This window comes from Macrotis lagotis, chromosome 3 (genome assembly GCF_037893015.1).
Source record: "Macrotis lagotis isolate mMagLag1 chromosome 3, bilby.v1.9.chrom.fasta, whole genome shotgun sequence".
Lineage (NCBI taxonomy): Eukaryota > Metazoa > Chordata > Mammalia > Peramelemorphia > Peramelidae > Macrotis > Macrotis lagotis.
Window position 1 is genome coordinate 301,692,621 of NC_133660.1, and position 72,089 is coordinate 301,764,709.

At 33.2% G+C, this 72,089-nt stretch overlaps 3 protein-coding genes and 2 pseudogenes across 6 annotated transcripts in view; 2 read left to right on the forward strand and 3 right to left on the reverse strand.

Moving 5' to 3' along the window:
• The window catches only part of LOC141519053 (olfactory receptor 4C11-like), a 10,399-nt gene extending 7,874 nt beyond the window's left edge, over positions 1-2,525 (reverse strand). The window contains exon 1 of one of the 2 annotated variants that reach the window (XM_074231523.1): positions 2,084-2,525. The gene's annotated coding sequence lies outside the window, so the exon portion shown is untranslated. The other variant, XM_074231522.1, reaches the window with a different exon arrangement.
• Positions 2,526-14,924: 12,399 nt separating this feature from the next.
• Positions 14,925-15,810, forward strand: LOC141519652 (pleckstrin homology domain-containing family A member 3 pseudogene; annotated as a pseudogene).
• A 6,099-nt stretch (positions 15,811-21,909) lies between these two features.
• Positions 21,910-57,438, reverse strand: LOC141519054 (olfactory receptor 4C15-like). Its single transcript, XM_074231524.1, has 3 exons — positions 57,349-57,438; positions 34,685-34,804; positions 21,910-27,175 (listed from the first exon to the last, which is right to left on the reverse strand). The coding sequence occupies exon 3, from the start codon at positions 27,132-27,134 to the stop codon at positions 26,190-26,192; it is 945 nt and encodes a 314-aa protein (XP_074087625.1). The 5' UTR covers positions 27,135-27,175; positions 34,685-34,804; positions 57,349-57,438; the 3' UTR covers positions 21,910-26,189.
• LOC141519055 (olfactory receptor 4C11-like) lies at positions 47,396-57,891 on the reverse strand. 3 transcript variants are annotated; one of them, XM_074231527.1, is made up of 3 exons: positions 57,349-57,428; positions 52,892-52,928; positions 47,396-51,030 (listed from the first exon to the last, which is right to left on the reverse strand). In XM_074231527.1, the coding sequence occupies exon 3, from the start codon at positions 51,023-51,025 to the stop codon at positions 50,105-50,107; it is 921 nt and encodes a 306-aa protein (XP_074087628.1). In that variant the 5' UTR covers positions 51,026-51,030; positions 52,892-52,928; positions 57,349-57,428; the 3' UTR covers positions 47,396-50,104. The 3 variants fall into 3 exon arrangements, with proteins under 3 accessions (XP_074087628.1, XP_074087627.1, XP_074087626.1); XM_074231526.1 differs by lacking the exons at positions 52,892-52,928; positions 57,349-57,428 and adding an exon at positions 57,565-57,891; XM_074231525.1 differs by lacking the exon at positions 52,892-52,928 and having other exon boundaries at positions 57,349-57,436.
• A 13,128-nt stretch (positions 57,892-71,019) lies between these two features.
• Positions 71,020-71,904, forward strand: LOC141517005 (pleckstrin homology domain-containing family A member 3 pseudogene; annotated as a pseudogene).
• The last annotated feature ends 185 nt before the right edge of the window (positions 71,905-72,089 follow it).

The following is a 72,089-nucleotide window of genomic DNA, read 5'->3' on the forward strand; positions in this document are numbered from 1 at the left end:
TATTGTGTGCGTACATCACCCTATCTCATATATATGTATATGTGTATGCATGCCTGTGTGCTTCAACAAAGGAAGATAGAGAGAGGAACCACCCTGAAAACAGATAAAAAGAAGAAAGTGAGAAACGGGAAAACATAGGTAAGCCCTGAAAGATAAGGTAAAAGGAAAATCAAATAATCCAGGGAGTTTGATTGTTGAAGTAACTAAGTACAATTCTGTAGCTAAGTTGACAAATTTAGGATCACAAATTGAAAGCTGAAAGGAATATTTTGAAACATCTAGTGTATCTTTCTCATTTGCAGATAGGGAAAATAAAGATTAGAGATTAAGGAATCCATACTATATCAAAAAATATTTTATAAAGACTTTTAAAAGTCAATTAGTCCTCCAACCCTCTTTTGAGACTGTAGTCTTGCTGACTAAAAAAGTCATCTCTAAGTAGAATGTGCTTTGATATTTCCTGGATTTAAAAAGAATTAATAAGTAAAACATCTTCCGTCAGCTGGGCAATTGCCTAGAGGAGACGGTGACAGGTATGTTTGGAGGTAGTAAAATAAGAATAGGAAAATTATGCATTTCTTTATATGTATGAATTCACACATGTGCACACATGTATAGTATACTTCGCAAAATCCATATGTTGTCAAATGTGTGTGCATTTTGCAAGCATGAAGAAGAAAAAAGCAAAGAAGAAGGAAAGTATACATATACAAAGACAGATAAAAACAGCAAAGTTATAGAGTCAGAGGAAGGCAAAGGAAGATTGAGAGAAGCAGAGGAATTCCATCTCTATTCAGGAACATTAAATTATTTGATGTCAGCAAATTACAGTTATTCAGAAAACTAGTAAAATACGTTCTTTCTTTGATAAGATAATTTTTTCTAAATCATTGCTTCCGCCGTTCTCTCCCTTTTCCAATCTTTCAATGATTTGTTGTTATTTATGAAATAGAGATTCTGGTTTTGCATTCTCGATTTTTATTTTCCTTTACATCCTATGTTCTACTTTTACCTTTATATAGATAAATAAATGCAGGCAGGCAAGTCTTCCCAGTGTGACATTAACCTATGAAATGACAAAATTAGGAAGAAATAGAGAATAAGTGGTATTTAAACCAAAGATAGAATTTTAAATAGGAAAATGGTGAATACTATAGAAAGGGGGGAAAAGTCTCTAATTAGAGGGCTCAGGAAAAAAGAAACTGATGAGGAAAAGTGATTTTAAATATGCTATTAAGGAATATTTTGAGCTTTCTGTATCTCCTTTTTATAATTAGGTACTCTAAGCCTGAAGCACAGTAAAAGAGAATTGCCCCTAAATAGTTATTTGGAGATTACAACTTTGAACTACTTTTCTGTCCCCAAAGCATCACCAAAGGGTCAAAGGTGACAAGAAAGGGCAACAAAAAGAGAATAATCAATCCATGAAAACACATACATCTCCCTCTAACTCCTTTAGTTTCTGAAGCAAATATAGTTATATGGGAAAATGATCTTGACTGTGGAGATTGATACACTAAATAATTACTCCACAAAGCCAAAATTGACATTTCTGTGTCAACTATATCTATAAGTCATCTCTTCATCATCATCATATTTTTCTATGGATTCAACAATATAGATGATATGCTTATAAGACATAAGGCAATATAAATGTCACTAACAGCATACTAAGAATTTAACTTTATGTTGCCTTTTAATCAATTAAAAACAACAACAAGATTTTTTTTATCTATTTCTGCATTGGTTGGTAAAATACTGAACAAAGAGAATGAGAGCTCGATAGCATTTAATCCCAGCATTATTTTTCTGCACACCTGCAAGAAATATGATTAAAAATTTAATAAGAATAATGATGATAACTCACACTTTCCTCTTAGTCCTCTTTGTTAGCAGTAAACGTTCGCTGATTTAGGGTCACAGATGGAATTGTGAACCAGATCTGTGAATTCTGGAAGTGTTTGCATAGACTTCTGTTGTCCCAAAAGACAAATGTGCACATATTTATGCTCTCAGGGACAGTATTGACACTACTGCAGTAAGAGTAAGGAGTAGAAAAATATAAAAAAAATTCAAAACTCACACAGTCACTTTTGCAAAATAAGTCATTTCGAGTCTTCCATTTGCCAGGTCTAAGCTGCTTAGTAGAAAAATCCGAAGTTCTTCAGAAGTTGCAACTTCTGTCTGTTCCAAAAATAGAAACCAAAAAGTTTTCTACAATCTGGGATCACTGCCCAGTCCTTGTCCTCAGGCTCCTTTCCAAAAGAGATGCTAAAATAGATTCTTATTCTTGCTAGGATAGGAACTGAGACTATTTTTCTGATCACATCTTAAAATTTCTACAAGAACCAAAGGTTTTTTGGAACTCAGGTAGTGACAACTCCGGGGCCCCATCCCTCTCTCACCCCAAGCTCCTTATCCACTCCTATCCTTAGAGCTAACTGTCTCTTCTGGTCAATCAAGTATTTATAGTAATTGCATCAAAGTTTATGAACTTGGAGAATAAACTTTCAAACTCCAAGGGACTGAGGGACATCACTTACAGCAAGAAATAATTAACTCAACTTTTGCAACTTCAGATTGTGCCAGAGCTGCCTTTACCTGGGAAAAAAATCATAAAGGAAAGAAATTGGGTCTTCAATGACTCTCTCATCTCTGGTAAGAAGCATTCCCCTTATAAATGTCATTATTAGAAGGACATATACTGAATTCTGAAAGGTTTCTTTTCAGTAGCCTCAGAGTTTCTTCAGGTAAAGTCAAAAAATTATATGGGCTACTGTGTGTTAGAAAATGAACTAAGGAGTGGTTATGAAAATTAAAAAAAAAAAACTTTCTTCGCAAAACACTTAGGGAGAGAAAAATCTGTCTATTTCCTGTTTTGAAAACTTATTTCCAAATATTTCATATGTAATAAAATATTGATAATTGTGTTTTTCCCCCTCATATTTTCCCCTTACATATTTTAAGGCAAAGATGACAAATAAGTCTCTGAGCAGTGAAGGCAAGTCTTTCCATTGGTTCATTCATAAGGAATGATGTTTTACCTACCTCTAATATTTCTACTTTTGTCCATTTTGGCTAAACCACAAATAGTATGGCAATCAAATATTTGAACATATGAGGGACTAAGTGTTTAACCCTTCTGAGGTAACATTTTTTCCAAAATGAAATCATGTATCATGCATTCATAAATTGCCAGCAAAAGAGGAGAGAACTTTAATGCAATGGGAAGAGGACTGTATTTGGAGTCAGAGGACATAGGTTCAAATCCACACTCCACTTTCTAGAGGACCTTGGACAAGGGGTTTATACAATCAGGTCCTCAGTCTCCTCCCTTGTCACATAAGTGAGAAGACTTTCCCAATCCTTAGGTGCTCCTCAGTTTAAAATCAATTATGCTTTTAAAAATATACATAGTGACTAGAGGCTGTCATTGAAGCTAAGAAGACTTGGTTTCAAGGTTCCCTTCTATCACACTAACAATTTGACCTTGGATAAAGCAATAGTCTTTTTTTTCTTTTTTTTTTTTTGTTTTTAGATGTTTCAAGGCAATGGGGTTAAGTGACTTGCCCAAGAACACACAGGTAGGTATTTTTTTTAAGTGTCTAAGGTCAGATTTGAAACCAGGTACTCTTGACTCCAAGACCGCTGCTCTATTCACTGCACCACCTAGCCGCCCCCGATAAAGCAATAGACTTTTTAAAAGCCCTATGACTGGATCACAATTAGTTTTTGATATCCATTCACGCTAAGGGTAATAAATGTTTGTTGATTAATGATTAGGAATTTTTACACCAAATTTTGTATTGTTTACATCCATGAAATCATAAATATACATGAAAGCTAAATAATCCAGTTTTCTTAACAACAGTCTCAGTGTATATGTATAATAATCCCTCCAGCTCATACCCATATAGCATGTAAGATCGGATATATACACAAATATACACATGCATATGAAACACATTCTTATTTAATTTCTTTTTTTAGCATATCTCTGAATTTGCCTCAATGATATAGGAATTATTTGATCGTAAAATAGCAATAAAAGTAGAATAGACAGCTACGGGAAACCCTACTTCCTACTATCAGCTCCACTGCTAGCCTCCATCATTACAAGGCAGAAAATTTTCAGTTCTTCAAATAAACTTCTCTTGTCCAGATCCATACTCCATTTTCTGATATTGCTAATGTAACCCAAAGATCCATTCCACCCTGACCATTAGAGGCATGCCTCTTTACTTAAAAATCACCGTTCTGTGATTATTGACATTGCCAGATTTTCCTGCATTCCTCAGTGACTATCCTTGCTGCTTATTTGTGTTCCAGCCCCTAAGTACAAGATGAACTTCTGAATCTCCCAGGAAATCAGTCACTTTAATTCATTGAATGTCCTATTTAAAATCTGGACCTCCTGAAAGCAGGAACTTTACTGTTTTCTTATGGAATTTCTACATCCTTTCCTATCTTGTTCACAAATTAGCAACTAACAAGAAGCAAAGGCTTCTGACTTTGGTTTAAGTTTGGAAAGATTGCTTCAAAGAAGGGAGCAATGGTTATTTAAATAAATTATTTTATTATTATTTTTAATAACATTCAATAAAACCATTTAACATTCCTTTTTTAGTTTGAGTTCCAAATTCTCTCCCTCCCTCTTCCTCGAATAGACAAGCAATATCAGATGTGCAATCATGCAAAACATTTCTAAGTTAGCCATTTTGAGAAAGAAAAACAGAAAGGAAAGAAAGGGAAACAAAGAAAAAGAGAAAGAGAGAGAGAGAGAGAGAGAGAGAGAGAGGAAGGAAGGAAGGAAGGAAGGAAGGAAGGAAGGCAGAAAGAGAAAGAGAGAGAGGGAAAAAGAAAGAAAGAACAAAAGGAAGGAAGGAAGGAAGGAAGGAAGGAAGGAAGGAAGGAAGGAAGGAAGGAAGGCAGAAAGAGAAAGAGAGAGAGGGAAAAAGAAAGAAAGAACAAAAGGAAGGAAGGAAGGAAGGACAGAAGTAAGGAAGAAAAAAATGTAATCAAGGTCTTCTTGGGCATCAGAGGTCAACTGCATATAGAGACAGACTAACAGATATAAAGAAAGAGACAGAGGGACAGAGACCTAGAGATATAAGGAAGAGAAATTGAGAGAAAGAAAAGCAGAAAGACAGAAACAGAGAGGAGAGAGGGAGAGAGAGAGAGAGAGGAAGATTTGAGAAGAGACAGAGAGAGGAGTGGTACACAAATAGTCACTCAACTATACCAAGAAATGAGCAATAATTTGTTTCTTCTCCAAGTTTAAACTTGGGCATTTAAATTATAAAATATATATGCAGAGACAATTCAAGATGGCTGTTTTAGAGAAGGGGAAGAGGGAAATATAGCAATACAGATTAATGTACAGTTAACCACCACTGTGATATCACTTGTATGAACATTGAAATAGACTAGCATCAAAATAAAAGTACAAAGTTTCACATGAAAATTAGTAATTCCACAAAAAGATAAAAGAGACACAATGAATATCTTAACTGTGGAATGCAGAAATGCCTCTGACAAGTCCATATTTGGCTACTACAAACATAGACAACGACATTAGGATGAAAATCTCAGCACCATCAAGGCAAAGACTTAGAAAGACCTTATAAGCACCATAGTCTCTATGTTCTTTTGGGGGGGGGGGTGCAAATTGAAAAATATGCATTCACCAAGAATATAGATTCATGGGACATATTTACACAATTGACCAACCCAGAACTTTTGTGGCAACTATTTCCGTTGTATTTCATTTACTTGCACATTTATAGATTCTGTTTTACATAACATTCACTGCTTTTCCATTCACAGGGGCATATCTTTATTTGAAAATTTGGATCAAGTGCATACGTCAAGAAAATCTTCAGAAAAAAAAAAGAAAATCCCTCATTTTGGACTTTGGAGCATGATTTTTCTTTATATTCAAATTTATTCAAATTATGAATTAACACATTTATAGGATGTCATGAAAGTGTGACTTTCCTAGGATGTCAAAAAGGTTGCAGGATCATACCTACCTACCTTTGGATTGTTCTCAGTGACCCAAATTTATTTCTTCTCTCTTTATTTGTGCTTAATAACTGTTTAGTCCCACTTAGTAACTTCATGTGTTAACAATTAATTGATATTGTGAGTGTTCTATTATTAATACTTTGGTATGTTTTTGATTCAGTCTTTGACATCCTTAAAGTAAATCTCTTAGCAATCAAATTTCTGCATCAAAAAGCTGAAAATTTTATTATTTCTTGTAATAAACAAACATTGCTTTGCAGAATAATTGGACAAGTTCATAACTCCACTAATAGTGAATTAATGCTTATGTTTTTTTTTAGGGTTTTTGTCTTTGATGTTGTTTTGTCTTTTTGCAAGGCAATGGGGTTAAGTGACTTGTCCAAGGCCACACAGCTAAGGAAATTATGAATTGCCTGAGGCCAGATTTGAACTCAAGTATTCCTGACTCCAGGGCCAGTGCTCTATCCATTGCACCATCTAGCCACCCCAATACTTATGTTTTCTGATGTACCTCCAAAATTGATTTTATAGCTTTTATCATAATCTCTAAATTCCTAGATATCTATATGTTTATGTACATATCAATATATGCACTTTTATATGTACATATTGTACATGTATCATAATAGCAATATTTGGACTGTATGTAGAGGTTAGTCATTATTGTCATTATACTACCATTTGATATAAGATGAAAATATGATAGATACAATAACTTTAAAGATTGCAAAGTGTTCTACAAATAGAGTCTAATTTTATTTTCTCAGCAATCCTGTGATATTCATGTTATTGTCTCAATTTTAAAGAGAAAGAAACTGAGGCAGGCATGTCAATTGACATAAAATATTTACATTGCTAAGAAGTGACTAACCACATGATAGTAAAGAAATTATTTAACTTCTATTTCTTTCTTTTTCTTAATCAATAAAGTTTTTAAGGCAACCAAATTCCCAGGGTTGCTGTGAAGATCAAATTAGATAATTGTAATGTTATTTCTAAACAAAGTACCCCCCCCAAGTACTATGGAGTTCTAGCTATCCACCAGTCTAATCTCTCCCCCAAAATAGAAGTGTAAATATGTCACCACTACTCAGTTTCCTTTTATATTATTAATAATTATCAAAAAATGTTATTATCATTAAAAACAACAATACTAAGAAGATGTCTTGAAGGTTTTTAAAGGACTGTCTATAGATCTGTTATTCTAACTACTGAATATCTTTTTATTTGTTCTTGTGCTTCATTAAATGAGATATGATTAGAAGGAGGAGAAAAGTGATAGCTCAGACAAACTGTCACTATCAGACTACATCTGACTCATTGTACTCTGTTCTGCAGAACATAGTTAAGAATGAACACTGTAATTTACCAATGGGAAATAATTTCTAGAACCTACTTTGTGCAAAGTGCACTTACTGAGCTCCTTGCAATAACTGTGAGTCCATATTTAGTTTTCCTTGGCTCCTAGTAAAGACGTTACTTGACTGCTACTAAGACAATCATGTGAAGATAAAACCTTGGACTCAATGTCTTTGTCTGATCAAAAGTAGTGGAAAAAGTAAGCCAAAAGAAAAATCATGAGTTCTCTTTCCCTGTACCCCATTTGGTTTCTTCATTCTAATTTCTAGAATTATGATTCTTCTAGCTAGTTTGATTTCATACAGATATAGATGGTATAGTTATAGATATAGAATAGCTATAGATATGAGACATGACCAAATTTCTTTGAATACAACCTTTGTTCAAATTATCACTATTTAAGGAAATGTTCACAATTTAAAGCTTTTTACTGATTGCCCATTCTTTATCAACATTACCATCATCATCGCTTCCCCTTCTTGTCCTCCTCTTTCTTTCCTTCCTTGTCCCCCTTTCCCCTCTCTTCCTAATTTTCCTCCTTCTGCCCTCAAGAAACTCACAATATATTATTACTTGATATTTAATTTACAAATAAACTTTACTGTGGTTAAATACACACATTTTCATGCCAAGGAGAATTCACTTACTTGGTCCTAAACTAGGAGTCACCTTTGGAGGGATTCTATAAACTGGAAATTCAATATTGTTTTCTCATAGAAATTTATAGCATTGTTTTGAAAATCTGTATTATAATGGATTTACTGTTATTAATTGAACAATATATACAACGCTGATTATTTTCCTACTATTGAATCATCCCTGCAAACCTGGATTAAATCCAAGCTGATAAGGGTGTATTAACTTAGTAATAATTTGCTGTAATCTCCTTGATAAAATTTCATTGAACATTTTTGCATCTATATTTATTAAGGTGATTGATGCATAATTTTCTTTTTCTAATTTTGACTCATCCTGGTTTAGGTGTCAGCCGCATATTGGTGTCATAGAAGGAATTGAAAAAACTTCTTCAGCTATATTTTTCAGATAGTCTATATATAATTTCAATTAACTTTGCATAAAATATTTGGAGGAATTAAACTCAGTCTATAATGCCCTGGAATTTTTTCTTAGGGAGATTATTGATTGTTCTTCAGTTTTGTCATATGAAATGATATTATTAAAGAATGCTAATTTGGGTAGTTTATTTTTTTCTAAATATTTATCCATTTTAAATTAGATTGTCAAATTAATTGCCAAATAGTTGATTAAAAGAGCTGCAAAATTATTTCTTTAATTTCCTCCTTGTTAGTGGAGAATTTGCTGTTTTCATTTTTGATACAGTAATTTGGTTTTCTTCTTTCTTTTATTTTAAATCAGATTAATCAAAAGTTTATCTATTTTATTGAATTTTATGTAGCCAATACTTAAGTTTCTTAGTTCAAAAGTTTTCTAATTCTCTAATTTATTATTTCCTCTTTTCATTTTCAGAACTTCTAATTTGTCATTTAATAGGAAATTTTTAATTTGTTCTTTTTATAGAATTTTATTTGCAGGTCTAATTTATTGATCTTATCTTTCTCAAATTTATTATTATAAGCATTTTGGAATTTGAAATAAACCCTCATAATTGATTTGGCTTCACTCTACCAAGTTTTATATGATTATTATTGTCTCATTATTGTCCTTGTTCTGTGGATTATTTCAATGATTTATTTTTGATCCACTTATTAATTAATATTGTTATTAAGATTTAAATTAATTTCAATTGGGGCTGCTAGGTGGCACAGTGGATAGAGCATTAGCTCTGGAGTCAGGAGTACCTGAGTTCAAATCTGACCTGAGACAGTTAATAATTACCTAACTGTGAGGCCTTGGGCCACTTAACCCCATTGCCTTGCAAAATCCTAAAAATTAGAAAATAATAATTTTAGTTCATCTTTCCATGGTCCCTTATTACATGTACCTTTTCATTGTATCATGATCTGAAAAGGATGAAATTACTATTCAGGCATTTCTTCATTTGATTTATGCCTAATATATGGTCAGTTTTTGTGTAGGTTCCATATACTGAAGAGAAGAAAGTATATTCTTTTTATTCTCATTCAATTCTCTCCTGTGGTCTACTATTATCTAAGTTTTACAAAATTTTCTTTATCTTCTTTATTTCTTTCTTGTGCATTTTATGATCTGATTCATATAATTCTGAGACAGGGAAACCAAGGCACCCCATATTTAAAGTTTTGCTGTTTATGTCTTCTTGCAATTCATTTGGACTCTCCCTAAGAATCTGAATGTCATAGCACTTGGTGTATAGAAGTTTAATTTTGATACTAATTTCTTACCTATAGTATCTTTTAGTATCAAATAATTTACTTCCTGATATCTTTTAATTATTTATATTTTTGTTTTTGCTTTGTCTGAGATCAGAATTGCTATTCCTTCTTTTTTACTTCAGCTGAAGTTTAATGTATTTTGCTAAGGTCTTTTATCTTTACACTAGGTCTGTCTTTCTGCTTTAAATGGACTTCTAAAAAGAATGTATTGTGGGATTTTGGATTTTAATCCAATCTGCTATCCACTTCCATTTATTGGAGAATTCATTCCATTAAAGTTTACAGTTATAATTACTAACACTGTATTTCCCTCCATCTTATCATCCCTCTATTTGTTCTTTTCTCTCTCCTTTCCACTAATTTCTTCCCACAATGTTTTGCTTATGACTACTGTCTCTCTCAATCAGTTTCAATCTAATAGCCTTCTTCCCTTTCCTCCTCCCTTTCTCCTTTTACTTATTTTTAACTTTTACTATAACATTAACTTTACCTTTATTTTTACTTCCCCCTTTCTTTTGTAAGCTCCTTCTTTCCCCTTCCTTTACATCTCCCCACACCATTTCCCTCAAAAGAAGGATAAATTTTTAAACTCAATTGGCATGTTTTCCTTCTTTTGGTCAAATATGTTAAGAGCGGGGCAGCTAGGTGGCGTAGTGGATAAAGCACCAGCTTTGGAGTCAGGAGTACCTGGGTTCAAATCTGGTCTCAGACACTTACTAATTACCTAGCTGTGTGGCCTTGGGCAAGCCACTTAACCCCATTTGACATGCAAAAACCTAAAAGATAAAAATAAAAAAAAACATGTCAAGAGCAAGATTTATTTAGTTTTCAAATCCTATTTTCTTCTCCTATTTAATTCTTTTAATAATGTATTATATTAATGAACACCTGTAATAATCACTTTGTTAACATTTTATTTAAAATTCAGGCATCTATATTCATTAGAGAATTTAATCTATATTTTCTTTCTACTTTTCCTCTTTCTGATTTAGGCATCAGCATAATATGGGCATTACGAAAGCACTTTGTAGAACACCTCTTTTTTAATATTTATATGATATTGGAATTAATTTTTATTTAAACATTTGGCAAAATTCACTTATGAATTCATCAGATGTTGGAGATATTTTCTTAGGCAGTTTATAGATGGGTTGCTCAATTTTTTTCTGAAATTTGGTTAAGTATTTTATTTACTTTTCTGTTAATTTGGACAATTTATATTATTTGTAAATGTTCATCCAATTCAAAATGATTATCAGATTTTTTGGCATAGAGTTGGGTAACAAGTCTCTAATCATTACGTGAATGTCCTCATCACTGAAGGTGAATTTACCCATTTCATTTTTGACACTGGTAATTTGGTTTTATTTATTCTTTTCTAATCAAATTAATCATTGTGTTATGTTTTGTCAGCATTTTATTCATAAAACTAATTCTTAGTCTTATTAGTCCAAAAGTTTCCTAACTTTCAATTTTATTTATCTCTCCTTTATTTTTCATAATTTCTAATTGTGCATTTAATTAGAGATTTTAATACCTTTTTTTAGTGTTTTTAGTTGCTTGCCAGTTCATTGATCTCCTCTTTCTCTATTTTATTCATATAAGGAATTTAGAAATATAAAATATCCCTTAAGAATGGCTTTGGTTGCGTCCAACAAGCTTTAATATGTTGTTTAATTGTTCTCATTTTTTGGGAAGAAAATATTGATTTTTCCAATGATTTGCTTTCTGATCTAAAGAATAATTTATTTAGATTCCAACTAATTTTCTAATTAATTTCCATGGCCCTTTATTGTATATGATTTTTATTTTATATTGATCTGAAAATAATGCATTAAATATTTCTATATTTGTTTGTGAGGTATTTATGTCATGATAAATATCTATTTTTGCGTAGGTGTCATGCACTTCTGGGGATAAAAGGTATATTTCTTTCTACTCCTCATTCCTTTTTCTCTAGAGTTTTATCACATTTAACTTTTCTAAAATTCTATTCACCTTCTAACTTCCTCTTGTTTATTTTGTGTTTAGATTTATCTTATTCTGAGAGAGGAAGGCTGAGGCTCTAATCAATGTTTCTGTCTTTCTACAACTCATTTAACTTAACTTCTAAGAATTTTGATGCTTTACCACTAAAGGTGTATCATGATTTATTATTGAAATTTCTTCATTGCCTATACTTTTTTTTGGAATATGTGGTTCCCTTATTTATATATTTTTATTTTTCTTTAGAAAGATTTTATTTATTTTGAGTTTTACAATTTTTCCCTTAATCTTGCTTCCCTCCCCCCACCCCACCCCAGTAGGCAGTCTGTTTCAGTGGTATACATTGATCTAAGTTGAATGTGATGAGAGAGAAATCATATGCTTAAGGAAGAAAAAAAAGTATAAGAGATAGCAAAATTACATAAGATAACTTTTTTTAAAATTAAAGTTAGTAGCATTTGGTCCTTGTTCAAAGTTCACAATTCTTTGTCTGGATACAGATGGTATTCTCCATCACAGATAGCCCAAAATTTTCTCTGATTGTTGCAGTGATGGAATGAGCAAGTCCATCAAGGTTGATCATCATCCTTATATTGCTTTTAGGGTGTGCATTGTTTTTCTGATTCTGTTCATCTCACTCAGCATCAGTTCATGCAAATCCATCCAGGCTTCCCTGAATTCCCATCCCTCTTGGTTTCTAAAAGAACATTAGTGTTCCATCACATACATATACCACATTCTGTTAAGCCCTTCACCAATTGAAGGACATGTACTTAATAGGGGTGCTATTAATATTTTTGTACAGGTGATGTTTTTATAGTTTTTCATAATCTCATCAGGGTATACATCCAGTAGAGTTATTGCTGGATCAAAGGATATGCACATTTTTGTTCCCCTTTGGCCATAATCCCAAAAACTCTCTAGAAAGGTTGGATGAGTTCACAGCTCCACCAACAATGTCTCAGTGCCCCAGATTTCCTACATCCCTTCCAACAATGATCATTGTCCTTTCTGATCATGTTGGTCAGTCTGAGAGGTATGAGGTGGCACCTCAAAGATATTTTAATTTGCCTTTCTCTAATAAGTAATAATTTAGAGCAATTTTTCATATAACTATGGATCACTTTGATTTCCTCATCTGGATATTTCCTTTGCACATCTTTTGATCATTTGTCAATTGGAGAATGGCTTAGTTTTTTTTTTTTTTTGAACTTTTGACTCAGTTTTCTGTATATTTTAGAAATGAGTCCTTTGTCATAAATATTAGTTGTAAAAACTGTTTCTTGATTTAGTCCATTTCTTTTGATCTTGGTTACAGTGGTTTTCTCTGTGCAAAAGCTTTTTAATTTAATGTAATGAAAGTTATCTATTTTGTTTTAATGATGTTCTTCATTTCTTCCTTGGTCACAAACTGCTTCCCTTTCCACAGATCTGACAGGTAAATTACTCCTTATTCTTCTAGTTTGCTGATAATTTTTTTTTGTGTGTCTAAATCCTGTATCCATTTGCATGGTATCTGGGTATAGTATGTGAGGTGTTGGTGTAATCTAAGTTTCTTCCATACTAACTTCCATTTTTCCCAAGTTTTTTTTTTCAAAGAGGGAGATTTTATCCCAATAGTTGGACTTTTTAGGTTTATCAAACAGCAGATTATTATAATCATTCCTTCTATTACACCTAGTCTATGCCACTGGTCCTCCACTCTATTTCTTAGCCAACACCAGACAGTTTTGATGACTGATGCTTTATAATATAATTTAGGTCTGGTAAGGCCAAGCCACCTTCTTTTGCACTTTTTTTACAAGGCAACTGGGGTTAAGTGGCTTGCCCAAGGCCACACCACTAGGTAATTATTAAGTGTCTGAGACAGGATTTGAACCCAGGTACACCTGACTCCAAGGCCGGTGCTTTATCCACTGCACCACCTAGCTGGCCATATCTTTTGCACTTTTTTTTTGAATTCCTGGAAATTATAGACTTTGTATTTCACCATATGAATTTACTTACAACTTGTTCTGAGTCATTAAAGTAACTTTTTGGAATTTTTATTGGTAGGGCACTAAATATGTAGTTTAGTTTTGGTAGAATTGTCATTTTATTAGCTCGACCTATCAATGAGCAATTGATGTTTGCTAGTTATTTAAATCTTATTTTACATGTATCAGAAGTGTTTTGTAATTGCTTTCAAAAAGTTTTTGAGTCTCCCTTGGCAGTTAGACTCCCAGGTATGTTATATTGTCTGAGGTTCCTTTTTTTTAGTGTTTTTGCTAGGCAATAAGGTTGAGTGGCTTGCCCAAGGCCACGCAGCTTGTTAATTATTAAGTGTCTGAGGTCGGATTTGAACTCAGGTACTCCTGACTCCAGGGCTGGTGCTGTATCCGCTGCACCAGCAAGCTGTCACTCTGAGGTGGGATTTCTCTTTCTAGCCCTTTGTGTTGTATCTTGGTAGTCATTTATAGATATGTTGAGGATTTATGAAAGTTTGCTAAAATTCAAAATTATTTCTAGTAGATTTTTAGATGATGTTTTGGGAGGATTCTCAAGGTAGACCATCATGTGGCCTGCAAGAGTGAGAGTTTTGTGTCTTACTTCCCAAATCTATTTCCTTTGATTTCTTTTTGCTCTCTTATTGCTGAAGCTAACTTTTCTACTACCATATTGAATAGTAGTGATGATCACGGGCATCCTTGTTTCGCCCCTGATCTTATTGGGAATGCCTCTAGCCTATCCCCATTGCATATAATGCTTTTTGATGGTTTCAGATAGATACTGCTTATTGTTCTAAGGAACAATCCATTTATTCCTACACTCTCTAGTGCTTTTAGTAGGAGTGCGTGCTATTTTTTGGCAAAAGCTTTTTCAGAGGCGCTAGGTGGTGCAGTGGATAGAGCATCAGCCCTGGAGTCAGGAGTACCTGAGTTCAAATCCGACCTCAGACACTTAATAATCCGTTAGCTGTGTGGCCTTGGGCAAACCACTTAGCCCCATTGCCTTGCAAAAAAAATAAAAAAGCTTTTGCAGCATCTATTGATATAATCATATGATTTCGGTTTTTTGTTTTTTTTTTTTAACATTTCATTTACTGACCGCCTGCTCCCCCGGCGGGGCATCCTGAGGCCGGCGCCCCGCTGCTGCCCAGCCACCGCCGCAGGCCCCAGAGCGGGGGAGAAGGCCGAGCCGGGTGCCCCGTCGAGGATGCGAGGCGCGCGGGCCTGAAGGATGCAGGGGGTTCGGTACAGGTGGACCAGTTACCTCACAGGTTGGCAGCCTCGCTGGCTTGTTTTAGACAATGGGATTTTATCCTATTATAACTCACAGGATGATGTGTGCAAAGGGAGCAAAGGAAGCATAAAGATGGCAGTCTATGAAATTAAAGTCCACCCGGCTGACCATACACGCATGGGATTATTCATTCCAGGGGAGCAGCACTTCTACTTGGAACCTGTGAATGCCGCTGAGAGGCAGAGGTGGCTAGTTGCTCTGGGCAGTGCGAAAGCTTGTTTGAAGGACACTCGAGCGAAAAAGGATAAAGAAGTAAGTGAAACCAATGAATCACTGAAAACCAAAATGTCTGAACTTCGCCTCTACTGTGACCTCCTAACGCAGCAAGTTCATACCATACAAGAATTCCTCCATCATGATGACATTCATCCCCCAGTATAGAGAATATGAACGAAGCTTCATCTCTGCTTAGTGCCACATGTAACGCATTCATCAGAATGTGTGAAGATAGAAAATGCCAAGTTTAAACCAGAGATGTTTCAATTGCCTCATCCAGATACTTTAGTGTCTCCCGTATCACCTTCACCTGTTCTAGTGATGAACCGTTCCATCAGTCACCTTGGTTCTTACAGCTCAGATAGGAGTAGTGACACTGTAAAAGAACCAGGACCTTCACTTCACAGAATCTCCCAATGGGGCAGAAGAACCTACTCAGATACAGATAACAATGATATTCCCCCTGAAGACCCAGATAGACCTGTTCACTGTTCTAGAAATATTCTCAATGGAGATTTGGCATCAGCAACTATTTCTGAAGAAAACAGAACTGTGTCCAAAAAAACGATCTGAACTGGAAGACGTTCTTCCATCCTTCTCTTTCTGAGGAACCTGAAGTGTACAACTTTCTCTAAGTATCGCTATGCAAAACCTGCTGTGATTATATTGTTCTTATAGGGAGCAGTTTTTTCCCTTTACTTAGAAGGATTTCTCTGCACTTTATAGAATAATGTTTTAAAAACCCCAACAACAACAAAAAAACCTTTGAAGTGTATTTTATCTTTATATAGTTTATTTGCAAGAATATTTTCCTAATAAATTCACAATATGAATGTGCATCCCTTTCTTTGAACAAATGAGGGTTTGAAATTTAGGCATTTATGAGGATGAATGTAGATTTTTTTAAAAAGTGTGAAGGGTTGACAGCATTGTCAGTTTGTATTGTTGTTTATAAACATGGAATCTTTTGCACAGGTGTCTTTCTGACACAGGTGTGAAATATAAGATTGTGCCCTGGACCAATTGGTCACTTACCCCTGTTAGAAATGTGTTACCACTCCAGTGGACAGTGATCACATTGTCTTCCTTGACAAAAAGGAATACCTGATAATTTCTTAACATATCTTTAGCCTAAAAGATGTGACATATCAAGTATTTTTTTTATAAAATCAGACTGTGTTGTCCTTCAGATGTGGGGATGGCGCTGCTCAATTGTTAATACGAAACTGTTGATATGAAATATTTAATTTTCATTTATTTATTACTTTCTACTGCATCAAAAAGAGAATAGCATTCGGATTTGTGACCAACCAAATTTAAGATGTGCATTTGTTGTTATTTGCATTGAGCCAGAAAAAGAAGTTAATGGTGCAGTGAATTTGTTCATTTTAAAATAGAAATAAAATTCTTTATTGAGAAATAAAAAAAAGATTTCATTTATTTTGAGTTTTACAATTTTTCCCCTAATCTTACTTCCCTCCCCCCACCGCCATAGAATGTAATTTGCCGGTCTTTACATTGTTTCCATGGTATACATTGATCCAAATTGAGTGTGATGAGAGAGAAATCATATTCTTAAGGAAGAAACAAAAAGGAAAAGAGATGGCAAGATCAGACAATAAGATATCATTTATTATTCTAAATTAAAGGTAATAGTCCTTGGTCTTTATTCAAACTTCCCAGTTCTTTCTCTGGATACAGATGATATTCTCCATCACAGAAAGCCCCAACTTGTCCCTGATTGTTGCACTGATGAAATGAGCAAGTCCATCAAGGTTGATCATCCCCTCCATGTTCCTGTTAGGGTGTGCAATGTTTTTCTGGTTCTGTTCATCTCGCTCAGCATCAGTTCATGCAAATCCTGCTAGGCTTCCCCGAATTCCTTCCCTTCCTAGTTTCTAATAGAACAATAGTATTCCATGACATATACATATATATATATATATATATATATATATATATATATATATATATATATATATATATATATATGCCACAGTTTGCTAAGCCATTCCCCAATTAAAAGATATTTACTTGATTTCCAATTCTTTGCCACCACAAACAGGGCTGCTATAAATATTTATGTACAAGTGATGTTTTTACCCTTTTCCATAATCTCTTCAGGGCATAGACCCAGTAGTAATGTTGCTGGATCAAAGGGTATGCACATTTTTGTTGCCCTTTGGGCATAATGCTAAAATGCTCTCCAGAAAAGTTGGATGCGTTCACAGCTCCACCAACAATGCATGTGTCCCAGATTTCCCACAACCCTTCCAAAACTGATCATTGACCTTTCTGTTCATATTGTCCAGTCTGAGAGGTTCGAGGTGGTACCTCAGAGAATGTTTGATTTGCATTTTTCTAATAAGTAATTATTTAGAGCAATTTCTCATATGACTAATAATTATATGATTTCTGATAAGTTTGATATTGATATAATTAATTATTTACTGTTTTCCTACTATTGAACCACCTCTGCATTGCTGGGATAACCTTCCTCATCTCTTTTAAAGATTTTTTTTTGCTTTTGCTTTGTCTGAGAACAGAATTGCTAGGCCTGTTTTTTAACTTCATCTACAGCTTTTCATTTTTTTGTGTGTATCTCTCTGCTTCAATTATGCTACTAAAGAACATATAGTAGGATTCTGTTTATTTTTAATCCATTCTCTTATCCATTTTTATTTTATGGGAGAGTTCATTCCATTCACATTGACAATTAAAATTACTATTCTGTATTGCTCTCTAATCTTTTTTTCTCAGTTTGTACTTTTGGTTCTCTTTTCATCCTATTCCTATTCCTCAGACTTTTATTTCTGACCTTCCTCAATCTGCCCTTCCTTCTATTGGTTCATCATTTTTTTCATTCCTTTCATTTTTACTGTCCTTTTATTTTTTCCTTTGCAATATAATTTTTAATATATTGATTTTTTATTTCATACAATGAAAATCAGTTTATGCCCATACCCTATTTTTTAAGTATATCACCTCTAATAGTGATACATTTCTTAATTTTCATATTTGAAGATCTAATTTTGCAATCAGTTATGATCATTTCATTAGAAAATTTGATAATTCCTTATTTCAATGAACATTCATATTTTCCCACAAAAAACTATGCTTAATGTTGCTGCTTAGATGACCCTTGGTTGTAATTCAAGATCTTTTGCCCTCTGGAATATCATATCCCAGACTCTTCATTCCATTAAAGTTTATACTGCGCAGTCCTGAATAATCCTGACTGAAGCTTCTTCATTTTTGAATTCTTCCTATTTGATTGTGTGCAATATTTTCTACTTTATCTGATAATTTTGGAATTCGACTAGAAAATTCCTTGGCATTTTAATTTTGTAATGACTTTCTGGAGATGATCTGAATTCTCTGAATGATTATTGTTTTTAAACCCACTGGTATTAAGCTATCAGGGCAGTTTTCTTTTTTTTCCTTGAGAATAATAAGCAAGATCTTTTTTCAGTCATGGCTTCCCGGTATTTCAATAATTATTAAATTCTCTCCTCTGCATCTATTTTCCATGCCATTTGTTTTTCCAATGGAGTATTTTTATACTCTTTTATTTTTATTTTTTCCACTTCTGAGTGATTCCTGATGTCTCAGAGAGTCGTTACCTTCAACTTTCCCAATTTTCATTTTCCATTCATTATTTTCTTCATTTGTTTTATCCATTTCCTCTTCCACTTGGTCAATTATGTTTTTAACGGAGAGGAGTTCTTTGCTTTTTCCATCTGCCTAATTATACTTGTGTAGCAGTTTTTTTTTCACAATTGCACAACTATATTTTTAAAGAGATGCTTTTTTGGTATAATTGTCTAATTTTATTTTTAAAAGAATTGTTTTCTTTAGTCAATTATTGTGCTTTCTTTTGCAAGATGTTGAATTTCTTTTCCATTTCTTTTGCTAAATTTTCTACTGCATTTTTCAAATCCTTTTTTGAAAGGCGCAGCTAGGTGGCGTAGTGGATAAAGCACTGGCCCTGGAGTCAGGAGAAGCTGAGTTCAAATCCAGCCTCAGATACTTAATAATTGCCTAGCTTTGTGGCCTTGGGCAAGCCACTTAACCCCATTAGCCTTGCAAAAAAAAAAAAAAAACCCTAAAAATATCATTTTTGAGTTCTTCCAAGATATCTTTTTTGGGTTGGAGACAAATTCATATTCCCCTCTGAAGTTTCAATCATATATTATTTTTTCTGCTGTCCTTTTCTAAGATGGCATTGTAGGGCAGCTAGGTGGCACTGCGAAAAGAGCTGTGGCCCTGGAGTCAGGAGAACCTGAGTTCAAATCCAGCCTCAGATACTTCATAATTGCCTAGCTGTGGGACCTTGGGCAAGTCACTTAACCTCATTTCCATGAGTGAATAAATGAATGAATGAATGAAGTATCAAATAAATAATCTAAGATGATTGTGATCTCTTTGTGATATAGACCTAGTAGTGGTATTGCTGAATTAAAGGATAAGTACAGTTTGGTTGACTTTTGCAAATAATTCCAAATTACCCTCCAGAAAGTTTGGATGCGTTCACAACTTCATCAACAATGGATTAGTGTCCCAGTTTTCCCACACCCCCTCAACATTGATCATTTTCCATTTTAATCGTATCATCAAATCTGATAGCTGTGAGATGATACCTCAGAATTATGTTTTTTCCATTTCCCTAATCAATAGGACAGAATAGTTTTTTTTTAATTACTAGAAATAACTTTAATTTCTTCAGCTGAGAAATTCTTTTCAATATTTTTTGATCATTTATCAATTGGCGGAATGACTTTTTTTCTTATAAATTAAACTCAATTCTCTATATATTTTAGAAATGTCAGAAACACTAGCTGAAAAAATGTTTCTCAATTTACTGAATTCCTTTTAATCTTTGTTACATTGGTTTTATTTACGCAAGAACTTTTCAATTTAATGCTATCAAAATTATCCATTTGGTCTTTTATATGTTCTCAATCTCTTTGGTAATAAACTTCTGGCCTTTCCATTGATCTGGTAGATAAATTATTCCTTATTCTCCTAATTGGCTTATGATATCACCTTTTTATATATTTAAATCCAATACCCATTTCAAACTCAGTTTAGTATGGGGTATGAGATTTGTTCTATTTCTGTTTTCTGCCCTACTATCTTTCAAGTTTTCCAGCAGTTTTTATAGAAGAGTGAGGTCTTATCCCAGAAACTGGAATCTTTTGAGTTTATCAAGGAGCAGATTACTTTAACCATTTATTACTGCTTAGTTTGCACCTCATCTATTCCATCGATCCACTACTCTATTTCTTAGCTAGTACAAAACAGTTTTGATGACTGCTGCTTTTTAATAAAATTTTAGATGTGGTGTGGCCAGGCCTCTTCCCTTTGGATTTATTTTTTCATTAATTCCCTTGATATTCTTGATCTTTTGTTGCTCTATATGAATATGAATTTATATACTATTTTAAATGTCTCAATAAAATAAATTTTTGGAAAATTTATTTGGTATGGCACTGAATAAGTAAGTTAAGTTAATTAGAATTGTCATTTTATTATGTTACTTTGGTCTACCCATGAGGAATTGAGACTTACCCAGGTATTTAGATCTCAATGTATTTATGTGATTCATGTTTTATAATTGTTTTAATATAGTTTCTGAGTTTGCCTAGACTCCCAGGTATCTTATATTGTCTACCATTACCTTGAGTAGAATTTCTCTTTCTATCTCATGCATGCTACTATTTCTCCTTAGTCATATTTAAAAATGCTGAAGATTTATGTGGGTTTATTTTATATTCTACAACTTGGCTAAAATTCCAAATTGTAACAAGTAGTTTTTTTCATGATTTTCTAGGATTCTCTAAGTATACCATCATACCATCTGCAAAGAGTGATAGTTTTGCTTCCTCATTGCCAATTCCATTGCCTTCAATTTCTTTTTTTCTCTTCTTAATGCTGAGGCTAAAAGTTCTAATACAATTTTCATTAATAGTGGTGATAATACTCACCTTTGCTTCACCCCTGATCTTATTGGGAATGCCTCTAGCTTGACCCCATTATATATAGAGGTTGTTGATGACTTTCGATAGATACTGTTTATTGTTTTACGGAATATTCCCACTATTCTTAAACTTCTCATGTTTTTAATAGCAGTGGTTGCTGCATATTATCAAAAGCTTTAAAATACATTATAATTAAAAATTTAAAATCAATATACTTTATAAGGACCTCTACTATAGACTGGATATCATTACAAATATGTGAAGTTCTAATACACACCCCAATCATGAACAGTGATAGAATTGCAAGAGCTACAGATATAAATATTGCATTATCATTCTCTAACGGCTTTCTTTCTTCTATATGTAAAATGCTTCTTGATAGATGAGAATGGAGAAGAACAGAGCAGAACAAAAATAACAGATTTTATGTGTTTGACTTTTGACTTCTTAAACAAACGTTAGTATCTGGCCAATTCATTGAGTAAGAATATGTTTTTAAATAAAATATTAGCCAAGTGATTACAGCAAGTTATCACTATGATAATATATTATGATCAAATAGGATTTATAGTGTAATGCATGGTTGGTTCAATATTAGGGAAATTATCAACATAATTGACTATAGCAATAGTAAACATATAAATCATATGATTATTTGAATAGATGTTTAAATGTGAATTGTATAAATTTTATAAATATTCATTCATATCATTTACATTGCCAGATTTATTTACATACAGTTAGACTGTTCAGTAACTTTCTTTTTTTGTTTGTTTGTTTGTTTGTTTAGGTTTTTGCAAGGCAAATGGGGTTAAGTGCCTTGCCCAAGGCCACACAGTTAGGTAATTATTAAGTGTCTGAGACTGGATTTGAACCTAGGTACTCCTGACTCCAAGGCCAGTGCTTTATCCACTACACCACCTATCCGTCCGTATGTTCAGTAACTTTCATCAGTGTTCTGGAGGTCTTATCTTCTACCTTCATGTTGGAAAATTAGATGAATCTCTTCAAAGTAAGAAAACAACAGAGTGCTATAACAACAGGACTCCTTATATTCATATATTCAGTGATGGTAGATAAAGAATAGAGGTGAATTTTACATGTTCACAGGCCTAAAACTATAAGCTACGAACACATTAGTCATTTAAAAAATTGATCATTTAATATCAAATTCAGTCTTTCAGTTCAACAAATATGTATTGCAAGGTACTTCAATTTTCTTGGCATTGAGAATGCAGAAAGAAAAGTCTTTTCAAGGTCACATCTCTGATATTTGCTTAATAAGTACTGTAAAGGTCTTTTACTCAAACTGCTAAAAAAATCTCAAAACATAAAAAGACAATAAAAATGAGTGTAAAAAAACTTCAAATAAAGTCAATACAAACTTTGATTCTCACCTGTGCCTTCATTATTTAATGTATCTCCTTCATAGAAGACTGAAGTTTAAACGTTCAATGGTAAAAAATATGAGTATTGCATTCAATTTTAATGACAAGTTCTGCCATAGCTATTTACAACATGATAACGCTTTGAGAAATATAAACATGTGATTTTGAAAATTGAATAAATCAAAGGCTTTAATTATTAAAAATTTATTGAGACCATCATATGAAAATGTTAATTTCATATTATATCATTATGTAAAGCTTATTGTAACATATTTTCCTTATTCAAAATCTATTTCAATTTCAACTAAATTATAAACAAGGTAATGAAACTGCTGCAGTGAAATGTGATTCCAACAGGTCCTGGGAAATATTTATCATTTCTGAATATTTCTAATTAAAATAATCATTGGCACGAATCTTTGACAGAAGAACTGAAAGGTATAACAATATGCAAAAGACCTCCCTGAATTTGAAGTCATAATAATCTCTTTTAAGTGCAAAATTCTTATTGATAACATATAATATAATATAGTTATATTAAGAATTATATAAAACAACTCATTTAATATATCTAGGTAAATACAGAAAGTAACTATAATTAAGATAATTTATTTATCTTTCTTTTATAAGTAGGATGTTTCTGAATAAAACCACAATGAGTTTTTGAAATGTTGCTTTTAGAGTCACTAGTTAAAGGAAACTATACAATAAGAAACTGCCTAATTATCTTATGTTTGAATGAACAGGTTTATTATTCTATAGGAAAAGATGTTAGAACTAGGCTTCACAGGTATAACATTTTTATAATTAAATCATAGAATATTATTTTCATAAGAGAATATTATGCTTGACCAGTAATCAAAATTCATTGCCTTTATTTTTGCACTAACTCACAATAAGATGTTTGTAATGATGAAATATAGCTTATTTTATTTTTACTTTTCTAATGGAGAAAGAAATTATCAATTTTCTATGTATATATATATACATATATATATGTATATATATATATACATACTTAACATGTAGAGTTTTCTTTACATTCAAGCATGTCAAGGTTGAATTGTCTTGCGTTCTAACCGTGATTTGAGTTAAAAATTCAGCAAATGTATAAATGATCTAATTTAAATTTCCTATATAAGAAGAAAAACTAACAGTAGCTATAAATGATGACCATGTAAGGAGTCTAATATTCTTAGTCAGTTGAGGTGCTCCATATTTGGAGAATACTCTTGTATTTCATCTTGTTTTTTGTAATTTATCCACAAGGAATCTTGCTGTGGTGGATAGAGTATGCAACATAGAATCACAAAGAGGTGAGTCCCTGCCCTACTTCAGAGACTTATTAGCTAGTTTACCCTGGGGAAGTCACTAGCTTTATTTTAGCCTTGATTGTGTCATTAAAAAAAGATTCTCAAATGTTTGTTATGAAGAATGAATGAAATAATTTATTTTATTCACCTTCAAAATTTAAATTAAATTTAAATAATTTATGATGATGCTGATGGTGATTCCAAAATTTCTTTTTTTTTTAGCAAAGAGAGAAGGAAATAGCATACATATATTAAAAGTGCAAGGGTAAAGATAATCTCATCTATGCATGTATACATATACTGAGTAAAGGGAAGAATGTCTGGAAAAACCGAAAAACAATTGAGAGGAAAGGAATCTGGAGGAAATTCTCCATATGAAGAAATACTTTTATCATTTCATAAAGGAACATGTTACTTCTATTATTCCTTCCCCCTATGTAATAAGGTCATATGTTTAAGAACAATGATGAACAAAGAAAACACTAGATCTTATTCAACAAACATTTAATGAAGTCTCACAGATATTCTCCTTTTCCATGGTTCATCCCCAAGTATCTTTCAGAATGTAGGAAATTGGCCATGTAGAGAAAAAGTTGCATAAATTTACCATATTCTAAGGATTAAAAGGTTTCATGTTGTAAAATACTGATTTCTATTTAGAAAAAAAATTTAAATTCTGTCTTCATGCTATACTGAAGATAAAGGAATATTCTCCACAATAAAAATTAAATAAGGACAATAAACACTGAGATCATAGTCAGGTTACTTGAGGTGAAATTTGAGATATATTAGAAAGGGAAAAAAAACATGACATTGGACAAATTAAACAGGAATGATCAATTCTACCATATCACACATATGCCATTTTTCCTCCCCTATTTATACCTGCTTAAGTAGAGCAGTTCTCTAAGTTTAAGAACATATTATATGAAGTGTTTATATATATGAGCTTAACATGTTTAAAAATAGGAAATAGTAAGAATTACTTTGAGGTAGTCTTTAAAAGTTCCCTTCTTAGAAGGTTCAGAATGAACTCTCCAAATTGTTACCTCCGTTGTCTAATTATGAAATGAAATATACACTTTCATCTTTTTAAAGTTTCTTAAGAAAAAGGGATGAATTCTTTTTGTGCCGTGGCAATAAGTGAGGATTCATCCATCTGTTTTCAAAATGTACTTCTGCAATGGGTATTTAGAGTAAAAAGAGCATTTTTAAGTCTAACAAAGAGTGGATGGCATTCTTATCAATGTCCAAGAATTCAAAGAACGACCTCTCATTCTCCAAGACTTAGCCAATGAGAAAATTTTATATACATATTATATATATATATATATATATGTATGTATGCATATATTTGTATATATATATGTATATATGTATCTATATCTATATCTTTATCTATAACTATATCTATCTTTATCTTTATATCTACATATCTATATACAGTCAAGTTACAATCAGATCCAAGGTGCATCATCAATTAAGCCTGATCTGTTTTCAAGTCAGTCCTTGGCTGAAGTTTGATGCAATAAATGTTTCGTTGTTGTTGTTGTAGGTGAATTTTTTCTCTTTTCCTTTAGTTAGAAATTACTTCACAAATTTGATTGGCCCTGAGGTAACTCAAATATTTCTGCAGATCAAAGAAAATAATTTTTGAATGTAGAAGTTCTTTGTTCATGTTTCCTCTATCAAAACATTCAAAATATTCTCATTTCAAAATATATAAAATTATTGCAAGCAAAGAAAAGGGTTTGAAATAGTTGAATGTAAGATAAAAAGCAATTAAAAGAGGGAAAGACCTAGAATAGAGAAAGTTTGGGAAATGTTTCCTGTAGAAAATAGGATTTTTGTGAGGACTTAAAGGAAGCCAGGAAAGCCAGTAGGCAGAAATGAGGTGGAGAACATTCTAAATATGTGGAGAACAAGAGAAAGTGACTAAAATCAGAAGATGGGGCAGCTTGTAGATGGAATATCCAAGCTAGTGTGACTTGATCAAAGACAAGATGAAGGCAAATGAGGAATAAGAGGACTAGAAAAGTAGGAAGAGACTAGATACATATGTATATACATCATAAATTTGATATGAAACTATAATATTGAATATCCCTTGTCATTTTTTATGCTTATTGAAAAATAAAAGTTTTATTTAAAAGCATTTAATTTTTTTAGGTTTTTGTTTTTTTTTTTGCAGGGTAAATGTGGCTTACCCAAGGCCACATAGCTAGGTAATTATTAAGTGTCTGAGGCCAGATTTGAACTCAGCTACTCCTGACTCCGGGGCTGGTGCTCTATCCACTGCACCACCTAGCCACCTAATTTTTGTTTAAATACAAATACTTTGCTATGACAGAACTGTCTCATGGCATTTTTTACTTCCATATTTCTAAAGGTATAAATGAAAGGATTCAAAAAAGGTGTCAAAACAGTATAAAGTATTTCTACCATCTTATCAAAGGAGAAAGTAGTAGGAGGCCTTACATACTCAAATATGCATGGCACAAATACCAGAAACACAACTGTGATATGGGAACTACAAGTGGACAGGGCTTTACGTCGTCCTTCTGTGCTATATGTCCTCAAGGTATATAGGATCACCCCATAAGATACAAGTAAGAGGGAAAATATTAAAATACAAACAAATCCACTGTTGGCTAATACCATAAATCCAATGCCATAAGTATCAGTACAGACCAGTTTCAGTAGAGGGTACAAGTCACACATGAAGTGATTGATTACATTGGGACCACAGAATGGTAATGGTAAAATAAACAACATTTGGATGATAGAGTGAAGGAATCCTCCCACCCAGGCCATTCCTGCAAGGAATAAACATGTACGCCTGCTCATGATGGTCACATAGTGCAAGGGTTTGCAGATGGCTACATATCGATCATAAGCCATGGCTGTGAGAACAATGACCTCAGCACAACCCAAAAAATGTGATGCAAAAACCTGAGTCATGCAGCCTTCAAAGGAGATGGTTTTCTTCTTATAGAAAGAATCAACTATGACCTTGGGAACAATGGCTGATGAGAAACATGCATCTAAGAAAGACAGAAATGCCAAGAAAAAGTACATTGGGGAGGCAAAGAGTGAGGGGCTGCTAGTAATAGTCAATACAATAAATAGGTTTCCACCAAGAGTTACAAGGTAGAACAACAAAAACATGATGAATATGATTTTCTGGACTCCTTGATTTTGTGTCAGTCCCAGAAGAATAAACTCAGTCACTTGGCTTTGGTTTTCCATGACTTGGACATGGAATCTGTGTCTTATTGTATATTTAGAATCTGTAAACAAGAAATAAAAAAATAATTTTTTATTCAAGATTGTAATGCCATGAAATTAAAATGTTATTTTATATGTGTTGTGATCCAAGATCATTCTCAATGTTTCTTTTGGCTTTGGTGCATATATATGTGATTGCAGGGCAGCTAGGTGCTGCAGTGGATAGAGCACCGGCCCTGGAGTCAGGAGGACCTGAGCTCAAATCCGGCCTCAGACACTTAATAACTACCTAGATGTGTGGCCTTGGACACACCACTTAACGCTATTGCCTTAAAAACATTTTGTGTAATTGGGCACAAATGTTACAAAACGGTTTCATCAATATGGTGTAGGAAAATTCAACTATTCCCTGAAGAAAATCAATTGTTCAAATGAATAACAATTTTTTTTTTCCAGACATCACATGTATTCACCCATTTGAGCTTCAGGTATTTGGTTACATAATCAGCAAACTGGCATCTGTATTCACCACAAGCAAAAATTTAATCTTCACAAAATGCTTTAATAGCAAATGGGAATGGTGACATAATTACATGTGTATTTATCTTTGTGGTGTATAACTTTATATGTACATTTTATAACACTACCTGCTATACTACCACTAAAGTAGAGAAGATATATAAGATTATACGAACTTCTGGTAAATAAATTTCAAGGACTCTATTAAAAACCGGAGAATAAATCATAAGGGTCATGAAAAAGTCACCTCAAGTTGAGTAAATATTGGGATTAATTGAAGGATCTTGGAATACTTTGACTGAAGGGCACAAGAAACATTGTCCTTTATGACTTTCAGTATTTGAGTATTCATAGGTATGAGACAGATTAGTTATTATTTTTGTTAACCTTACAGAATAGAAACATGAACAAAGATCCCAGTTTCAATGAAAGAATGCTGTTTGAATTACCAAAATCTTCCTAAAAATGAAAGCTTTTCAAAATTGGAGTGTGAAATCTTGATAGAGTTGTGCTATCATGAGAGAACTGAAAAGAAAGGCCATCTCTTTGGTGGAGGGAATTTAGTCAAGATTCATATTCATTTATGGATTGTAATGGGAAGCCTCTGAGGTCTCTTTGTGCACTTAGATTATATGATCCTTTGATTGCTGTAATAAGCCCTTTCTTTGCTTTGAATTAATACAAAATAAGGATAGAGATAGTAAAAATTATTCAGTTATTACAGGTCATAAAGTTATTCATTATTCCATAAAATAACAGAACTATAAAGGTAAAAGAGAGGAGAAACAAGGAAAATGTGGTAACAAGAAAAAAAAGTCTATTTGCATCAAAAGAAGGAAGAGTCTTTGGTTATATTAAAAAACAACAGAAAAAATCATTATACCAAAAGTCACAATATAGAGGAAACTTCTCTTCCATATATACATTTAAATGGAGAATTGGTTCTTGTGAGGTAGATGCATGAAAAAATTAGCTACCTAAATGATTAATAGATAAGAAAATACAAAGATGATAAATGCAAATAATGAAATCAGAGACAGCCCAAGTACTTTTAAAATTCTAGATATTATTGTACATTTTTATGAACTGACTATGTTTCTTAATATTTAACCCAAACTGAACAAAATGAAGATAGATTATTAAATATAAAGGATATAGGTGAGAAAAGCTAGAATCAAGAGGAAAGGATTTCAACAGCCCATGAGATAGTCACTTTATTCCTGGTATTCTTTAAATACTTATAAATATTTAGCAAAGCAAGATGGATATTGGATCTTCTTCACCAGCAAACATTTGTTTAGAGGGCACAACAGTATCTCTCCTTTCCTTTTAATATGGCCATAATTCTTAACATTTGCAAGAAAGAAACTGAAATGAGAGTAATGAGTGTTGACTTACCAAAATGAAACCCTGAACAAATGATGTTTCCTTCTGTGTCAGAGCCTTATTCTGAAAACCTGAAAACTCTCTTTATGCTAAGACTGCTAAAAGTCACAGAAATTTTTGTTAAAAAAAAAAAAATTAACATTCCTGTTTTGACCTTTTATTCTACCTGCAGATCATGGAAGTCTCCAGAATGGGAGTCAGCCAATAGAGTCTACCCACACTGAAATCAAAGACAGTTTATATTTTAACAAGACTCTTAAATGTAATAGGAACATGGTAAAACTTGTCTGAGCCATGACAATTGGGAGCTTTTACATTCAATATATCTCACACCTCAATATCTTCTCATATTCTTCTGTTTAGTAGGGGAGCCTCTTGAACATTTCTGAGGATTTAGTGTCTAAATTAAACTTCTGTGGTGACATTCTCTATGCTAATTAACTTATTCAAATGTACCCCATGGCACCCCATAAAGTGCTTTTCCGGACAAATCTAAGACATAAAATAAAATTCCTCCCATTTTTTAGATAGAGAAACAGAATATTCTCCATTTCAATTTTCAAAGCTCCATATAAAAAATAAGTTCAATATTGTGGTAGAGAGTCTGTGGTTCCATTCCTTTGTTCTCAGGAGGATTGGTTCTTCAATAAACAAACAAAACTGGTTGAGTATCCAAATATTTAAAAAATTATTGGCAAGGTTCAAATGTTTGGGGAATGGCCTCTCCCCCTCCAGGGAACTAAGGAATATCCCTCACAAGAGGATTACCAACACAGAACAATTCTTGCCTCTAGTCAGTGCAAGGACAAATATACATAACCAATTAATCTTTGTCTGAAATGAGGCCACCTTTAACAAAAATGAGGAGAAAAAAATCTTTGTCTTTAATAATTTGTCTCTCCCAAGGGAGGCCAAACTTGCTCTCTGCATGTGATTGTTTCTAATGGTACTTAAAGGGTGAATTGACCCTTTCAGAATAGAGATCATTTTTATTATTATATTGTTATATTTTTCCATTTATATGCAAAGATAGTCTTCAGCATTCAGTTTTTTGGAAGAACTTGAGGTCCATATTTTCTGTTTTCCTCCATCCTCTTTATGTCAGTGAGTAATCTGATATGGTTTCCAGATGTACAATCATGTTTAACATATTTCCATATTAGTTATGTTGTGAAAAATGAATGAGAAATAAAGGGAAAAAGGAGAGAGGAAAAGAAATCAAAAACAGTTTTTAAAAGCAAAATAGTGCACTCTGATATGCACTCAGAATCCATAATTGTTTTGTTTTGTTTTTTCCTGTGGATGTGGACTGCATTTTCCAACCTTGAACACTGAACTGCTGAGAGCAGTTAATGTCATCAATGTGGATTGTCACACAATATTGCTCTTAATATGAACAATGTTCTGCTCACTTCGTTCTGCATCAGTTCAACCAAATCTTCCTGGGATTTTCTGACATCCACATATTCATGATTACTTACAGATCAATAGTACTACAGCACATTCATACATCACAATTTGAATAGTCACTTACTAAACTAATGGACATTGACAATTTCAGCCAAGATGGGAGAGGTCAGGAATTATATTTTTTTAAAAATATTTGATTCATTTATTTCCTAACATGCAATATAGTTTTCACGAATCATTTTTTCCAAGGCTTTCAATTTTACATTTTTCTCCCTCCCTCCCATGCCTCCTCTCTCGCTATGATTCTCCCCATGATAGAAAACAATCTAATATAGGTTCTTCATGTGCAATTATGCTAAAAATTATATTAATCATATTGTTAAAGAAAAATACAAATGAAAAGTGGGAAAACCATGAGAAAACTAATAGATTAAAACAACTTTTAAAATTACAGATAATATGCTTTAGTGTGCATTCAAAGTATGTGCATTCCACAGTTTCTACCCTGATTATGGATGATATTTTCATTCACAAGACTTAAAATTTTCTATGATTATTGTTTGGCTGACATGAATAAGTCCATCTTAGTTGCTAATCACTCAATATAGGTGTTACTGTACATAACATTCTTCAGTGTCTGCTCATTTCACTTAGTATCAATTCATGTAGGGCTTTCCAGGCTTTTCTGAAGTCACATTTCTCACATTTTATTTTATTTTTTTTAGCTTTTGCAAGGCAAATGGGGTAAAGTGGCTTGCGCAAGGCCACACAGCTAGGTAATTATTAAATGTCTGAGGCTGGATTTGAACTCAGGTACTCCTGACTCCAGGACTGGTGCTCTATCCACTGCACCACCTAGCTGCCCCTCACTATTTCTTATAAAACAATATTATTCAATTAATGGGTATCCCCTCAATTTCCAAATCTTTGAAAAGAAAAAAAGGAGTTGTTATGAATATTTGTGTGGTGTGGAATTTTCATCCTTTTTTCTGATCGCTTTAGGATACAGGTCTATTAGTTGCATTGATGAATCAAAGAGTATGCACATATTTATTGTCCTTTGGGAATAATTCCAAATTACTCTCCAGAAAGCTTGGATCAGTTCACAACTTCAACAAAAATATATTAGTATTCCATGTCTCCTACATCCCCTCCAATATTGATCATTATTCATTCAAATTATATTTGCCTATCTGAGAAGCATGAGTTGGTACCTCAGAGATGTTTTCATTTGTATTTCTCTAATCAATAATGGTTAGAGAAATTTTTCATATCATTATAGATGGCTTTGATTTCTTTGAGTGACCTGTTTACTTATAACTTTGACTCAGTTCTCTATATACCATAGTAATGAAAGAAGAAAGATTAGGCCATTCCCCAAACATTTGAACCTTGCCAATAATTTTTCTTTTTGTTAGAAAATGTTTTCTTTGTTAAGAACACTAGTTATAAAAAAAATATTTTCTGTTAACGCTTTCTTATAAACTTAGTTGCATTGGCTTTGTGCAAAAGCTTTTCAACTAAATGTAATCAGTTATTAATTTGTCTTCTATAATGTTCTCTATCTTTTCTTTGGTCATAAACTGCTTCCCTTGTGATAGATCTGACAAATAAGTTTGCCCTTGTTCTCCTAAATGTCTTATAAGAACCCTTTTATGTTTAAATCCTGTGCATATTCTGGTACAGGGGGCTAGATGTGGTCTATACCTAGGTTCTACTTTATAGTCTTCTATTTTTCCCAGCAGTTTTTATCAAAGAATGAGTTCTTATCCCAGAAGTTGGAAGCTTTATGTAATTCAAACAGCAGATTACTACAGTTATTTTATTACTTTCTTTTCTTCTGATCTACCACTCCTTTTCTTAATACAAACTGTTTTGATAACTGAGTTTAAAAATATAATTTTAGATCCAGAATGTCTAAGACTCCTTCTTTTGATTTTTTCATTATTTCCCTTGATATTCTTGACCATTTTTCCTTCATATGAATTTATTTACTATTTTTTCTAGATCAATACAGTAGTTTTTTGGAAGTTTGATTAGTATAGCATTGAATAAGTAATTCAATATAGGTAGAATTGTTATTTTGATTATCTTAACTCAGTAAACCCAGGAGGAATTGATATTTGCCCAGCTATTTCCATCTAATTTAGTTGCATGAATTGTGTTTTACAGTTGTTTCTATAGAGTTTCTCAAACTGCTTTAGAAAGTAGAATTCAAAGTATTTTATGTTGTCTACCTTTATTGGAATGAAATTTCCCTATCTCTTGCTGCTGTATCTTGCTAGTAATACATTGAAATGCTAGTGACTTTTATGGGTTTCTTTTACATCGTACAACTTTACTAAAATTGCTAATTGTCACAAGCATGTTTTTATATGTTTTTTTCTGGAATTGTCTAAATATTCCACCATATCATCTGCAAAGTGTGTGAGTTTTGTTTTTTTCATTACCTATTCAAATTCTTTCAATGTACTTTCTTCTCTCACTGCTAATGCAAACATTTCTAAAATATTGAATAATTGGTTTTAGATAGATATTTCTTATTGTTTCAAGGCACACTTTGTTTATTCCTGTTCTCTGTAGTGTTTTTGATAGGAGTGCTGTGCTTTTGCAAAGTTTTTTTTTTTTCTGTATCAGTTGATCTAATCATATAATTTCTATTAGGTATATTATTGATTTGGTAAATTATGCTGATAGTTTTCCCAATAATGAACCAATATTTTATTCCTGGTATAAATCCTACTTGTTCATATTATATTACCTTAGTGAAATTTGCTATAATCATTTCGTTAATATTTAAAATTTTTGTATCCATATTCATTAGGGAAATTGGTCTATAATTTTCTTTCTTTGTTTTGACTCTTCCTGGTTTGGTATCTGCACTATATTGGTGAGATAAAAGGAATTTGGCAGAAGTCCTATTTTTTCAAATAGTTTATAGAATTGAAATTAATTATTTCTTGAAAGGTTAGTAGAATTCAATTTTGAATCCATCTGAACATCCAGATTTTTTTCTTAGGGAGTTTATTGATGAATTCTTCAGTTTCTTTTTCTGGGATGGGATACATAAAGTACTTAATTTCTTATTCTTTTAACCTATGTAAAATATTTTTGTAAATATTCACCCATTTCACCTAGATTATCGAAGTCATTGGCATACAGTGGGACGAAATATTTTTTTTAATTATCACTTTATTTTCCTCCTTCTTGTTGTGAATTTTCTTTATTCATTTTTTGATTCTGGAAATTAGTTTGCTTCTTTCATTTTTTTTCTAATCAAATTGACAAAAGTTTATCTATTTTATTGTATTTTTTAAAAAAACTAATTCTTAGTTTTATTTATTTTTCAATTGTTTTCTTATTTTCACATTAATTAATTTCTCCTTTGATTTTCAGAATTTCTAATTTAGTCTTTAGTTTGAGATTTTTATTTTTTCTTTCTCTAACTTTTTAGTTGTATGCCCAATTCATTGGTCTTGTCTTCATTTTATTTATGCATGCATTTAGTGATATAATATTTCCATTATGTACTGTTTTGCCTCTAGGGTTCTCAACACTGAAAGTCTGATGGTGACAATTCAAAAAGAAAAATAAAAACCTTAAGACAGAGCCAGTGACAAATCCTAAAATGACTAAGAAAGGTTAGATAAGAAGCAAGGTCTCTTGAATATTACTTGGAAATAAGGATGGCCTTCATAGAAATATAAGAAGGCTACTTAAAAGTGCTAAAAATGAAGTTTAAAAATAAAACGGAAAAGTTGGGAAATGAAATGCAACAGTAAATTAATATCTTGCAACAAAAATGAGAATAGAAAACAAATATTTTAAAATACAATTGGGCAAATGCAAAACTAAAATTATTTCATCAAAAATGACAATTCAGGAGGTGGCTAGGTGGCATAGTGGATAAAGCACTGGCCTTGGAGTCAGGAGTACCTGGGTTCAAATCCGGTATCAGACACTTAATAATTACCTAGCTTTGTGACCTTGGGCAAGCCACTTAAACCAATTCGCCTTGCAAAAAATCTAAAAAAAATGACAATTCAGTAAATAGAAAAATAAAACAGCTCTTTAAAAACTGAATTGAACAATTGGAAAAATAGATTTAAATCTAAATGAAAGTAATGAGTCCTAGAAGAATATACTTGGACTAATGGAAGCTAAAGACTCCATGAGACACTAAGTTTTTAATCCAAATTTTTAAAAATAAAATATATAGATAATGCAAAAAACCATATTTGTAAAAAATAACTCACCTGGAAAATAAATCCAGGAGAGATAATTTAAAAATTATTAAACTTCTTGAAATCCCAGATGAAATGAAGAGCCTGGATAATATTCTTCAGGAAATTGTCAAAGAAAGCAGCCCTGATGTCCTGGAAACAAAGGACAAAATAAAGAATTCAGAAAGGGATCCCAAATGGAAAATGTCAAGAAGCACTTTGAACACATGCTAGAATCATCAGATCAAGGGGAAAATTCTGCAAGGGATGATAAAGAAGAAATTCTATCACAAAGGAGACATGTTCAGCATTACATAGGTCCTGGTTCTATCAACATTAAAGGAATATCAGACCAGGAATATGATATTCTGGAATGCAAGGGAGCATGGATTACAACCAAGAATCAATCTGAGCAAAACAGAGCAGACTCTTTCAGGGGAAAAGATGGATATTTAAGTAAATAGGTGACTTTAAAACTTTGTTGATGAATATTTTATCTTCAAATAGAAGACTCAAGAGGTCCATAAAAAGATAAATAGAAGAAAAGACAAAGATTGGTATTTCAGTAAGATTATACTGATTACATCCCTATATGGGAGGAAGATTCTCATAAATCTTTAGAATTATAATAATATTATAGGGAGTACACTTGGGTTGAAGGTACAGTCCTAAGTTGATCTTGATGAAATGATTGAAAAAAAGACATAAATAATGTAGGGGTTATAATAAGACAGAAGGAAGTGGGAGACAGTATCTGGTAAATTATATCACATGAAGAGGCACAAAGTATGTATTATAAGCATAGTAAAGGAAGGTGGGGATGGACTCATACTCTCATCAGATTTGGTTCAAAACTAGAATAACAGATACACTCAGTCACATTTAGAAATGTGTCTTCCATTTCAGTTATTAGAAGAGTGGAGAGTGAGGGTAAAGGGAAAGAGGGACTGATAGAAGAGAGGGAAGGAAGAACGATGAAACGTAAATGATGAAAATAAGGGAGGATGGCTAACAGAAGGGGGATAGATTGAGGGAGGTGGATAAAAGGAGGAAAATACTATAAACAGAGGGAAGAAAACATGGAGAGTAATAAAGAGTTAAAAATTATAACTATGAATGTAAATGGGATGAACTATCTCATAAAATGGAAATAGATAGAAGAGTGCATTAAAAATTATAATACTATAACATGTAGTTTATAAAAAACACATTTGAAGCACAGAGTTACACACAGAGTAAAAGTAAAAGGCTGGACTGATTATAATACGCTTCAGTTGAAATAAAAACAAACAAACAAAACAAAACAAAAAACAGTAATAGCAATCCTTAGCTCAGACTAAGTAATTGCAAAAGTAAATCTCATTCAAAGGGATAAGGTAAGAAATTATATCCGTCTAAACACTAACAAAGACAATGAAATAATTTCAATATTAATCATATATACTCCAAGAGTAATGGTATCTATATTCTTAGAAGAGAGAAACTAAATGAATTATAGAAAGAGAGAGATGAAAAAACTATTCTGGTGGTGGACCTCAATCTACCTCTCTCAGAATTTTTTACTTACTTTTTTATTTTCATCCATTTGAATATGCATATGTCCAAAGTAAAAAATTTCCCTCCATCTTCCCTTCCTACCCCACTCCCCTCAGCAAGAAACAGTTAGGTTAGCATTGTACAAACATATTTTGGTAAACATGCATACAGATTTTTTAAACTGATCAGTAGCTTCTGAAAGGTTGTTTTTTGCATATGTTTTGTTTTGTTTTATTTTTCTTCTTCTAAAAGGGGATAATATAGTCCATCACCAATCTAATACAGTTGTCTCAGCTCTCTAGACTGCTGAGAGGAGCTGCTTCCTTCAAGGTTGTTCCATCTCACAATGTTGTTATTTATTTGGACATTGTTCTCTTGGTTCTCCTTCCTTAGGTCAGCATCAAATCTCACAAGTCATTCCATGCTACTCTAGAGTCTGACCATTTATGGTTTCTTATAGAACAATAGTATCCCATGGTATTCATGTACCATAACTTTTTTTAGCCATTCCCCAATTAATGGGTATCCCCTCAATTTATAATTCTTTGCCACTACAAAAAGAGCTGCTATGAATATTTTGGAACATGTGGGACTTTTCCCACTTTTTTACAATTTCTTCTCAATATAATCCTAGAATTGGAATTGCTGGATCAAAGGGAATGAACAGTTTTATTGCTCTTTGGGAATAGTTCCATATTGCTCTCCAGAAAGTCAGATCTGTTCACAACTCCACCAGCAATGCATCAATGTCCCAATCCTCCCACAACCTCTCCAACATTGATCAGCTTCTCTTTTTCTCATCTGGGCTAATCTAATAGGTGTGAGATGATATCTCATTGTTGTTTTAATTTGAATTTTTTCAAATCAATAATGACTTGGAGCATTTTATTTCATATGATTATAAATAGCGTTACTTTCTTTATTTGAAAACTGTGTTCATATCCTTTGACTATTAATAAACTGGGGAATGAGTGGTGACCGTATAGATGTAAATATAAATTCTCTTCATATTTGAGAAATGAGACCTTTATCAGAATTCATGGTTGTGAAGATTGTTTCAAAATTTTCTGCTTTTCTTCTAATTTTGGAAGCTTTGATTTTATTAGTGCAAAACATTTTTAAATTGAATATAGTCAAAATAATTCATGATTTTGCCGTTTATAATTTGTGCTAAATCTTATTTGGTGATAAATTTATCTTTTTTTTCATAGATCAGATAGAGCACTTTGGACTTTTAATTTATCAATGGTATCGTGCTTTATTTCTAAATCCTGTTCCCATTTTGGTCTTATTTTGGTATAGGGTGTGAGATGTGAATCTATGCCTAGTTTTTGCCACACTATTTTCAATTTTCCCATGAATTTTTGTCAAATGGGGAGTTCTTATCCTAGAAGTTGATGTCTTTGGGTGTGTCAAATAGTAGATCACTGTATACATTTACTGTAGTTTCTTTTGAACCTATCCTAATCCACTGGTTCATTACTCTATTTCTTAACCAGTACCAGTCAGTTTTGATGACTGCCGCTTTATTGTATTGGATGAGATTTGGAAGAACTAAGCCAACGTCCTTTACATTTTTTTCATCAGTTCCCTTTTTATTTTTGCCCTTTTATTGCTCCAAATGAATTTTCTTTCTATTTTTTTAGCTTAGTAAAGTAGTTATTTGGTAATTTGATTGGTATGGCACTGAATAAGGAATTTAATTAGGGTATAATTGCCATCATTATTATATAAGTTCGACCTAACCATGAACATTTGACATTTTCCTTTTACTTTAATCAGACTTTATTTGAGAGAGGAGAGCTTTGTAATTGTGTTCATACAGTTTCCAAATTTGTCTTGAAATTCCCAAATATTTAATGTTGTCTATAGTTATTTCAAATGGAATGTGTCTTTCTATATTTTGTTCTTAGGCTTTGTTGTTCATATATAGAAATGCTGATGATGTATGTGGGTTTATTTTATATCCTGTTACTTTGCTGAGTTTGTTAATTGATTCAAGGAGTTTTTTAGATGATTTTCTTAGATTCTCTATGTATACCACCATTTCATCTGCCAAGAGTGAAAGTTTTGCTTCCTCATTGCCAACTCTGATTCTTTTAATTTCTTCTTCCTCTCTTAGTGCTACTACTAGCATTTCTAATACTATATTGAATAGTAAGGGTGATAATGGGTATCCTTATTTCACACATAAATTTGTTGGAAATTCTCTCAGTTTATTCCTATTAAATATAATATTTGTTGATGTTTTAGATAGATACTCTTTATTATGTTTAAGGAAAATTCCATTTATTTCTAAAATTTCTAGTGTTTTTAATAAGAATGTATGTTGTGTTTTATTACAGACTTTTAAAGCGTCTATTGAGATATTCATATGATTTCTGGTGGTTTTACTACTGAAATGTTTAAAAATGTTGAGTGTTTTTCTAATGTTGAACCATCCCTGGCTACCTGTTAGAAATCCAAACTGATCATGGTGTATTATCCTGGTAATAACTTGTGATAGTCTCATTGCCAAAATTTTATTTAAGATTTTTGTATCAATATTCATTAGGGAGATTGGTCTATAATTTTATTTGTCTGATTTGGTTCTTCTTGATTTAGGTAACAGTTCCATGTTGCTGTCATGAAAGGATTTTGGCAGAACTACTTACTCTTCTATTTTTTAAAATAGTTTATGTAGAATAGCAATTAATTTTTCCTTAAATGTTGGTAAAATTCACTTGCAAATTCTTCTGGATCTGGACACTTTTTCCTTAGGGAATTTATTTATGGTTTTCTCAATTACTTTTTTTTTTCTGAAATGGGGTTATTAGAATAATTATTCCCTCTTCTTTTAATCTGAGCAGTTTGTAGTTTTGTAAATATTCATCCATTTTACTCAGTTGTCCAATTTATTGGCACATAGTTTGACTCATAATTATCACTTTAGTTTTGTCCTCATTGGTGGTCAGTTCACCCTTTTCATTTTTGATAGTGGTAATTTGGTTATTTTCTTTCTTTTTTAATCATATTTACAAGAAGGTTGTCATATTAATGATTTTTCATAAAACCAACTCAGTTTTCTATATGAGATCAATGGTTTTCCTGTTTTCCATTTTATTAATACCTCACTTGATTTTCAGAATTTCTAATTTAGTATTTAATTTGTACTTTTCCTAGCTTTCACATACCCAGTTCATTGATCTCCTCTTTCTCTATTTTATTCATATGAGTATTTAGAGATATAAAGTTTCTCTTCCAAATTGCCTTGGTTGTATCCCATAAATTTTAATCAAATGTCATTATTATCATTTTCTTGGATATGATTATTGATTATTCCTGTTATTTGTTGTTTGGTCTACCAATTATATAATATGAAGTTATTTAATTTCCAATTTTTTCTTGCTTTATTTTTCCCTGATGCTTTATTACAAGTAATTTTTATTGCATCATGATCTGAGAAGTGTTTATTTAATTTCTGTATTTCAGTTTAATGTTTTTGTGACCTAATACATGGACAATATTGGTGAAGGTGACATATACTGCTGAGAAAAAGTTATATTCATTCCTATCCCCATTAAGTTGTCTCCAGAGATTTATCATATCTAAGTTTTCTAAGATTTCGTTCGCCTTCTTAAGTCCCTTTTTATTTATTTTGTTGCTAGATTTATCTAGTTCTGAGAGAGGGAGATTGAAGTTAAACTTAGGCTCTCTATTTCTCTTTATAATTCACTCTGCTTATCCTCTAGGAATCTGGATGCTATAACACTAGGTGCATACAGGTTTAGTAATAATATAACTTCATTATCTAGAGTCCCTTTTAAGAAGATGTAGTTTCCTTCCTTGTCCCTTTTCATGAGATTGATTTATGCTTTTATTTTGTCTCAAATTAGTATCGCTACCCCAGATTTTTTACTTCTTCTGAGGAATAATATATTTTGCTCCACCTTTTCCTTTTATCCTGTGTGTAAGTCTTGGGTGCAAATGTGTTTCTTGAAAACAACATATTGTAAGACGTTGGTTTTTATTCATTCTGCTAATCATTTCTATTTATGGGACAGGTCATCCCATTGACATTTATAGTTAAGATGAATAATTCTGAATTTCTCTCCGTGCTATCTTTCTCTAGTTATATTTATCCCTTTCCTCTCATTCCTCTTCACAAAATCTTTTCTACCTTTCCTCATTGACTTTTAATTTAAAAATCTAACTTTCTGTTTATTTTCACTTACACCTTCCATTCCTTTTTATCAGGCCCCTCTTCCTTCATCTTTCCCTTTCCCAGTAACTCCCTTCCCTGTAGATCAAGTTAGATTTTTAAACCCAAATGGGAATATAACTTATTCCCTCACTGGGCTAAATCTATTGAATAGAAATTACTCAGCATTCACATTCTTCTTTTCCAACTAAAATTATAAATCTTTGTGCCATTTCCCTTGTTGTTATGTATTGCTCTAATATTATTAATCAGGTATCATCAATCGTGGTTAGATTATTTGATTTTTTTTAAATATTTGCAAAGCAAATGGGGTTAAGCGGCTTGACCAAGGCCACATACCTAGGTAATTATTAAGTGACTGAGGGCAGATTTGAGCTCAGGTACTCCTGACTCCACGGCCATTGCACTACCCACTATGCTAACCTAGCCACCCCAGAATTCTACCAAACATTTAAGGAAAAATTAATTCCTATTCTACAAAAACTATTTAAAAAATATTAGACTAAGAAATTCTGCCAAATATGTTTTATGATACCAACATGGTGCTGATACCTAAACCAGGAAGAATCAAAACAGACAAAGGAAATTATAGACTAATCTCTGTAATGAATTTTGGTGTAAAATTCTTAAATAAAAATTTGGCAAAGAGAATATAGCAAGTTATTACCAGGATAATACACCATGATCAGGTTGGATTTATAACAGGGAAGGTTCAAGATTAGGAAACCACTCCGCATAATTAAACATTTCAACAGTAAAACCAACAGAAATCATATGATTATCTCAATAGATGCTGAAAAATTCTTTAATAAAATACAACATACATTCCTAATCAAAACACTAGAAAGTTTAGGAATAAATGGAGTTTTCTGTAAAATAATAATAAAAATAATAAAATAATAAAATCTATCTAAAAATCAACAAATATTATATTTTATAGGAATAAACTCACAGCATTTCTAATAAATTCAGGTGTGAAATAAGGATATCCATTATCAGGATTACTATTTAATATAGTATTAAAAATGCTAGCAGTAGCAATAAGAGAAGAAAAAGAAATTCAAGAAAGCCGAATTGTCAATGAGGAAGCAAAACTTTCATTCTTTGCAGATGAAATGATAAAGAACCTGAGAAAATCATCTAAAAAAGTCCTTGAAACAATTAACATACTCAGCAAAGTAGCAGGATATAAAATAAACCCACATAAATCATCAGCATTTCTATATATGAACAATGAAGCCCAAGAACAAAAGATAGAAAGAGACCTTCCATTTGAATTAACTGTAGACAACATTAAATACTTGGGAATCACAAGACAAAGCTGGAAACTGTATGAACACAATTGCAAAGCACTTCTCACACAAATAAATTCGATATAAAAAATTGAAAAAATATCAATTGCTTATGGATAAGTGTAGCTAATATCATAAAAATGAGAATTCTACCCAAATTAAATTCTTCAATGCCATATCAATCAAACTACCAAATAATTATTTTAACAAGCTAGAAAAAATAGTGTCAAAATTCATCTGCAGCAACAAAACATGTAAAATGACAAGGAAATTAATGGGAAAAAATATAATGGAAGATGGCCTTGCTCTAACAGATACAAATCTATACGTCAAAGCAGTAGTCATCAAAACTACACATACTCAGTTAACTTATAAAACATCTAACCTTTGAAGTAATCAAAGGGGGAAAGGGTAGGGGAGCAGAGAAAGGGAAGGGAGGCAGGAGAAATAACTAAAGGAATGGAAGGGAAAAGGGAAAAAGGGAAAGGGGAAAGAAAAGGGAGGGTGTGATATAGGAGAGCAAACACACTGAAGGGGGTTGTTTTCAGAAACAAATGACTGGGGAATATGGATAAAAGTAGGGGAAAGGGGCAAAAATACAAACAGAGGGAAGATAGCACAGAGGGCAATAAAGTAATCATAACCTTGAATGTGAATGGGATGAACCCTCCCTTAAAATGCAAGCAAATAGCAGAGTGGCTTAAAAACCAGAATCCTACAATATGCTGCTTACAAGAAACTCATTTGAAGCAGATATATATATATATATATATATATATATATATTTATATATATATATATATATATATATATATGTATATACATATATATATGTATATATATACATATATATATATATATGCATTGTAAAAGGTTGGAGCAAAATATATTTTGCTTCAGCTGAAGTAAAAAAAAAAGCAGGGGTAGCAATACTTATCTCAGACAAAGCAACAGCAAAAATAGCGTTAAAAGAAATAAGGAAGGAAACTTTATCCTCCTAAAAGATACCATAGACAATAAAGTCATTTCAATATTGAATATATATGTGTCCAGTGGGACAGCATCCAAATTCTTAGAGGAGAAGCTGAAAGAACTACAGGAAGACATAGACAGCCAAAACTCTACTAGTGGGAGACCTAAACCTCCTGCTATCAGATCTAGATAAATCAAATCATAAACCAAACAAGAAAGAAATTAGGGAGGTAAATAGATTGTGAGGAAACTTAGATGTGGTAGACTTATGGAGGAAACTGAATGGAGATAAAAAGGAATATACCTTTTTCTCTGCAATACATGGAACTTATACAAAAACTGACCATGTACTAGGACATCAAAACCTAGTGATCAACTGCAGAAAGGCAGAAATAGTGAATACATCTTTCTCAGATCACAATGCAATAAAAGTCATATTCAATATTGGGCCAAGCAGATATAGACCCAGAACAAATTGGAAACTGAGTAAACTCATTTTAAAAAATGAGTGGACCAAAAAACAAATTATAGAAAGAATTAACCATTTCATCCTAGATAATGATAATAATGAAACAGCATACCAAATCCTATGGGATGAATTGAAAGCAACTCTCAGGGGATATGTTATAGCTCTAAATGCTTATATGAATAAATTGGAGAAAGAGGAAATCAATGAACTAAACATGCAACTAAAAAAATTAGAGAAAGAACAAATCAAAAATCCCCAATCAAATACCAAATTAGAAATTCTAAAAATTAAAGGAGAAATTAATAAAATTGAAAGCAAAAAACTATTGAATTAATAAATAAAACCAAAAGTTGGTATTATGGAAAAAACAATAAAATTGATAAATCTCTGGTCAATTTGATTAAAAAAGAAAGAAAACCAAATTGCTAGTATCATAAATGAAAAAGGTTAAATGAAGAAGAGATTAAATACCTAAACAACCCTATCTCAGAAAAAGAAATTCAACAAGCCATTACTGAACACTCTAAAAAAAATCTCCAGGGCCTGATGGATTCACAAGTGAATTCTACCAAACATTTAAGGAACAATTGATTCCAATCCTATATAAAATCTTTGGAAAAATAGGGAAAGATGGAACTCTGCCTAACTCTTTCTATGGAACCAATATGGTACTGTTACCTAAAACAGGAAGAGTTAAAACAGAGAAAGAAAATTATAGACCTATCTCCCTGATGAATATAGATACAAAAATCCTAAATAAAATCTTAGCAAAACGATTACAACATGTCATCACTAGGATAATACATTATGATCAAGTAGGATTTATTCCAGGAATGCAGGGTTGGTTCAATATTAGGAAAACTGTTAGTATACTCAATTATATCAACAACAAACCTATCAGGAATCATATGATCATATTAATAGATGTTGAAAAAGCTTTTGACAATATACAAAATCCATTCCTATTAAAAACACTAGAGAGCAATTCCCAATAAGATCAGGGGTGAAACAAGGGTGCCCACTATCACCACTACTATTCAATAATGTATTAGAAATGTTAGCATCAGCAATTAGAGAAGAAAAAGAAATCAAAGGAATTAGAATTGGGAAGGAAGAGACAAAACTTTCACTCTTCACAGATGACATGGTGGTCTACCTTTAGAATTCCCAAGAAATCATCTAAAAAAACTACTGGAAACAATTAGCAATTTTAGAAAAGTTGCAGGTTATAAAATAAACCCTCACAAATCCTCAACTTTTCTATATATGTCTAGCAAGATACAGCAGGAAGAGCTAGAAAGAGAAATCCCATTCAAAGTAACCTCAGACAATATAAAATAATGGGGAGTTTATTTGCCAAAACAGACTCAGAATCTTTTTGAAAACAATTATAAAACACTTCTCACAAAAATTAAATCAAATTTAAATAACAGGGCAAATATCAACTGCTCATGGATAGGTAGAGCTAATATAATAAAAATGACAATTCTACCAAAACTAAACTATCTGTTTAGTGCCCTACCAATCAAAATTCAAAAAATTACTTTAAAGTTAGAAAAAATTGTAAGTAAACTCATATGGAGAAATAAAAAGTCAAGAATTGCCAGGAGCTTAATGAAAAAAAAGTGTAAAAGAAGGTGACTTACCCCTACCTGAACTAAAATTATATTATAAAGCATCAGTCATCAAAACTGTTTGGCATAGTCTAAGAAATAGAGTGGTGGACCAGTGGAATAGACTAAGTGTAAAAGCAGGAGAGGATTATAGTAATTGGCTGTTTGATAAACCCAAAGAGTCCAGCCATTGGGATAAAAACTCTCTCTTTGATAAAAATTGCTGGGATAATTGGAAGTTAGTGTGGAAGAAACTTAGATTAGACCAACACCTCACACCCTTTACCAAGATAAGATCCAAATGGTTACAGGACATAGACATAAAAAACAATACTATAAGCAAATTAGAAGATCAAGGACTAGTTTACCTGTCAGATCTATGGAAAGGGGAACAGTTTATGACTGAGGAAGAGTTGGAGAACATCACCAAAAACCAATTAGATAATTTCAATTACATTAAATTAAAAAGTTTTTGCACAGATTAAACCAATGTACTCAAGATCAAAAGTAAGGTAGTAAATTGGGAAACAATGTTTACAACTAATGATTCTGAAAAAGGACTCATTTCTAAAATATACAGAGAACTGAATCATATTTTTAAAACAAAAAGCCGTTTCCCAATTGACAAATGGTCAAAGGATAGGCAAAGGCAATTTACAGATGAGGAGATCAAAGTATGAAAAATGCTCTAAATCATTAATTATTAGAGAAATGCAAATTAAAACTTCCCTGAGGTACCACCTCACACATCTCATATTGGCCAGTATGACCAGGAAGGATAATGATCATTGTTGGAAGGGATATGGGAAATCTGGGACACTATTACACTGTTGGTGGAGCTGTGAACTCATCCAACCCTTCTGGAGAGGTATTTGGAACTATGTCCAAAGGGCAACAAAAATGTGCATACCCTTTGACCAAGCAATACCACTACTGGGTCTATACCTTGAAGAGATGAGGAAAAAGGGTAAAAACATTACTTGTACAAAAATATTTATAGCAGCCCTGTTTGTGGTGCCAAAGAATTGGAAATCCAGTAAATGTCCTTCAATTGGGGAATGGCTGAGCAAACTGTGGTATATGTATGTCATGGAACACTATTGTTCTATTAGAAACCAGGAGGGATGGGATTTCAGGGAAACCTGGAGGGATTTGTATGAACTGATGCTGAGTGAGATAAGCAGAACCAGAAAAACACTGTACACCCTAACAGCAACATGGGGGTGATGTTCAGCCTTGAAGGACTTGCTCATTCCATCAGTGCAACAATTGGGAACAATTTTGAGCTGTCTGCAAAGGAGAGTACCACCTGTTTCCAGACAAGGAGCTGTGGAGTTTGAACAAAGTGCAATGACTATTCCCTTTAATTTAGAAAAAAAACAGATATTTTATTGTCTGATCTTGTTACCTCTTAGACTTCTCTTCTCTTATTTAAGGATATGATTTCTCTCTCATCACACCCAATTTGCATCAAGGTACAACATGGAAACAAAGTAAAGACTGACAGAGTGCTTTCTGTGGGGGGGAGGTAAGCAAGATTGGGGGGGGGAATTGTAAAACTCAAATAATATCTTTAATAAGAATAAATTTAAAGCCTTAAAAAGATATTTTTTTCTCCTTAAACTCATTAACTAACATTACATTGTCTTGTGTTTCATCTGATTAATTTTATTTCATTCTTTTATTTCTGATGATGTCTTTTTTTCCCTACTCAGATTCAGTAATGTGACCTTCAAAGAGTCTTTTATAGAAGTGACCTACTTTGGCACAGTGGATAAAGTCTGGGACTTGTTGTAAGGAAGACCTGATTCTGAATCTTGTCTCAGATGCTAACTAGTTACGAGACCAGAGTAAAATTTAAAACAGAAGAAAGAAACTGAACTTTCTGCCTTAGTTTCATCAGCAGTAAAATGAGAATAATAGTGATTATTATGATAACATTTCTCATAGCCTTTCTTGAATCAAGTGTATTAACATATAAAATAATTTATAAATCTTATAATTTCTAGCTGTTAATATTATTTAAATATATTATTATTACTATTATTAGTCACTAAAACAGGTATTCAAGTGGAGTCTATTATGAGAATATAAAGTACAGACCTATGTGCCAATCTGATGATCTCATGTCTACAATTGAATTTTGCTTCATTTCAATTGGATTTCAAATCAGAAGATGTCTTCTCCCTTCCAGGAAATTAGTAAGATCAGTAGCAAAATTAACATGAACAATACTTGAATTTTATGGCTTTTTATGGTCTGGACTGATTGAAACCTTTCTGGAAAATGAAGATCTTTTAACATCAGTCATGGTTTTGAGAATGAACTACGTAAGAAAGTTGTACAGAAAACTAACCGTATCCCTTGTCTCATCAAATGCCATTCTTCAAAACTTTCCTTCTGGGAAATAGATAGGTTATCCCAAAGCTTTTTTAGCTTGGGAATTTTTATAAAACTTTTGGAACTGGGACTTAAGGTGGTTAATAAAGTTATTATTAATTATCAGAATTCCAATTTCATGGACTTGAATGGGGCAGCAGTGTGCTGATAAATAATTAACTAGCTCTCTGCGAGAAAAGATACTTATACACAACAGATTTTTACGTTTAATTTGCAGTAGTAATATATCTTCCATGGCTTTCTTAAGTCCAGATAATCTAAAAAAAGAATGAATTGAGATGTGATTTATAGCATTTGGAAATTTATGCAGTTTAATTGCTCATGCAGAAAATTTAATAATATATTATTGTTCGCTTGAGCTAAATTCATTATATAACTGATGGAAATAGGATAGACACGAAGCCACAGTCTTCCCAAAACATGAGACTTTAAGACAATACTTTTGACTGTATAGAATTTTAGATTTCAGTGTTAAAGTGGTCTTAAAGATCAGCTGATGCAGTAACCGCATTCAATTCCTCCTAATAATCAAATGACACCATGAAACAATATGTGCAATTTTAAATAGAAATGTTTATTGAATTTCAGATTTTTGATATGTACTGTGATTGCATATCACCACATTGCTCCCTAAATTCCCAACCCCATAACTGGCAAAAACATGAAGAAACATCACCAAGCATACCTGGCATCACATCAACATCCAAATATAACGCACTTAATTGGTTATTTGGTCAATGGGGTGGCTTAGCTAGACCTAGGATGACTCTTCATTCTTCCAAGGCAAGCAAGGGCTATAATTCCATCTGCAGGTGCATTTTAGGTGACTTGAAAAGGCCTGAAAAGTGAGTTCCTTACTGAGTCGAGCCTAAATTCCACAAAATCAAACCTTCTTACCAAGACAGAGACTTAGAGGTAAACAATGAAGAATTTTCAATCAAATTTTCGAGGATTGACAGGCAAAGCTCGGCAGTATCAGAGTAGGAAAAACAAGTGGTTTAAGTTGTTCTTCCAACATATACTGACCTTGCGACTCTCCCTCTTTTCTCATGTAGAATTGGGGAAATTTTGATTTGATGGTCGTGAAGTTCCCATCCAAGTCTAAAATATTGATGGCACTTTTATTATCCCCTCTAGTTCTTGTAACGACATTCTCCTCTGTATATGGAATGGTTTTTAGAATTATCACAATATCAAATGCTAGTTGGTCAGTTCATAAGTAACATATACACCAAACCTTATCCTCCACTCTTATACAACAAACATTTTAAATTTTGTGCTTATGCTATTTTTATTTATTTTATAGTTTGTTTTAGTAGGCAATATGGGGAAGAGAAAGGAATGACCATTCAATCTTTTTTTTTTAAATGATATCACGTAAACATTTATTCTCCCAGAAGTACATTTTATTACATGGTACACAAACCATTTTTTCCTTAAATCTTCACATTGACTTAAATTCACATTGTATGTGGTATCATCCCTTTGGCTAATCTCATCATCTGACTGACAACTAGAATCAATTTTCCAGGTCCAATGTTGCATTTTCAAAGTTAGACAGAAGCAAATTAGAGATTAAACCAATGAAGCCAACGAGATACCAAACCAGTACAACAGCAGCTCATGACTGCAAAATAAAATAATTACATTGCATTCTAAGAATGACATCCTACCATCTGTCATGGAGAAAGCATTAATGCTTCTCTGACCACTCCCCAGGGCAAGCCCTTGCAGAACATCATTTTGCTTTCTAGATCCAAGAAATAGTTTGCTATCGCTTTATCAACTTAGCTGCTTTTGGCAAGACTTTGCCACCTGCCAGTAATAGCTACAACCAAAGGTATCAAGAATGGGGCAACCAGAGCTTAGCCCCAAATAGCCATCCCAGTCTTATATTCTTTCAACACTCTAGAAATAATCAAACCTGGCAATGTGTTAGCAGCACCAACAGGTTCTTATTGCCACTGTGCTATCTTTCATAGAAGAAATTAGAAAAGAGAAAAGAAAAATTAGTTTAACAAAATGAACCCTAATCTCAAACATGGTTGCAATTACATACACTATTCCTCAACCCCAAACCCCAACTGGGGAGTGAGCATCACAGATAGGAAAAGATCAGAGATTTAGGACTGGAAAGACAGGGAGATGCCAAGTAACCCAATCTCTCATTTTGGACCAGCAGTGAAGTTAAGTCACTTGCCCAAGGTCACACAGGCACCAACAACATAACGGGGGAAACCACCTTTCTTGAGAAGAGAGGTTAATCTCTATTTACATTATAAATAATGATTCTTAAAAGAGAAAATTTTTCTATCAGTAATCAGGCAACTCAAGGAATACCCACAGACAGTGAGAAGAAAAGAGCATCACCCAACCCCACCATAACAGAAACTGATATGTTCCACCTTAACTTTCAAAAACAGTAGAGAAAGAGAGAGAGAGAGAGAGAGAGAGAGAGAGAGAGAGAGAGAGAGAGAGAGAGAGAGAGAGAGAATCAAAGACAGACAGTCTTGATTTAAGAAATTTTGTCCCTGAGTAGAATCATCTCATATAGCTTATCCATCTCTCCCTCATCTGTTCCTTGTTCAGACTCTAATATTACATTGCTGGAGAGAGAGAGAGAGAGAGAGAGAGAGAGAGAGAGAGAGAGAGAGAGAGAGAGAGAGAGAGGACATAAACAGAGAAAGAGACAAAGAAAGAGGGAAATCCATGGTGGACTTCAATTTCCAACCATACCACATGGTGTCTCATATCCCTGTTTAACTGACACTGGCATTAGGACTATCAAGGTCAATCTCCTAGCTTTTAAGTAGATCTGGATACAAAGTCAGTGACATAAAGTTGTGAATATTGCTATTTGATTTTCAAAATTATTCTCAGGTATGCCCCCTCATGGTGAAAACAAATCCTTTATCTTCATATGGAGCTGAATTAGGTTTTTCATATACTGTTTGCTAGGTGGTCACTCATCTAAGATCCTATGAATCTCCTCCATAACTTCTTCATGGCATCTTTTACATCCTTGTTCCTCAGAGTATATATTAAAGGGTTGAGTAAGGGGGTGTCAATTGTGTAAAATACAGACACCAACTTGTCCACAGGGAATGTGGTTGGGGGTCGAGTGTATATGAATATGCAGGGTACAAAGAAGATAATGACCACAATGATATGGGAACTACAGGTAGATAAGGCTTTCCTCTTCCCTTCTGTGCTATGATTTCTCAGGGAATACAGGATAACAATGTAGGATATGATCAGTAATGCAAAGCTCACCATACATATAACTCCACTATTAGAGATAATGAGGAGATTTACCACATATGTGTCTGTGCAGGCTAGTCTCAACAGCGGTTGCAAGTCACAGAAATAATGGTCAATCCAATTGGGACCACAAAAGGGCAAACTTAAGGCAAGAAAGATTTGGGCAGTGGAGTGGATACATGAGCCCACCCAGGCCAAGCATACCAATATGCCACAGACCCTGCGACTTATAATAGTAGAATAGCGCAGTGGTTTACAGATGGCCACATAACGGTCATAGGCCATGAGGATGAGGAGGAAAATCTCCATGCAGCCAAAAAAATGGGCTGCAAATACTTGAGTCATACAATCATTGAAAGAGATGGTCTGATTCCCGGAAACACTGTCTCTGATGAGTCTGGGGGCGGTCGTAGTAGAAAAGCAGGCATCTGCAAAGGACAAATAGGAAAGGAAGTAGTACATAGGGGATCCAAGCGCAGGACTGGTCTTGATGGTCACAGCAATAAGTATGTTTCCCAAAATAGTTGCAAGGTAGAAAACAAAGAAAATAGCAAATACTATTTTCCGCATTTTTGGATCCTGCGTCAGTCCAAGGAGAACAAATTCGGTCACATTGGTCTGTATTTTCATGATTTCTGTGAATAGAGGAAGGATCCGAATGAGAATTACCGATAGGAAAAAGTTCAAAGGGAAGCATCATGAAAACAATTTCAATTGAATAAATACATTAAGATATTCCTAATTACCAGCTTAGAACCAGGGTTTCATTGTGGGAAGAATAAAGGCTTTGGGCTAAGAAAGAAACATGTTCACATCATCTGAGTAAAACACTGAAGCTCTTAATTCATTAAGCAATTCTCCAAATGACATGGTATTAGAAAAGAATACTACATCGGGAGTCAGAGGGACTGGGCTTAAGTACTACCTATATCAGTAATTGCTTTTACACGATTAGACCAATCAATTAATTTTCTGTTTCCTAGTTTACTCATATATAAAAAGAGGGGATTTTCGTTGATTCCTTCCTTAAATTCATAAATGTATAATACTATTCTTATGACCTTATTAGCAATTGATAATATGCATTGTTTAAATTAGGTTATATGCTGGTGTTTCACTGCACTGTTGAAATAACAGGTATTGATTAAAAGAAATGTATGAAAAGGGGCAGCTAGTTGGCATATTGGATAAAGCACTGGCCCTGTGGTCAGTAGTACCTGGGTTCAAATCCAGTTACAGACACTTAATAATTACCCAGCTGTGTGGCCTTGGGCAAGCCACTTAACCTCATTTGCCTTGTAAAATAAAAAAAAAAAAACAACTAAAAAATGAAACATTTGAAGGCCTTGTGAAAAGCCATCCCTGTCCTCCCAGAGTTTACTTTATAGATAGGAAATGTAACACATTCACAATGCACTAAATACAACACATACACAACATAATACAAATCATTTTAAAAGTCAAACATACTAATAACTGACAGATATTTACTAGAAGTTACATAGGAATTCTTTGTGACAGAAAAGAGGATGGAATGTATTCCAAATGTAAGAATGAACTATGGAAATGCAGGGATAATGGGAGAACATGGAAAGTCAAACAGAAGGAAATAAATCTCAGCATTGATATTAATATAATTAATTGTACTCTTCAAATGCACAGTTGACTTGGCCTTAGAGAGAAGAAGACAGCCAGAATCTATCACTTTCCATATTGTAAATTCCAGATATTTGGTGGTCAAAGTTTTAAGATTGTTCTAACAATCAATGTCATCATATGTTTATGTGAATTTATGTTAACCTTTCACACACACACACATGCGTGGACATGCTACCCAAGTCATAGAGCTAGAATGTGTCAGAAACAAGAATTGAACTCAACTTTTTCATAACATGAAGTTCAATAGTGGGTCAAGTCTCAGAGTCAGCTAGATCAGGGTTCTAATATTTTTGATATATTTAAACTGTGTAACCAAGGGCAAATCATTATCCTCTCAGACCCCCAGCAACTCTCTAAAGTGATTTACCAAATACAAAAAATATAAGGTGCTTCTACATAGAAAAGACTTGTTACTGCTGAAATCACAAGTCTGCTTATAAAATAAAAACAACTTGATATATATATATATATAAAACTATATATTTATATACATATATATACATATACATACACATATACATACACATATACATACACATATACATATACATATACGTATATATATATATATTAACATAAATTCTGCAGTACACCTTTCTTTTCTCAAGGAAAGTTTCACTCTGAAGTAAGTCTGAAGGTCTGAGTTCTGATCTGTCATTTACTATGTATTTGATATTAGTCAAGGTTTTAATCTCTATGTGCTCCAGTTTCATCAAAATGTAATAACACATGAGCAAATAGATTTCAAAGGCACCATTCAATACTCCAAATCTATAATCCCACTTAATTATATTAATCTAAGGCCAGTTAAAATAATTATCTTTAATCATTACTCACTTCATTTCTCTGTTTAAAAGATTGAATCCAAATTTTCCTAAAAACCGAAAAAAACAGATTGAGTGAAAGGTTTCTTATGGATTAATATTCCAAGGAGGAATGTTACATTCAAGAAGAGAGGAAGGGAAAAAAGGAAAGAAGGAAGTAACGTAATGAAGGAAGGAAGAGAGAGAGAGAGAGAGAGAGAGAGAGAGAGAGAGAGAGAGAGAGAGAGAGAGAGAGAGAAAGGGAGAGAGAGAATGAGAGAAAGAGAGAGAGATAAAGAAAGGGAGAGAATGGCAGAAAGATGGACGTTGGGATGGTAGGAAGGAAGCAAGGAAGTGAGAAAGAGAAAGCGAGAAAAATGAAGGTAAGTAAAGAAGCAGGGAGAAGAAAGGAAAGAATGGGGGAGGAAGGGAGGGAGGGAAAAAGAAGAAATGAAGGAAAGAATGGAGAAAAGGAGGCAAGAAAGAAAGAAAGAAAGGAAAAATGGAAAGAAAAAGGCTAGAACAGAAAGGAATAGTAATAGAGAGGAAGGGAGGGAGAAGAGATTTGTTCCAAATAGAAGAATGTGGTGGGGCAGCTAGGTGGCATTTGGGGCAGCTAGGTGGCCTAGTGGATAAAGCACCGGCCTTGGAGTCAGGAGTACCTGGGTTCAAATCCGGCCTCAGACACTTAATATAATTACCTAGCTGTGTGGCCTTGGGCAAGCCACTTAACCCCCTTTGTCTTGAAAAAAAAAAGGAATGTGGGTAAAAGGAAAAAAAAGATTTGGAAGATAGAAGCAGAGAGATCAAATTGTAAAAATAAATGCGGAAAGAAGGATAATACGTATAGTTTGCAAGTGAAAATTTTGTTCAAGTATCTTTTCTTTTAATTTGTACCTTGCTTGTTGTCATTGTGGGTTTATTTTACACAGTGTTATAAAGATTAGGCAGCTACTTCAGGCTCACATGCTTAGTCCTCTCTCCTGACCAAGTTGGAGTTACTTAAGGTTAGGTACCGCTGTATTAGCAGTGAAGGAAACAGAAAATCTATGGATAAAGGGACAGACACTTTGCCTATTCATTTTTCCTACCTTCAAATATCCCAGTCATCATCTCCCACATAATTGTTCAGCTGCTAGAAGGTGTTATATTTATTGTTTACTATTATCTCTTGATTTTTTGTTAATCAGCAAGAATACAGACTCAAAAGTGGTGGAGGGCCAATTAGGGGACATGACTTTTTAAAGTAACTCACCCATGTGACCTAAGATGGATCTCTCAATCTCTCTGAGTCCCAGTTTCCCCATCTGCAAATGAGAAAGCTTCACCAGATGATTTCAAACATCTCTTCTAGCTTCAAATTTGTGATCCTATGCATTTATCTGGGGAACTGTTCTTAGTTACTGCAACAATCAAACTGCTGGACTATTTGATTTTCCTTTTCCCTTTTCTTTCAGTATCTGCTCATTTTTTACCTTTCTGTCTTTCTTCTACTCACCCATTTTCAGAGTTCCTCTTATATCTTTCTTTGTTCATATATTTACACACACATGCATGCATACAAACACACACACATATGTATATATATAGAAAGAGGAGGGAGAGCAATATATAGAGAAGGGTAGAGAGAAAGAAAGAAAGAAACAGACAGAAAGACAGAGACAGAGCTAGAAACAAAGAGACAGAGACAGAGACAGATCCTTAGAGATATATGGTTGCAGAGATGCATACATACATACAGATAAATTTTTTCTATTCTCCACTTTAGTCCCCGCAATCCTTTCAGTAAATTAAGAATTTATACATTGTTAAATATTCATTAGGTAAAATATGATGTACCTTGTTCTCTATCTGAAAGGAAAATGAAAATGCTTGTACACATGTAAATATATATTTATATATATATATATATATATATATATATATGTGTGTGTGTGTGTGTGTGTGTCTTTTACATGTATGTGTTATATATGTATTGCGAACAGAATTTATATGCATTATAGTGATTTAATTAGAGAAGGTATCATCACTTTTATTGCATATACATTTTGGAGGAATTGAGGCATAATTAGACTAACTTAAATTGCTCCTCAATTGAGTTAGCAGATTCAAGAATCCCTGAGTATTCTCCCAGATTCATAGTATTTCCTCTATATCACAGTGTTTCAGAAAAGAGAGCATTTGTGATTCACCAATTTCGTTTCAGAGAAAGGCATCATTAGCAAAGGCAGAGGTACTTGGCAAAAGCAATATCTGCCCCCATTAATATTCCCCAAACAAATTTATTTCTGTTTTAAAGATTCTGTGTTTTTAGTAGATTTTCAATAAATATTTTATGCTTCCCAAACTAATTCAGGAAGGAAAGATTTTATCTATTTGATATCACAGATACCCAGAAAATTAAACGAAATAAAAGACATAAGGGAAAAATACACTTACATTTTTCATTTTTAGTTATTTGTAAGAACTAGAATATTTCTACTCATTTTCCTTTAAATTGGAGAATAGGGAACCCCCAAAATATAAACAGAACCATATTTGCTGAAAGGAGGGAGAGGATGAAAAATGTTTACATATATACACATGTGTTTATATGTATAGATTTACATACATATACATATGCATATTTTGTGCATACATCTCCATATCTCATATATATGTATATGTGTATGCATGCCTGTATGCTTGAACAAAGGAAGATAGAAAGAGGAACCACCCTGAAAACAGATAAAAAGAAGAAAGTGAGAAATGGGAAAACATAGGCAAGCCCTGAAAGATAAGGTAAAAGGAAAATCAAATAATCCAGGAGTTTGATTGTTGAAGTAACTAAGTACAATTCTGTAGCTAAGTTGACAAATTTAGGATCACAAATTGAAAGCTGAAAGGAATATTTTGAAACATCTAGTGTATCTTTCTCATTTGCAGATAGGGAAAATAAAGATTAGAGATTAAGGAATCCATACTATATCAAAAAAATTTTTTATAAAGTCTTTTAAAAGTCAATTAGTCCTCCAACCCTCTTTTGAGACTGTAGTCTTGCTGACCAAAAAAGTCATCTCTAAGTAGAATGTGCTTTGATATTTCCTGGATTTAAAAAGAATTAATAAGTAAAACATCTTCGGTCAGCTGGGCAATTGCCTAGAGGAGATGGTGACAGGGATGTTTGGAGGTAGTAAAATAAGAATAGGAAAATTATTCATTTCTTTATATGTATGCATTCACACATGTGCAAACATGTATAATATACTTCACAAAATCCATATGTTATCAAATGTGTGTTCATTTTGCAAGCATGAAGAAGAAAAAGGCAAAGAAGAAGGAAAGTATACATATACAAAGACAGATAAAAACAGCAAAGTTATAGAGTCAGAGGCAGGCAAAGGAAGATTGAGAGAAGCAGAGGAATTCAATCTCTATTCAGGAACATTAAATTATTTGATGTCAGCAGATTACAGTTATTCAGAAAACTAGTAAAATACGTTCTTTCATTGATAAGATAATTTTTTCTAAATCATTGCTTCTGCCGTTCTCTCCCTTTTCCAATCTTGCAATGATTTGTCGTTATCTATGAAATACAGATTCTGGTTTTGCATTCTCGATTTTTATTTTCCTTTATATCCTATGTTCTACTTCTACCTTTATATAGATAAATAAATGCAGGCAGGCAAGTCTTCCCAGTGTGACATTAACCTATGAAATGACAAAATTAGGAAGAAATAGAGAATAAGTGGTATTTAAGCCAAAGATAGAATTTTAAATAGGAAAATGGTGAATACTACAGAAAGGGGGGAAAAGTCTCTAATTAGAGGGCTCAGGAAAAAAGAAACTGATGAGGAAAAGTGATTTTAAATATGCTATTAAGGAATATTTTGAGCTTTCTGTATCTCCTTTTTATACTTAGGTACTCTAAGACTGAAGCACAGTAAAACAGAATTGCCCCTAGATAGTTATTTGGAGATTACAACTTTGAACTACTTTTCTGTCCCAAAAGCATCACCAAAGGGTCAAAGGTGACAAGAAAGGGCAACAAAAGAAGAATAACCAATCCACGAAAACACATACATCTCCCTCTAACTCCTTTAGTTTCTGAAGGAAATATAGGGATCTGGGGAAATGATCTTGACTGTGGCGCTTGATACACTAAATAATTACTCCACAAAGCCAAAATTGACATTTCTGTGTCAACTACATCTATAAGTCATCTCTTCATCATCATCATATTTTTCTATGGATTCAACAATATAGATGATATGCTTATAAGACATAAGGCAATATAAATGTCACTAACAGCATACTAAGAATTTAACTTTATGTTACCTTTTACTCAATTAAAAACAACAACAAGATTTTTTTTACCTATTTCTGCATTGGTTGGTAAAATACTGAACAAAGAGAATGAGAGCTCGATAGCATTTAATCCCAGCATTATTTTTCTGCACACCTGCCAGAAATATGATTAAAAATTTAATAAGAATAATGATGATAACTCACACTTTCCTCTTAGTCCTCTTTGTTAGCAGTAAACGTTCGGTGATTTAGGGTCACAGATGGAATTGTGAACCAGATCTGTGAATCTTGGAAATGTTTGCATAGACTTCTGTTGTCCCAAAAGACAAATGTGCACATATTTATGCTCTCAGGGACAGTATTGACACTACTGCAGTAAGAGTAAGGAGTAGAAAAATATAAAAAAAATTCAAAACTCACACAGTCACTTTTGCAAAATAAATCATTTCAAGTCTTCCATTTGCCAGGTCTAAGCAGCTTAGTGGAAATATCCCAAGTTCTTCAGAAGTTGCAACTTCTGTCTGTTCCAAAAATAGAAACCAAAAAGTTTTCTACAATCTGGGATCACTGCCCAGTCCTTGTCCTCAGGCTCCTTTCCAAAAGAGATGCTAAAATAGATTCTTATTCTTGCTAGGATAGGAACTGAGACTATTTTTCTGATCACATCTTAAAATTTCTACAAGAACCAAAGGTTTTTTGGAACTCAGGTAGTAACAACTCTGGGGCCCCATCCCTCTCTCACCCCAAGCTCCTTATCCACTCCTATCCTTAGAGCTAACTGTCTCTTCTGGTCAATCAAGTATTTATAGTAATTGCATCAAAGTTTATGAACTTGGGGAATGAACTTTCAACCTCCAAGGGACTGAGGGACATCACTTACAGCAAGAAATAATTAACTCAACTTTTGCAACTTCAGATTGTGCCAGAGCTGCCTTTACCTGGGAAAAAAATCATAAAGGAAAAAAAAATTGGGTCTTCAATGACTCTCTCCTCTCTGGTAAGAAGCATTCCCCTTATAAATGTCATTATTAGAAGGACATATACTGAATTCTGAAAGGTTTCTTTTCAGTAGCCTCAGAGTTTCTTCAGGTAAAGTCAAAAAATTATATGGGCTACTGTGTGTTAGAAAATGAACTAAGGAGTGGTTATGAAAATTAAAAAAAAAAACTTTCTTCGCAAAACACTTAGGGAGAGAAAAATCTGTCTATTTCTTGTTTTGAAAACTTATTTCCAAATATTTCATATGTAAGAAAATATTGATAATTGTGTTTTTCCCCCCTCATATTTTCCCCTTACAGATTTTAAGGCAAAGATGACAAATAAGTCTCTGAGCAGTGAAGGCAAGTCTTTGCATTGGTTCATTCATAAGGAATGATGTTTTACCTACCTCTAATATTTCTACTTTTGTCCATTTTGGCTAAACCACAAATAGTATGGCAATCAAATATTTGAACATATGAGGGACTAAGTTTTTAACCATTCTGAGGTAACATTTTCTCCATAATGAAATCATGTGTCATGCATTCATAAATTGCCAGCGAAAGAGGAGACAACTTTAATGTAATGGGAAGAGGACTGTATTTGGAGTCAGAGGACATAGGTTCAAATTCACACTCCACTTTCTAGAGGACCTTGGACAAGGGGTTTATACAATCAGGTCCTCAGTCTCCTCCCTTGTCACATAAGTGAGAAGACTTTCCCAATCCTTAGGTGCTCCTGAGTTGAAAATCCATTATTCTTTTAAAAATATACATAGTGACTAGAGGCTGTCATTGAAGCTAAGAAGACTTGGTTTCAAGGTTCCCTTCTATCACACTAACAATTTGACCTTGGATAAAGCAATAGTCTTTTTTTCTTTTTTTTTTTTTTTTGTTTTCAGATGTTTCAAGGCAATAGGGTTAAGTGACTTGCCCAAGAACACACAGCTAAGTATTTTTTTAAGTGTCTAAGGTCAGATTTGAAACCAGGTACTCTTGACTCCAAGACCGCTGCTCTATTCACTGCACCACCTAGCCGCCCCCGATAAAGCAATAGACTTTTTAAAAGCCCTATGACTGGATCACAATTAGTTTTTGATATCCATTCACGCTAAGGGTAATAAATGTTTGTTGATTAATGATTAGGAATTTTTCCACCAAATTTTGTATTGTTTACATCCATGAAATCATAAATATACATGAAAGCTAAGTAATCCAGTTTTCTTAATAACAATCTCAGTGTATATGTATAATAATCCCTCCAGCTCTTAGCCATATATCATGTAAGATCAGATATATACACAAATATACACATGCATATGAAACACATTCTTATTTAATTTCTTTTTTTAGCATATCTCTGAATTTGCCTCAATGATATAGGAATTATTTGATCGTAAAATAGCAATAAAAGTAGAATAGACAGCTACGGGAAACCCTACTTCCTACTATCAGCTCCACTGCTTGCCTCCATCATTACAAGGCAGAAAATTTTCAGTTCTTCAAATAAATTTCTCTTGTCCAGATCCATACTCCATTTCCTGATATTCCTAATGTAACCCAAAGATCCATTCCACCCTGACCATTAGAGGCATGCCTCTTTACTTAAAAATCACCGTTCTGTGATTATTGACATTGCCAGATTTTCCTGCATTCCTCAGTGACTATCCTTGCTGCTTATTTGTGTTCCAGCCCCTAAGTACAAGATGAACTTCTGCATCTCCCATGAAATCAGTCACTTTAATTCATTGAATGTCCTATTTAAAATCTGGACCTCCTGAAAGCAGGAACTTTACTGTTTTCTTATGGAATTTCTACGTCCTTTCCCATCTTGTTCACAAATTAGCAACTAACAAGAAGCAAAGGCTTCTGACTTTGTTTTAAGTTTGGAAAGATTGCTTCAAACAAGGGAGCAATGGTTATTTAAATAAATTAGTTTATTATTATTTTTAATAACATTCAATAAAACCATTTAACATTCCTTTTTTAGTTTGAGTTCCAAATTCTCTCCCTCCCTCTTCCTCGAATAGACAAGCAATATCAGATGTGCAATCATGCAAAACATTTCTAAGTTAGCCATTTTGAGAAAGAAAAACAGAAAGGAAAGAAAGGGAAACAAAGAAAAAGAGAAAGAGAGAGAGAGAGAGAGAGAGAGAGAGAGAGAGAGAGAGAGGAAGGAAGGAAGGAAGGAAGGAAGGAAGGAAGGAAGGCAGAAAGAGAAAGAGAGAGAGGGAAAAAGAAAGAAAGAACAAAAGGAAGGAAGGAAGGAAGGAAGGAAGGCAGAAAGAGAAAGAGAGAGAGGGAAAAAGAAAGAAAGAACAAAAGGAAGGAAGGAAGGAAGGAAGGAAGGAAGGAAGGAAGAAAAAAATGTAATCAAGGTCTTCTTGGGCATCAGAGGTCAACTGCATATAGAGACAGACTAACAGATATAAAGAAAGAGACAGAGGGACAGAGACCTAGAGATATAAGGAAGAGAAATTGAGAGAAAGAAAAGCAGAAAGACAGAAACAGAGAGGAGAGAGGGAGAGAGAAAGAGAGAGGAAGATTTGAGAAGAGACAGAGAAAGGAGTGGTACACAAATAGTCACTCAACTATACCAAGAAATGAGCAATAATTTGTTTCTTCACCAAGTTTAAACTTGGGCATTTAAATTATAAAATATATATGCAGAGACAATTCAAGATGGCTGTTTTAGAGAAGGGGAAGAGGGAAATATAGCAATACAGATTAATGTACAGTTAACCACCACTGTGATATCACTTGTATGAGCACTGAAATAGACTAGCATCAAAATAAAAGTACAAAGTTTCACATGAAAATTAGTAATTCCACAAAAAGATAAAAGAGACACAATGAATATCTTAACTGTGGAATGCAGAAATGCCTCTGACAAGTCCATATTTGGCTACTACAATCATAGACAACGACATTAGGATGAAAATCTCAGCACCATCAAGGCAAAGACTTAGAAAGACCTTATAAGCACCATAGTCTCTATGTTCTTTTGGGGGGGGTGCAAATTGAAAAATATGCATTCACCAAGAATGTAGATTCATGGGACATATTTATACAATTGTCCAACCCAGAACTTTTGTGGCAACAACTTCCCTTGTATTTCATTTACTTGCACATTTATAGATTCTGTTTTACATAACATTCACTGCTTTTCCATTCACAGGAAAATTTGAAAATTTGGATCAAGTGCATACGTCAAGAAAATCTTCAGAAAAAAAAGAAAATCCCTCATTTTGGACTTTGGAGCATGATTTTTCTTTATATTCAAATTTATTCAAATTATGAATTAACACATTTATAGGATGTCATGAAAGTGTGACTTTCCTAGGATGTCAGAAAGGTTGCAGGATCATACCTACCTACCTTTGGATTGTTCTCAGTGACCCAAATTTATTTCTTCTCTCTTTATTTGTGCTTAATAACTGTTTAGTCCCACTTAGTAACTTCATGTGTTAACAATTAATTGATAATGTGAGTGTTCTATTATTAATACTTTGGTATGTTTTTGATTCAGTCTTTGACATCCTTAAAGTAAATCTCTTAGCAATCAAATTTCTGCATCAAAAAGCTGAAAATTTTATTATTTCTTGTCATAAACAAACATTGCTTTGCAGAATAATTGGACAAGTTCATAACTCCACTAATAGTGAATTAAGGCTTATGTTTTTTTTTAGGGTTTTTGTCTTTGATGTTGTTTTGTCTTTTTGCAAGACAATGGGGTTAAGTGACTTGCCCAAGGCCACACAGCTAAGGAAATTATGAATTGCCTGAGGCCAGATTGGAACTCAAGTATTCCTGACTCCAGGGCCAGTGCTCTATCCATTGCACCATCTAGCCACCGCAATACTTATGTTTTCTGATGTACCTCCAAAATTGATTTTATAGCTTTTATCATAATCTCTAAATTCCTAGATATCTATATGTTTATGTACATATCAACATATGCACTTTTATATGTATATATTGTACATGTATCATAATAGCAATATTTGGACTGTATGTAGAGGTTAGTCATTATTGTCATTATACTACCATTTGATATAAGAAGAAAATATGATAGATACAATAACTTTAAAGACTGCAAAGTGTTCTACAAATATAGTCTAATTTTATTTTCTCAGCAATCCTGTGATATTCATGCTATTGTCTCAATTTTACAGAGAAAGAAACTGAGGCAGGGATGTTAATTGACATAAAATATTTACATTGCTAAGAAGTGACTAACCACATGATAGTAAAGAAATTATTTAACTTCTATTTCTTTCTTTTTCTTAATCAATAAAGTTTTTAAGGCAACCAAATTCCCAGGGTTGCTGTGAAGATCAACTTAGATAATTGTAATGTTATTTCTAAACAAAGTACCCCCCAAGTACTATGGAGTTCTAGCTATCCACCAGTCTAATCTCTCCCCCAAAATAGAAGTGTAAATATGTCTCCACTACTCAGTTTCCTTTTATATTATTAATAATTATAAAAAAAATATTATTATCATTAAAAATAACAATACTAAAGAAGATGTCGTGAAGGTTTTTAAGGGATTATCTATAGAGCTGTTATTCTAACTACTGAATATCTTTTTATTTGTTCTTGTGCTTCATTAAATGAGATATGATTAGAAGGAGGAGAAAAGTGATAGCTCAGACAAACTGTCACTATCAGACTACATCTGACTCATTGTACTCTGTTCTGCAGAACATAGTTTAGAATGAACACTGTAATTTATAATATGGGAAATAATTTCTAGAACCTACTTTGTGCAAAGTGCACTTACTGAGCTCCTTGCAATAACTGTGAGTCCATATTTAGTTTTCCTTGGCTCCTAGTAAAGACGTTACTTGACTGCTACTAAGACAATCATGTGAAGATAAAACCTTGGAATCTTAAAGTCTGTGTCTGATCAAAAGTAGTGGAAAAAGTAAGCCAAAAGAAAAATCATGAGTTCTCTTTCCCTGTACCCCATTTGGTTTCTTCATTCTAATTTCTAGAATTATGATTCTTCTAGCTATTTTGATTTCATATAGATATAGATGGTATAGTTATAGATATAGAATAGCTATAGATATGAGACATGACCAAATTTCTTTGAATACAACCTTTGTTCAAATTATCACTATTTAAGGAAATGTTCACAATTTAAAGCTTTTTACTGATTGCCCATTCTTTATCAACATTACCATCATCATCACTTCCCCTTCTTGTCCTCCTCTTTCTTTCCTTCCTTGTCCCCTTTTCCCCTCTCTTCCTAATTTTCCTCCTTCTGCCCTCAAGAAAATCACAATATATTATTACTTAATATTTAATTTACAAATAAACTTCACTGTGGCTAAATACACACATTTTCATGCAAAGAAGAATTCACTTACTTGGTCCTAAATTAGGAGTCAGCTTTGGAGGGATTCTATAAACTGGAAATTCAATATTGTTTTCTCATAGAAATTTATAGCATTGTTTTGAAAATCTGTATTATAATGGATTTACTGTTATTAATTGAACAATATATACAATGCTGATTATTTTCCTACTATTGAATCATCCCTGCAAACCTGGATTAAATCCAACCTGATAAGGGTGTATTAACTTAGTAATAATTTGCTGTAATCTCCTTGATAAAATTTCATTGAACATTTTTGCATCTATATTTATTAAGGTGATTGATGCATAATTTTCTTTTTCTAATTTTGACTCATCCTGGTTTAGGTGTCAGCCGCATATTGGTGTCATAGAAGGAAATGAAAAAAACTTCTTCAGCTATATTTTTCAGATAGTCTATATATAATTTCAATTAACTTTGCATAAAATATTTGGAGGAATTAAACTCTTAGTCTATAATGCCCTGGAATTTTTTCTTAGGGAGATTATTGATTGTTCTTCAGTTTTGTCATATGAAATGATATTATTAAAGAATGCTAATTTGGGTAGTTTATTTTTTTTCTAAATATTTATCCATTTTAAATTAGATTATCAAATTAATTGCCAAATACTTGAGTAAAAGAGCTGCAAAATTATTTCTTCAAATTCCTCCTTCTTAGTGGAGAATTTGTTGTTTTCATTTTTGATACAGTATTTTGGTTTTCTTCTTTCTTTTGTTTTAAATCAGAATAATCAAAAGTTTATTTTATTGCTTTTTATGTAGCCAATACTTAAGTTTCTTAGTTCAATAGTTTTCTAATTCTCCAATTTATTATTTCCTCTTTTCATTTTCAGAACTTCTAATTTGTCATTTAATAGGAAATTTTTAATTTGTTCTTTTTATAGAATTTTATTTGCATGTCTCATTCATTGATCTTATCTTTCTCAAATGTATTATTATAAGCATTTTGGGATTTGAAATAAACCCTCATAATTGATTTGGCTTCATTCTACCAAGTTTTATATGATTATTATTGTCTCATTATTGTCCTTGTTCTGTGGATTATTTCAGTGATTTAGTTTTGATCCACTTATTCATTAATATTGTTATTAAGATTTAAATTAATTTCAATTGGGGCTGCTAGGTGGCACAGTGGATAGAGCATTAGCTCTGGAGTCAGGAGTACCTGAGTTCAAATCTGACCTGAGACAGTTAATAATTACCTAGCTGTGAGGCCTTGGGCCACTTAACCCCATTGCCTTGCAAAATCCTAAAAATTAGAAAATAATAATTTTAGTTCATCTTTCCATGGTCCCTTATTACATGTACCTTTTCATTGTATCATGATCTGAAAAGGATGAAATTACTATTCAGGCATTTCTTCATTTGAATTATGCCTAATATATGGTCAGTTTTTGTGTAGGTTCCATATACTGAAGAGAAGAAAGTATATTCTTTTTATTCTCATTCAATTCTCTCCAGTGGTCTACTATATCTAAGTTTTACAAAATTTTCTTTATCTTTATTTGTTTCTTGTGCATTTTATGATCTGATTCATATAATTCTCAGACAGGCAGACCAAGGTACCCCATATTTAAAGTTTTGCTGTTTATGTCTTCTTGCAATTCATTTGGACTCTCCCTAAGAATTTGAATGTCATAGCACTTGGTGTATACAAGTTTAATTTTGATACTAATTTCTTACCTATAGTATCTTTTAGAATCAAATAATTTACTTCCTGATATCTTTAATTATGTCTATTTTTGTTTTTGCTTTGTCTGAGATCAGAATTGCTATTCCTTCTTTTTTACTTCAGCTGAAGTTTAATGTATTTTGCTAAGGTCTTTTATCTTTACACTAGGTCTATCTTTCTGCTTTAAATGGACTTCTAAAAAGAATGTATTGTGGGATTTGGGATTTTAATCCAATCTACTATCCACTTCCATTTATGGGAGAATTCATTCCATTTAAATTTACAGTTATAATTACTAACGCTGTATTTCCCTCCATCCTATCGTCCCTCTATTTGTTCTTTTCTCTCTCCTTTCCACTTATTTCTTCCTAAAAGCGTTTTGCTTATGGCTACTGTCTCTCTCAATCAGTCCTTCAATCTAATAGCCTTCTTCCCTTTCCTCCTCCCTTTCTCCTTTTATTTATTTTTAACTTTTACTATAACTTTAACTTTACTATTATTTTTACTTCCCCCTTTCCTTTTGTAAGCTCCTTCTTTCCCCTTCCTTTACATCCCCCCACACCATTTCCCTCAAAAGAAAGATAAATTTTTAAATTCAATTGGCATGTTTTCCTTCTTTGGGTCAAATATGTTAAGAGCGGGGCGGCTAGGTGGCATAGTGGATAAAGCACCGGCTTTGGAGTCAGGAGTTACCTGGGTTCAAATCCGGTCTCGGACACTTACTAATTACCTAGCTGTGTGGCCTTGGGCAAGCCACTTAACCCCATTTCCCTTGCAAAAACCTAAAAAATAAAAATAAAAAAAACATGTCAAGAGCAAGACTTATTTAGTTTTCAAATCCTATTTTCTTTCCCTCTTTTAAAAGAGGTCCTTTGTGCCTCCTCATGGGTTGTGATTTATTTTCTAATATCTTGCCTTCTCCTATTTAATTCTTTTAATAATGTATTATATTAATGAAAACTTGTAGTAATCACCTTGCTAACATTTTATTTAAAATTCAGGCATCCACATTCATTAGGGAAATTAATCTATATTTTCTCTCTACTTTGCCTCTTTCTGATTTAGGCGTCACCATAATATGGGCATTATGAAAGCACTTTGTAGAACACCTCTTTTTAATATTTATATGATATTGGAATTAATTTTTGTTCAAACATTTGGCAAAATTCGCTTATAAATTCATCATGTGTTGGAGATATTGTCTTAGACAGTTCATAGATGGGTTGCTCAATTTTTTTTCTGAAATTTGGTTAAGTATTTTATTTACTTTTCTGTTAATTTGGACAATTTATATTATTTGTAAATGTTCATCCAATTCAAAAAAGATTATCAGATTTTTTTGGCATAGAGTTGGGTAACAAGTCTCTAATCATTACTTGAATGTCCTCATCACTGATGTTGAATTTACCCATTTCATTTTTGACACTGGTAATTTGGTTTTATTTATTCTTTTCTAATCAAATTCATCTTTGTGTTATATTTTGTCAGCATTTTATTCATAAAACTAATTCTTAGTCTTATTAGTCCAAAAGTTTCCTAACTTTCAATTTTATTTATCTCTCCTTTATTTTTCATAATTTCTAGTTGTGCATTTATTTAGAGATTTTAATACCATTTTATAGTGTTTTTAGTTGCTTGCAGTTCATTGATCTCCTCTATCTCTATTTTATTCATAGAAGGAATTTAGAAATATAAAATATCCCTTAAGAATGGCTTTGGTTGCGTCCAACAAGCTTTAATATGTTGTTTAATTGTTCTCATTTTTTGGGATGAACATATTGATTTTTCCAATGATGTGCTTTCTGATCTAAAGAATAATTTATTTAGATTCCAACTAATTTTCTAATTAATTTCCATGGCCCTTTATTGTATGTGATTTTTATTTTATATTCATCTGAAAATAATGCATTAAATATTTCTACATTTGTTTGTGAGGTATTTATGTCATGATAAATATCTATTTTTGTGTAGGTGTCATGCACTTCTGGGGATAAAAGGTATATTTCTTTCTACTCCCCATTCCTTTTTCTCTAGAGTATTATGACATTTAACTTTTCTAAAATTCTATTCACCTTCTAACTTCCTCTTGTTTATATTTTGTTTAGATTTATCTTATTCTGAAAGTGGAAAGCTGAGGCCCTAATCAATGTTTATGTCTTTCTACAACTCATTTAACTTAACTTCTAAGAATTTTAATGCTTTACCACTAAAGGTATGTCACGATTTATTATTGAAATTTCTTCATTGCCTATACTTTTTTTTTGGAATATGTGGTTTTCTTCCTTATCTTTTTCATTTTTCTTTAGAAAGATTTTATTTATTTTGAGTTTTACAATTTTTCCCTTAATCTTGTTTCCCTTCCCCCACCCCACCCCAGCAGGTAGTCTGTTAGTCTTTACATTGTTTCAGTGGTATACATTGAGCTAAGTTGAATGTGATGAGAGAGAAATCATATGCTTAAGGAAGAAAAAAAGGTATAAGAGATAACAAAATTACATAAGATAACTTTTTTTAAAATTAAAGTTAATGGCATTTGTTCCTTGTTCAAAGTTCACAATTCTTTGTCTGGATACAGATGGTATTCTCCATCACAGATAGCCCAAAATTTCCTCTGATTGTTGCACTGATGGAATGAGCAAGTCCATCAAGGTTGATCATCACCCTTATGTTGCTGTTAGGGTGTACATTGTTTTTCTGATTCTGTTCATCTTGCTCAGCATCAGTTTATGCAAATCCATCCAGGCTTCCCTGAATTCCCATCCCTCTTGGTTTCTAATGGAACAATAGTATTCCATCACATACATATACCACATTCTGTTAAGCCCTTCACCAATTGAAGGACATTTACTTAATAGGGCTGCTATTAGGTGATGTTTTTACCATTTTTCATAATCTCATCAGGGTTTACATCCAGTAGTGTTATTGCTGGATCAAAGGATATGCACATTTTTGTTCCCCTTTGGGAATAATCCCAAAAACTCTCCAGAAAGATTGGATGAGTTCACAGCTCCACCAACAATTTATCAGTGCCCCAGATTTCCTACATCCCTTCCAACAATGATCCTATTGGCCAGCCTGAGAGGTATGAGGTGGCACCTCAAAGATATTTTAATTTGCCTTTCTCTAATAAGTAATAATTTAGAGCAATTTTTCATATAACTATGGATCACTTTGATTTCCTCATCTGGAAATTTCCTTTGCATATCTTTTGATCATTTGTCAATTGGGTAATGGCTTGTTTTTTTTTTTTTTTTGAAATTTTGACTGAGTTTTCTGTATATTCTAGAAATGAGTCCTTTGTCATAAATATTAGTTGTAAAAACTGTTTCTTGATTTAGTCCATTTCTTTTGATCTTGGTTACAGTGGTTTTCTCTTTGCAAAAGCTTTTTAATTTAATGTAATGAAAATTATCTATTTTCTTTTAATGATGTTCTCCATTTCTTCCTTGGTCACAAACTGCTTCCCTTTCCATAGATCTGACAGGTAAATTACTCCTTATTCTTCTAGTTTGCTGATAATTTTTTTTGTGTGTAAATCCTGTATCCATTTGGATCTTATCTGGGTATTGTATGTGAGGTGTTGGTCTAATCTAAGTTTCTTCCATACTAACTTACATTTTTCCCAACAGTTTTATTTTTCAAAGAGGGAGATTTTATCCCAATAGTTGGGCTTTTTAGGTTTATCAAACAGCACATTACTATAATCATTCCTTCTATTACACCTAGTCTATGCCACTGGTCCTCCACTCTATTTCTTAGCCAATTCCAGACAGTTTTGATGACTGATGCTTTATAATATAATTTAGGTCTGTTAAGGCAAAGCCACCTTCTTTTGCACTTTTTTTACAAGGCAACTGGGGTTAAGTGGCTTGCCCAAGGCCACACCACTAGGTAATTATTAAGTGTCTGAGACAGGATTTAAACCCAGGTACTCCAGACCCCAAGGGTGGTGCTTTATCCACTGCACCACCTAGCCGGCCCTATCTTTTGCACTTTTTTTTATTGAATTCCTGGAAATTCTAGACTTCGTATTTCACCATATGAATTTACTTACAACTTGTTCTAAGTCATTAAAGTAATTTTTTGGAATTTTTATTGGTAGGGCACTAAATATGTAGTTTAGTTTTGGTAGAATTGTCATTTTATTAGCTTGACCTATCAATGAGCAGTTGATGTTTGCCAATTATTTAAATCTGATTTTATATGTGTCAGAAGTGTTTTGTAATTGCTTTCAAAATGCTTTTGAGTCTCCCTTGGCAGTTTGAATCCCAGGTATGTTATATTGTCTGAGGTTACTTTTTTTTAGTGTTTTTGCTAGGCAATAAGGTTGAGTGGCTTGCCCAAGGCCACACAGCTTGTTAATTCTTAAGTGTCTGAGGTCGGATTTGAACTCAGGTACTCCTGACTCCAGGGCTGATGCTCTATCCGCTGTGCCAGCAAGCTGTCACTCTGAGGTTACTTTGAATGCGATTTCTCTTTCTAGCCCTTTGTGTTGTATCTTGGTAGTCATTTATAGAAATGTTGAGGATTTATGAAAGTTTGAACCCAGGTACTACTGACTCCAAGGTCGGTGGTTTATCCACTGCGACACGTAGCCGCCCCTATCTTTTGCACTTTTTTTATTGAATTCCTGGAAATTCTAGGCTTTGTATTTCACCATATGAATTTACTTACAACTTGTTCTAAGTCATTAAAGTAATTTTTTGGAATTTTTATTGGTAGGGCACTAAATATGTAGTTTAGTTTTGGTATAATTGTCATTTTATTAGCTCGACCTATCAATGAGCAGTTGCTGTTTGCCAGTTACTTAAATCTGATTTTATATGTGTCAGAAGTGTATTGTAATGGTCTGAGGTTCCTTTTTTTTTTAGTGTTTTTGCTAGGCAATAAGGTTGAGTGGCTTGCCCAAGGCCACACAGCTTGTTAATTATTAAGTGTCTGAGGTCGGATTTGAACTCAGGTACTCCTGACTCCAGGGCTGATGCTCTATTCGCTGCCCCAGCAAGCTGTCACTCTGAGGTTACTTTGAATGCGATTTCTCTTTCTAGCCCTTTGTGTTGTATCTTGGTAGTCATTTATAGAAATGTTGAGTTTTTATGAAAGTTTGCTAAAATTCAAAATTATTTCTAGTAGATTTTTAGATGATTTTTTGGGAGGATTCTCAAGGTAGACCATCATGTCGCCTACAAGAGTGAGAGTTTTGTGTCTTACTTCCCAAATCTATTTCCTTTGATTTCTTTTTGCTCTCTTATTGCTGAAGCTAACTTTTCTACTACCATATTGAATAGTAGTGATGATAATGGGCACCCTTGTTTCGCCCCTGATCTTATTGGGAATGCCTCTAGCCTATCCCCATTGCATATAATGATTTTTGATAGTTTCACATATATACTGCTTATTGTTCTAAGGAACAATCCATTTATTCCTACACTCTCTAGTGCTTTTAGTAGGAGTGCATGCTATTTTTTGGCAAAAGCTTTTTCAGAGGCGCTAGGTGGTGCAGCGGATAGAGCATCAGCCCTGGAGTCAGGAGTACCTGAGTTCAAATCCGACCTCAGACACTTAATAATCCGTCAGCTGTGTGGCCTTGGGCAAACCACTGAGCCACATTGCCTTGCAAAAAAAATAAAAAAGCTTTTGCAGCATCTATTGATATAATCATATGATTTCGGTTTTTTGTTTTTTTTTTTAACATTTCATTTACTGACCGCCTGCTCCCCCGGCGGGGCATCCTGAGGCCGGCGCCCCGCTGCTGCCCAGCCACCGCCGCAGGCCCCAGAGCGGGGGAGAAGGCCGAGCCGGGTGCCCCGTCGAGGATGCGAGGCGCGCGGGCCTGAAGGATGCAGGGGGTTCGGTACAGGTGGACCAGTTACCTCACAGGTTGGCAGCCTCGCTGGCTTGTTATAGACAATGGGATTTTATCCTATTATAACTCACAGGATGATGTGTGCAAAGGGAGCAAAGGAAGCATAAAGATGGAAGTCTATGAAATTAAAGTCCACCCGGCTGACCGTACACGAATGGGATTATTCATTCCAGGGGAGCAGCACTTCTACTTGGAACCTGTGAATGCCGCTGAGAAGCAGAGGTGGCTAGTTGCTCTGGGCAGTGCGAAAGCTTGTTTGAAGGACACTCGAGCGAAAAAGGATAAAGAAATAAGTGAAACCAATGAATCACTGAAAACCAAAATGACTGAACTTCACCTCTACTGTGACCTCCTAACGCAGAAAGCTCATACCATACAAGAATTCGTCCATCATGATGACATTCATCCCGCAGTGTAGAGAATATGAACGAAGCTTCATCTCTGCTTAATGCCACATGTAACACATTCATCAGAATGTGTGAAGATAGAAAATGCCAAGTTTAAACCAGAGATGTTTCAATTGCCTCATCCAGATACTTTATTGTCTCCCGTATCACCTTCACCTGTTCAAGTGATGAACCGTTCCATCAGTCACCTTGGTTCTTACAGCTCAGATAGGAGTAGTGACACTGTGAAAGAACCAGGACCTTCACTTCACAGAATCTCCCAACGAGGTAGAAGAACCTACTCAGATACAGATTACAACGATATTCCCCCTGAAGACCCAGATAGACCTGTTCACTGTTCTAGAAATATTCTCAATGGAGATTTGGCATCAGCAACCATTCTGAAGAAAGCATAACTGTGTCCAAAAAAATGATCTGAATTGGAAGAAGTTCTTCCATCCTTCTCGTCCTGAGGAAACTGAAGTGTACAACTTTTTCTAAGTATCGCTATGCAAAAGCTGCTGTGAGCAGTTTTTTTTTCCCTTTACTTAGAAGGATTTCTCTGCACTTTATAGAATAATGTTTTAAAAAACCCAACAACAACAAAAAACCTTTGAAGTGTATTTTATCTTTATATAGTTTATTTGCAAGAGTATTT

Bases quoted from the DNA above. Each gene is read 5' to 3' on its own strand.
- LOC141519054 (XM_074231524.1), bottom strand. From the start codon at position 27,134: ATGGAAAACCAAAGCCAAGTGACTGAGTTTATTCTTCTGGGACTGACA.
- LOC141519055 (XM_074231526.1), bottom strand. From the start codon at position 51,025: ATGAAAATACAGACCAATGTGACCGAATTTGTTCTCCTTGGACTGACG.